Source organism: Amblyomma americanum, chromosome 7, assembly GCF_052857255.1.
Source record: "Amblyomma americanum isolate KBUSLIRL-KWMA chromosome 7, ASM5285725v1, whole genome shotgun sequence".
NCBI lineage: Eukaryota > Metazoa > Arthropoda > Arachnida > Ixodida > Ixodidae > Amblyomma > Amblyomma americanum.
The window spans coordinates 6734312-6805565 of record NC_135503.1 but is presented as its reverse complement, the minus strand read 5'-3'; the positions used below and the strand labels follow the sequence as shown (position 1 = coordinate 6805565).

The 71254-nt window shown below is 48.2% G+C and overlaps 4 protein-coding genes across 4 annotated transcripts in view; all 4 read left to right on the top strand.

The window, feature by feature from the left end:
* The window catches only part of LOC144098345 (uncharacterized), a 5804-nt gene extending 2733 nt beyond the window's left edge, over positions 1-3071 (top strand). Inside the window, exon 3 of the mRNA XM_077630910.1 lies at positions 443-3071. Coding sequence (XP_077487036.1) covers positions 443-880 — 438 coding nt within the window. The 3' untranslated portion in view covers positions 881-3071. The remainder of the gene's footprint in view (positions 1-442) is intronic.
* Positions 3072-5408: 2337 nt separating this feature from the next.
* Positions 5409-9725, top strand: LOC144098346 (cuticle protein 10.9-like). Its single transcript, XM_077630912.1, has 3 exons — positions 5409-5551; positions 7465-7515; positions 8977-9725. Exons 1-3 carry the CDS (start codon positions 5543-5545, stop codon positions 9343-9345), a joined length of 429 nt encoding a protein of 142 aa, XP_077487038.1. The 5' UTR covers positions 5409-5542; the 3' UTR covers positions 9346-9725.
* Positions 9726-29382: 19657 nt separating this feature from the next.
* LOC144098344 (cuticle protein 10.9-like) lies at positions 29383-31264 on the top strand. The gene is made up of 3 exons (XM_077630909.1): positions 29383-29525; positions 30182-30259; positions 30596-31264. The coding sequence occupies exons 1-3, from the start codon at positions 29517-29519 to the stop codon at positions 30968-30970; spliced, it is 462 nt and encodes a 153-aa protein (XP_077487035.1). The 5' UTR covers positions 29383-29516; the 3' UTR covers positions 30971-31264.
* A 28471-nt stretch (positions 31265-59735) lies between these two features.
* LOC144098343 (cuticle protein 10.9-like) lies at positions 59736-61619 on the top strand. Its single transcript, XM_077630908.1, has 2 exons — positions 59736-59893; positions 60582-61619. The coding sequence occupies exons 1-2, from the start codon at positions 59885-59887 to the stop codon at positions 60960-60962; spliced, it is 390 nt and encodes a 129-aa protein (XP_077487034.1). The 5' UTR covers positions 59736-59884; the 3' UTR covers positions 60963-61619.
* The last annotated feature ends 9635 nt before the right edge of the window (positions 61620-71254 follow it).

Sequence of the window (71254 nt, the reverse complement as noted above, 5' to 3'; positions counted from 1 at the left end):
TAGTCGTAGCTTCCCTGAGCTTTGGATGGCCTGTGGTATTCCTACTTCTGTATTTAGTAAAGATTATTAGAAGTAAATAACCCTTTTTCATGTGTTAAGTGCGAAGACTCCAAAAGTGCGCCCCTCTCGCGGCCATGTGTGTTCAGAAAATAGTGCTGACAGCTTCAGTCATGAGCGCTTCGCAAACAGATGCGCAAAACCGCTGTGGGTATACGTTTCGTTCAAGTGCAAGTATCGTACCTTAGGCGACGCTATCCTATTTTCGGTTGTGCGTTGTACAGCTGGCAGTATCGTAATTTATCGCGTGTTCTACCCTGTCGGCCCGGAGCAGCTGAGGCGCCCACCGTTTAGTGCGGTAGTTATGGTGCCCGCGACAGGACACATGCGTTTGTCTCACACAACGACTACCGCTCTGCCGCTGTCTCACGTCTCCCACTTGCAGGCCGACGATCCCCCGGCCCCGTACAGCTTCGTCTACGGCAGCTCGGCCAAGGACGGCAGCCACGGCCGCGAAGAGACGAGAGACGAGCACGGCACCGTGCGCGGAAGCTACCGCATCGCGCTGGCCGACGGCCGCATGCGCCTCGTCAAGTACGTGGCCGACAAGGACGGCTTCCGAGCCGGCATCTCCACCAACGAGCAGGGCACCGAGTCGGCCAGCTCCTCCGGCGTGGTCGTCCACTCGGAGGCGCTGCCGGGACCCGACGCGGCCAGGGCGGAAGCCCGCAAGGCCAGGGCTCGGTCTGCGGCTCGGGCTGCGGCCTCCAGGCCCGCGGCCGCTGCGTCCTACAACGTCGAGCGGCGGGTAGCGCCTGCGCCTGCGAGGATGCCGGGCTACCTGCCCGTGCCCAGCGGCGAAGGCGCTTACTTCGAGCCGTAGCGCGGTGAACGTTACGGGTGGGGCCTGCGTGAATGGTGAACAATTGGGAAGTAGCCGACGACGCGTCGCGAGTGCAGAGGAAAAGAACTTCGCTATAAAGCGCCAAGCTAAGAGCCAAATGCGATTTTCGCGATTCCCGCGATTTTGAGAGGTGGCGGTAACGATGGGATGGTGGCGGTGCTGTTATGTTCGGGTGACTTTTCTAACGGTGATTTTCAAAAAACTGCGCGAAGACGATGAGACAAGAAGAGGCACAAAGGTGCACACACAAAGCGCTTTGTGTGCGTCTTTGTGCCTCTTCTTGTCCCGTCGTCTTCGCGCAGTTTTTGGCAATCACTATGAACCGACTATCCTAACATCTTCTTCAGTTTGCTAACAGAGCAGCAGCACTTAAGCGACTATTAAATCTTGCATCTTCTGTGGTCTCTTACACGAACGTCGGTGCGGGTTAACCTCCTATAGATGAACTTAAGAAGCTATCTCGCTTTCTGCACTTGTCTTTCGGTTGTCTTTTTCCTCTGTTACCTCGTCTCTGCTGTCGGCGGTTGCCCATAGAAGCATATTCCCATTATCCCAGTGTTCCATAGCATTTGGTCAGAGCTGTCTAGGGCAAAGTTCGATGTGGGTGATAGACACGAAAGAGGTATTCGTAAGGTTTTCAGCGAAGGTAAAACTAGGTACAGAGCAGCAGGCCAGGTGACGTAATGCCACTTCTGAACTCAGTTTACAGAGCAGAGTTGTCAGGGCTGCGGCGTTTTCGTCCTTAGTATGAGAGAACGCGTTGCCGCCATTTGCTTCAGGTCTGAAAGGGAAGCTGCTTTTGGGTTACGCACCGGAGTTGCGGTGCTTTTCTTAGAGAACTGGTTCGTCTTTCGCCACAGCCTCGTCCGTGTTCTCTCTCTCTTTTTCACTGCCTGCGCATGGTCTCCGCACGATCACGAACCGTACGAACAGCCCTGTCAAGCGAACCTGATGTTGCGTAATTGGAAAACGCCGGCACAGTTTGCACAATATCATGCTGCTTTCTGACGCGCTTATTGCTAGGACCTCAGATATTACGCGCGGCTTCTCGCGCTCATTTAGACTTAAGCCGGAATAAGATCGGAGTTCACACTTGACAAAAAAAAAAAGCGATTGCTAAATGTAGCATTGATTTCACCAATAAGCCTGAAGGCAGCCTTTCCGATGTGTTACCAACGTCCATTTTTACTTTTTTTCGTATCTTTTCTTGTTATTTTCGCGGAAACTATACACAGTTATGATCTGCAGTGTGTCGTTTTTTAATGTGGTTAGTGTTTAATGCTGCGCCAACGAATGCATTACTGAGTACCTGCGATGTTACTGCTGCACCACCACAGGAAAGAGGAAGAAACAACCAAAAAGAAAATGAAGGTCTGACACCCTACTTTGGTTTTGTAGACCAGAGGCCGCAATTTGTGAGGATTTATATCCCGAGGCTTTTTTATAGCCCTTTACTATTGCCATCTGCCGCCTTCGAGGTCGACGTTTATTAGCAGGAAAAAACTTCGTTAACCGATTCCTATACCGAAGGCCAGCCTTAGCAAAGGAAAAGAGGCAAAAGAGAAGAAGGGGGAAAGAAACCGTACAAAATACGGCTCCAGGCGCTTTTTTCAATCGATACCCTTGTCGCCGTGAGACTTTGTTAGTGTCCACGGTTAGATCAGTCAGTATGTTTTACTGACACGAGCAAGTGTATATATGTATAGAAGGGAACATTGTATTTTAGGGAGTGGTGTGTACATTATTTCGTTTTAATTTTGCGACTGTCAGCTTTCATTGCGAAAAAAAAAATAACTGTGTAGACATTATCCGCCTGTTAGCTGCAGGTAATGCTTGTTATTTGTGCATGTTCTATAATATAATATACCATCTATAACATACCATTTTCACTGTTGGCATTACAGCGTTCACCAATGAAGAATGCGAGTGGTACTGAGTTTTATATACAAAAAAAAATAAAGTCTGTTCTGCTGTGCAAGTACAAACACAGGGTTGTTGCTGTAGTCCCTTCGTTGGGGACGGTCTGATATAAGTCAGTCAGTTCTCTGTTACTGTTGTTGCCGCGTTTTAGACTATGGTTGTTGTGGCGACTGCTGCGTTCAGTCACTGATGTTGACAGCTTCATACGTTGTCCGCTGTGACAATAAACTTACCGCTGCGATTCCTTGAATTCGATTGTGTTCATTTGTCACTTGGATTCTCGAAATGCATGTCTTGGGCCATCGTTCTGCGCCGAGCATTTTTGAATAAACAGTATTGTTATGATTTAGTACGAAGGCCGAGCGCTATGCATCTGTGACGACGGTAGCCTACTGCGATTCGAGAATTCGTTGCACCATTCAAGAAACAACCAGCCCAATTGGCAGACCGGATTTCTTTTTGTATATGTTGGTAACATCGATCATGTTGGCACAGTAATGCTGGCCGTTCGGCTTCAGGTCTGGTTCGAGAGAGCCTGCAGTTGATAGATGGTGCACTTGTGGCAAGGACTTGATAGATCAAAGCTAGTAGATTTATTTACAAAAATTAACGACTTTGAACGGAGGAATGTGTTACGACCGTATGGCCAAGCGCCAGCCGCTAGCCCCAGAGCTGCCATGATGATGGGGATAATATTGGATATAAGTCACGGCAGGAGGGAGGTTTTGAGCACCATACACACACACACACACGCTTGAGCTGTATCAGTTTTTTCATGGCAGCCGGCCACTAACTTTTAAAGATAGGGTTTTTGAGGTAAAGAGAAGCTTTTTGCGGCATAGTAATACCTGTGTTGGCGAACGTGAAAAAGCAGGCGAATCATGTTAACTAGTAATGTTAACTAATGGTAACATTACTGTGGGTAATGTTAGCTACTTAAGTAACTAAATAAGTAATAACACGATTCGCATGTTTTTGAAATCTACCAACACTGGTATTACTGTACCGCTAATAGCCTCTCTTTATCTCAAAAACCCTATTTTAAAAATTAGCGGCCGGCTTCCCTGTAACACTTGGTATACAAGAACACTAGTTTGTTCTAACAACACACGGCTAAGAGTTGAAACAAGATGGCGAACAATTATCCAAGACGAATTTGAGTACATAGGCCCCTTTCATTAGAGGTGCTGGAGAGGATTTTCAGACATTATCTCTGCAAATAATATCTGCTTTATATCTCGACCTGTGGAGCTTTCTCGTCTCATAAAACCCTGAAGGCAGCTGCTTTATGCCGTGTTTAACGAATACAAAGGCGTCCTTAAATGTCGTTTTAGGCACGTTGTCTACCCTTGACACAGGAGGTTGCTCACCCTGATCCTAATTGTTCACCGGGGTGCAATTGTTTCAGTCTGAATGCGGGTTCATTTAAATTCTATCGTGCGATACGATTCATTCAGACACGCTAAACTGTACATGCAATGGGCACTAAGGACGCGCTGCATGCGTCTGTAAAATGCGTATACCATCTATTTGAACAACAATATGCTTAAAGCGAACGGCCTGGCTTCCCAAGCTCAGTCGATCGACTCGTATAGCTAACGGCCGTATATACCTCTGGCGCTGTGACCTTCTGAGCGGAGAAGATGGAGCAAGACCAAGCAAAGAGACTCCTTTATCTTCCTTCTTATCCTAGCTTCTGTTCCTTAACGCCAAGCCCCCTAGTGATATGAGAGGTTAGCATCAACGCCGAGACGGGCTCTTCTCTGACGCTCCCCTTACCTGGCGTTTCAGTGAATACTTTCGTCGGCTCCCCATCCCGTCTTTGGAGGGGTGCATCATATTTTCGATGCCGCCGTGAGAGAGGCAGAGAGTGCTCATGAAATCGAAACTAGTACACACAAACACCACGCAAAAGTCAAGCAAGAGTTAAGCGAAACAAAGCCTGCCGAAAACGTGTCGCGATATTCCGAGCGCGCCTCCTAACTTCTTTCTCAATAAGCGCGATCTAGCCTAGTGAGAAAGAAAGCAGGCGAGGGAAAACACAACTTCTGAGAGGGGTAAAATGAAAAGGACAAAGCAATGCATGAAAGCTGCGAGGTTGCGCCCCCCCCCCCCCCCCCTTTCCTCTCTCTATATTTTCTGATTGTTTTCCCACCGGGCCGCTCACGCGCGATTTTCATCGCTCAGCGGCGGAGGAAGTTGCTGCATCGGCTGTGTGCCGTCGGCGGGGGTCTCGATACGCGCACGTCGTCGCTTGGGGGTCACCCAGCATCGGCTTTGTCAGTTCGCCCGGGAATCGTCGCGGCCCGTACCGTGTGCTCGTCCTTTCGTTTATCTTCTCGGCGAGAAAATAAAAGAGGCGCCCCTGTGTTCACCTCGAAGGCGAAAGCCGCGCTCGCAAGCGAAGAGAGATGCGACGGAGATTGTTTCTTCCTTCGCCGCTTCGCCCCCACCCGAGAAATTAACCGAAATTCAATTGAAGGAGGGAGAAAGGGGAGAATATGCAGATTCTGGAATCGAAAGACAATATCTTACTGGGTCGGGACGACTGCCATTGGCGCCCGGAGCTGAATCGAAGGTGGGGCCTCCCGCGGTTCGCCCTATAAAAGCGGAAGACTGCCGCTAAGCCGGCGCACAGCGGCCACTTCCTCTGTCCCTTTTGCTTCTCGGTCTTCTGCGGGGGAATCGCCTTTGGGGCGCGCCACGAGCTAAGGGAAAAACATGTACAAGGTGAGCACTGAGCGCGGAAAAAAACAGCCTTTCTAGGTGCAGGGACGGCCGACAACGGCGAGAGACCCCCCCTTTTCGGAGAGGAGTGTCCCATGCAGCGCAGCCTGAGCTAACCATACGTTCGTAGCATAGCTAATGGCGGTTATAGGCCACGCGTTGCGAGAGTGTGTAAGGAGGGTAGTTAAGCGCAGGACAGAGTGCTAACTAGTCGCAGTCAAAAAGAGGTGCATTTAGTTCTTCGTTTCAGTTTGAGAGCGTGCAAGTATTTGGGCACCAAGGACGAAGCAGCAATGCGTGACAGCTTCGCAAGGGTCCCTGTAAAGCAGGCGCGCGCGCGCTGTGTACATCCCAAGCAAAACTTGTATAGCGTATTATTGCGCACTTCTGAGCATCACCTCCGAAAATGTTTATATTTTATGAAGGAACCGATGTTATGACCTGATTGATACAAAGGTTTGCACTCTTCTAGCTTTGTACGACATCAGTCATTATATCTTTTGCCCAAGATTTAGTCATTACAGCCCCTGTCTAGACTTGAACATGTTGACTCTTGAAACCCGCACTTTGAACCTCACCGTCTTAGTGTTACCGTTCCGTAGCGTGACCGTAGATAGCTCAACATTTTCTTTTTACCTGACCCATAAATCAAAACGCTTCTAGGTGTTTTTACCACTAGAATCCGCACTTCGTTTACGCACTCATGCACGTATTTTGCACCACTACAAATCTCTCGAGTTTTTATTTCGAGGCAACCGCAGGGCTGCTTGCGTGCCGCAGTAAATAGCTGAAGTAATGGCGCAGGCTAGGTTGTAGTAAGAATAGCTCATTTTCTACCACAACTCGCATTTAACACGTTCACTGCGGCAGCGATTTGCGGAGCCCTAATCCCTGTGTGTCATGGCCCGCGGGTGGGTCGCCCTTAAATTTCTTTGGGTGCGGCATGAGCCACCAGTGAGCCACCGCCGAAGCCAAACTCTTGGAACCGCAAGAAGATGGCAATAGCGACCTGGCATTTTTGCAGGGTCCTTGACAACTCTTACCTGTCTCGCACGACTTAGTATTCGCGCCGCACAGCAGGAATACACCACGTGACCCACCGGTGATCCACGACGCAGTGAACGTTTTAATGTACCTCGATGTGCCATTTTATGTTTGGGACGGTGACCAGTCGATAGCTTCACAGGAGTGCTGTAGGCTAGACCGTTTATATTCTACTTCGTTACCGAAATGTTGGAAAATTATGTGGAAATTACGAGGAAAGATGTGAGCAGTTCATGCTGTGGATAAGCATACCCACTACTGTTTGGCAGAGATACTTCGCGGTCTTCGGCCATTTGGGGCTCGACAATTACTGACTGTATTGCACATTGAACAGTGAGGCCCAGCGCCACAATGAGAGGCGCTTAGGAAGCTGCAGTTTTCGAATTTACTATAATTTTACGCTAGTCAGCTGACTAGCAGCTGACCAATGGCAGAACGCGGTCCGGGCTAGCGGCTCGCGTGCCAATTTTGCAACCTTCACACTTAGAATGCATTGCTTAAGTTGTGCCTGTCTCTCATGTGGACCTGCCACATCGTACAAATTTTAAGAGAGGAAAGTGTGCTGAAAATAAAATCGTGTGCCGGGGTATGTAAGTCCCGTAGATGACATGCTGCTCCTTTTAGAAGCGCTTTTTCATATGTAAGTTCCGTCGAGGGCGACTAAAGTTAGGCCAGAAAAAAAAACAAAACAGACCGGGGTCAGAAAATGAAACTGTATGCCAAGCCGGAGAAATGGTCTCTAAATGTGCCCCCCTTTTTTCTTTTTATTTTCTTCTTCCTGGCGTTCCCGGTGGACGGACGATCGTCGTTGGCTCATCGGCATTGCGGTCACACCGCGACTCGTGCACCAAACCTGCGCCGACGTCCTTCAGCACGCAATACTGGTCGTTCTCGCATGCAGCGCCTACCTGGTCCTTGAAACCGTAAGTAATTAAGGTTAACCCCAAACAGCGAAGGGGGCTCCCCTTCGGGTGGCGCGTCCGGCGGCAGCAGCTGCGCCGCCATGTTTTGCCAACGATGCGCGACTCGCAGGAGCTGCTTTCCGCGGTGTGCCGTCATTTTGCTCTTTTTTTTTCGTGTTTTCACGGAAATCGGGGTCGTATCTCGATGTCGAACTTGATATGTTGGCACTGGAATGTTCACGGACGCTGTCGTCCGAGCTAAGCGCGATAAACTGTACTCAGTAGATGTAAAGATGGCCAATGGGGCGATTTACGCCTGAATTACGTACTCGCCACGTGCTTCGTTACCACGTGAAGCGTGAGGGCTAGCATAGATGGATCTCCGCCGGCGAGGGTATTTTCGTTCCAGAATGCTAAACACAACTCATTCGTTCAGTCAGTTTCTGTTAATGCTTAAGCGCATTTCTTCTAATTGCCTGAAAGAAATCTTTAGGGAAGAGTTCCTGAATCTTCGTGGCGCAACGCCAAAAGCGCACAAGTAAAATCAGTACTACCTTCACAAAACACCACACAGGTGTGGCCGGAATTTGTCGTATGTAAAACTCGGCTTCTGGGTGTGAACTGGCTAGTGCTTCGTTAACTGTCAGCGAACACAGGCAGTGTGGCGTCAGGGATGAAATAGTGCTTTCACTGTTAACTCATACAGTGCACTTTTTTTTATGACTGTGGTCCACGCCTAGCACCATAGATGACCCTCTTGCTCAGCAGCTGGAGCCAGCATCTGGTTCTAAGCAATCGTGTCTCTTCCGCAGACAACTACACCAGTTCTCTTTCTTACCACCCCCTTCTGCTGAACCTGCACTGAATCTGAATACACAGGCATTTAGTGCTACTCCTTAGTTTTGAACTTATTTCTTCCGGTAAAAATTTCTGAACAACGCTTAGGAACACTTGAACGGACACAGGAGAAACGCAAGTTGGCATATATCTGTTAACCACCGCTTTTCATTGATAAAAACGCTACTTTCACTACAAACGGAGCTTTTATGAGTTAAAAAAGGCGAAGAAAAAAATAAAATGCAGGTACAGGCCGTTTTTAGCATCTAACTGTCATTACTTTATGTATTTTCTTCGTTGGTGTATCTCTGAGGATAGATCACACCGTCATTGACTTCCAGCCAGTGAGTCCATAATGTTCTCGGCGCCGCGAGTTTGCATTAATGGGCAGAAAAAAATATTCTCTACTGGACTAGATAATATTTCAGCAATAAATTCGTATTTTACGATGAAAGCACTTCGACAGAGCAAAAAAAATCGAATTTTGCGCAGAACAAAAGTCGGATGGAGTTGTCCGAGTGTCGTAACTCTTGGAAAGTAAACGTCGATGGTGGGTTATGTTCCCCTTAAGTCAAGTAAGGCTTATTTCATAGTTGAGCACTGGTGTTGACTCACGCTGGTGATGGATCTCGTTTCGTTCTGCAGAGCGCCCAGACGTTTGTGGCCGCCCCGCCCACCGTGGTGGCCGCGCCCGTCGAGGTGCCGCAGCCCTACTCGTTCGGCTACGTCTCCAACGACATCGAGGGCAGCCACGGCCACGAGGAGACCGGCGACGGCAGCGGCCGCGTGTCCGGCCGTTACTCGCTGAGCCTGGGCGACGGCCGCACCAGGACCGTCACCTACGTGGCCGACGAGTTCGGCTACAGGGCTGACGTGGTCACCAACGAGCCCGGCACCGAGTCCAACAGCCCAGCCGACACGAGCTTCACCTCGAGCGCCCTCCCCGGACCTGACGCAGCTGCCGCGTACGAGTCTACGAGGCTCGGCGGTCTCGTTCTTGGCGGCCGCGCTTAGGAGGCGTTGAGAGAAGCACACAAGACGCGACTCATGTAAGAGAGGACAGGACACAGCATACACGACACACGGACACGCGACAAGAGCCACTGGTCATCTTGAGACACGGGCAGCCAGGTTCGAGGTAGAACATGTAACTGGGTCGCTGCGATTCTAGGAATGATGTTGTGATTGCTGCGAGTGTTAGATCGGTGCGGCCTACGCGCATTTTCCGATGTACGGAACCGTCACAGCACAGTACTAGTTAGAATGGGGTCTCCTCGAACCTGGGTGCACTGCACGACTTCCTTGCTTTATGAAACCTTTCCTATGACCCTCCTACCCTGACCTGGCCACAACGGCTCTGAGGCTTGGTGCCTTAACACCCTGCTGTAAGAAAATGCAGATACTTAGACCGGCCCTGTCTCGCAGCCGTTGTGGGGAAACGTTCTGTGTCTCTTCCCGTTTCTTTTATGTCCTAACGCTCTCCCTGGCATTCTTGCTTAGCCACACCTTTGTTGTCCACGTCTTCTATAAATGACACTCGCTAAGCTAGCGGTGTAATCTTTGTTTCATCTCAGAAGCTGAGTGTATTTGTATTGTATACCTTGTGTGCTCCTTTCTTTCTTAATAAGGGAAAGTTGTGAGTCTGCCCGAAGCTATTTTCATCTTGTCAATCCTGCCCGCTCTCCGGAATGCTGAATAACCGTAAAAAGTGCCATAACCCACGTCTTTCTTTGTCGTGTCTTTGCAGAAGTCTTCTCTGCCTCTCATTCCCTCTGTCGCCTTGCGTCATATACCCTGACCTTTGTCCCGTGCCCGAACTCTTGTGCCCCCCGTGACTGTTTGTTTTGTGTACCTTCTTTCTAACCCTGTCCTTTGTTTTGAACCAACAGCTTTGTTGTGCCTCCTGTTTCCAGTGGCTCATGGCAAAATTCATGACACAGAAATATTCTTACACAAGCAGTATTCTGCCCTTTCTAAAAAAAAAATGTTGCCCCAAGCAAAATCAGAGCCCACATAATAAGTTACCTGAAGATTCTGTGCCGCACTTTCCTATATGCCGAATGTTGCTTAATTCGACTTACACCCCGTTGTACAACGATACAAGCAGCTCAGGACAGATGTCTTTCGGTGTTTGAGGGTTGCACGCTTCACATTCAATACATATCGGCGCAAACAGATAAGAAACACACATGACTTTCATGACACCATAATAAACAGGACAATGGCCATTGTAACAGCAAGGGTGGTCTCAACATATAAATATATTATACCTAAAATATTACCCTCTTCCACCTTGAAGGCTTCCTCGTCAGTTCAAGTGCGATGAGCTGGTTATTTTCTTGAAGAACCTGTTCTAAACCTAATACTCACTCGTGACAAAGTGCTCATCTCAGCCGGGCTTGTATTGCAATCTCTTTGAACCGATTCTTCGGTTATGGTCGCGCTTCGCATCAAAGCCTACTTCAAAAACAACTGGAGTTTTCACTGACCCGAACAAACTTCTGCCTAACGAATTGCTCGCATTGGCTAGTGGGCATTGGTCCACGTTCCGTACGCGAGCCCTTTGACTTGTTGACTATAAAGAGTTCCATTGTTGTTGTTTCGGAACAAAGTTATGTTCTTTGGCTAGTCGGAACAAGTCCGAACTTCTGACAAACCTTTCTTGTGACGCGTAAGATCGACTGCCTTATGCAACAGGATCTTCCATGAGCATGTTTACTGAGCGAGCCGGGTGACAGGAACGGCGAGCTCTTTGAGCGTGGTTTGTCCGTTGCTTTTTGACTGTTTCAGTTAAACGCCTTCAGCTAGTCTGTTCAAAAGCGAACACTGCCTGCTGAGTGGTATAGTTACCTGCAGGGACGTGCCTGGATCTCGAATGCTAGTGTACTATTATCTGCCCGTGCCAACTGTCTAGTTACTTCGAAATAGACTTGAAGAGCATGAATAAATAAATAGAAGTGGTATTGCCTTCTGTTTTTGCGACAAGATTTTACCTGAAAGAGTGACGAGCTTTGAAGATGGAAAATAAAATACATGTTTTTCTCTACTCGTGGCTCAGTTTTAAGAGTGTCTGAATGTAAATTAGATGGCAACTGATATTGAGCTTTGAACTGTAGCTTTCATTATTAGCAGCTTAAAAATAGTACCTGGGACAACCAGGGCAGATGATACCGGCTGTGCAGCCATTCTTTCCACTGTTGTGTTTAAACATGACTCAAATGAGAAGATTGTGGCGGTAGGTGGCGGTGTTGGTGGTTGAGATATCTCAATGAAGAGCTTTGCGCCCCCGAACTGGGAGGGGCCCTTAGTTCAGTGCTCCTACTGCCTTAGCTGTTTGTTACGCCCTCTGAACCAGCTGTCTCTGGTCCTCTAGGCTTGGGATAAACAGCTTGGTCTCCCGCTGCTCAGATTGTGGATTTGAAATTTTAGGGGAGGCCTGCTTGCTTTAGCAAGCCCTGCACCGTATCACACTACATGGCGGTAAGCACATGTACTACTCGAAGAAGTCCGCCGCGGTGGCTCAGTGGTTATGGTGCTCGGCTGATGACTTAAAAGACGCGGGTTCGATCCCGGCCGTATTGGTCGAATTTCGATGGAGGCGAAATTCTAGAGGCCCGCGTACTGTGCGATGTCAGTGCACGTTAAAGAACACCAGGTGGTCGAATTTTCCGGAGCCCTTCACTACGGCGTCCCTCATAGCTTGAGTCGCTTCGGGATGTTAAACCCCCATAAACCATAAGCTGCTTGAAGACCTTTCGGCTGAACGCAGAAGACACAGGTGAAACGTTGTGTTTAAGACTACATGATGGTGTCAGTCTTATATGGGATGATATTTCATTGTTGCGAAGTGCTGCACTTGTCTCAAATCGACGGCACGTCTGACGGAGCTCACTTTCGCGTTGCGAAGGCAGACGGAAGAAATCGTGCCGTGTCGTATTGCCGAGATAACTCTTTTTACGATGCTGGCAGTCAGTCTCTCGAAGAATATATTTTCTGGAGTTCCTTTTTTTTGCGGAGACAACAACGAACACAATCTTTTCGAAAGTGCCGTTACGCCTCCTCAACAGAGACCCCGTTAATTTCGACGAATCAAATTATAGAGTTTTTCTGGGGACAAAGCTTTTTCAATGCATTTACGCCTCGTTAGCATGGAAACTCGCCCATGAAGCAGTGGACAGGGGGAAATTCACATAGTCCACTACCACGCATATATTCTTCTCGCTTTAAATTTTGACAGCAGTGTGAACGAAGTCTCAGCTCTAGTAACCAGACGAAATTATATAATGCAAGAACATTTAGGACTGTTTAGACGCGGGTAGAAAAGTAAAACGCGGACCGAATCATTTACCTCGGTTACACATTGGAATTGCCACTATACAGGTTTCGGTTAAACCGCGGGCTTCCAGGCACACTGACTGTTACTGCTCGCACACTTTTTGGTTACCCAAGGACTTCTCTTTCTGGTGTTGAAATCGTGGTCAGGGCTCGGCGACTGACTTCCTGTTGTACATCGCTCAATGCAGATAATTAATTTTAGCTGCTCGAAAATAAACGATCAGAGCCGGACGCTCGCAGCATAAAATTTCTGTTTTAACCTGACAGATATCTTTCCGCAGGGTCGCAACGCTGTTTTTTTTTTTTTTGAGAGCACAAGGTATGAAGAAAAGAAAAATGCAAGTGCACCAGGGTCCTAACGCTGCTCGGGTTTGAGGCATAGCGCGGGCAGCAATGGAAGTTAGCGCACCTTCAAAGCGGAAAATTTGCAAATACAAGCGGCATTGAGCCATTTCATTCAGTCCTAATAGTAAGGGAATGGATTCGAATTGGACGTGTTCCGAGCCTCGACAGGTTGACGGTTGCGTTCGGGAAAGCGGTTCGGGAACGTGTGCGGAAATGGTGCTGCTGGTACCACGCAGCAAATGTGAAGGAAAAATACCAAGAACACTATGTGATTACTGAAAAAGGTGCAAATAAAAATTTATATTCGAGCAAATAAATGTAGGCAGGTTTGCGGGGCTCCCGGTTTCGACATTGCAACGGCTTAATATGAAGCGGTTTTTCAGGCGAATCGTAACTTGCTTAGATATGGGAAAGATTGGCGTGATGCGAAGACATTGGGAAGAACTGTCGCTTTATTTTTTTTTTTTGCCGCAGGTGTCGGCTGGGAAATTGTGGTGCTAGTTTATTTATTTATTTACTTATTTATTTATTTACATTGCCCCTTAGGGCCAGTGGCGTTACAGAGGGGAAGTGGTATAGTCATAAAAACAGAGAGAAAAAACAATTGATTGAGAAAAAACAATTGCTTACAAGAATTTTTAAATAGCATCTGAATATACAATGTTAGCTAGTGCTACGCAGGTATGCAGTGGACCATACTTTTGCGAATGAGAGACCAAACTAAAGTGACGGATTTAGGTTACTTCAAGTTCGGTGACTTAGGGCGTGTTTGGTTTTGACGAAGACAGCAGTCTTCAGTGAGCCTTCAAGCAGAAACAACCTCGTCCTCGTGTTCGTGCTCGTTCAGTCCGTACTTGGCTCATTTAACCAATAAATAAATGCAGTATTAACCAGCCTGCTTGATCACATTGTTGCCATCCTATGTACTTTGAGCAGCCAATTTCACCTTATGTATGAATGGATACAGAAAGTATTTTAGTGATAAAATAAATGCCAAAACAACACTTATGCTTAATGGCGTTGTTTCGGGGGTTCTTTGACGTAGGCTTTGTATGTTCCCGTTCAGTTAGGAGTGACTGAGCGCCTATTTCTCCTAGTTGTATAGAAATTCCAACGCTTAAAAGAAATAAGCTACTTCAGATGTGGTCTTGGTATCGTATAATATCAACGTTTGGGTACCTTGCACCTCGCAGTTAGATTAATTGCAATGTCTGGTGGTGTGCAGAGTGGGCTAATATTGAAAAAAATATATATGACGCAATGCCTGCGGCTATAGGAGTAAAAACGTGTTATAAGCGAACTAGCAGAAATAGACGAAAATATAAGCTGTGGAAACTTGAAATCTATAAATACCCGTGAAAATATTCAAGCAAACCTAATCTAAGATCGCTCTTTCTCAGCTGGAGTATTTCCTTTTGACCATGGCCATCCACCGCTACTAATTTTTACTTAACACTTCTGGGACCACCCTGGCAGCTACTGCCAGTATAGCAAGCTGGCTTCACAGTCTGTTAAATGGCGAGATTAACTTTTAAGCACTTCGTCAGCAGAGCAAAACGGTAGCACACACCAGGAGGGGCAGCTAATAATTATGATGCAACCTGAATGTCTAGACAGGAGAAAAGAGCTGGGATGTTGACACAAAATTCGAAATGGAGTCTGCAACGTCCGAAATGCAGTTCTACCGCTCTGCACCAAAGCCATGCCGCAGATTTTCCCCCCTCTTTGTTGTAGGAAAATGCGGTACCTCAGTGAATTGGCTCATGGCTTAAATTTCCGGGTCGTATTATGCGATCCTGCCTGACTCTCTTATTCTGTGGCCGATTCGTCAGGATGTTGTTGTGGTTGAGCCGTATATACCCTTCGTTGCGGCGAGCAGCCTCTAACTGTGGTAATAGCTGCGCAGTCTCCAGCTGCCTGCTTTCTGCCGCTAGATGGCGTTGCCTCCGCAGGCTGCACTGCTTAAACTTGGCTGAAAAGCCTCCGGTTTGATCTGCTCTCTAGCTGCTCTCAGCTGCTCTCTGGACGGCGAGCTTAGTTTATTTGTGGCGTATAATAAACTAACATGTGCAAATCACGTACAAAATTCCAGACTGTAAGCGCAGGTACTTCTTGCGTCTTTGTACCATTCTATGAGGAAGTAGGAACAAGCTTAGTGTCACCAAGGCATAGGGTTTGGAATTTGTGAGGACTGCAAAGAGTCCGCTTGGCATCTGTCCATTACGCGCACGAAGCGGCACGTGTTGTGATGGGGAGGAGGGAGTGAAAGAGTGAAGTATAAAATACTCTATGTGGTCAGGTGTCCGCCGACACCTGAACTTTGAACTTCCGCTTAGACCTTGCTTCTGAGCCGTTCGAACTACGAGTGGGCATTTGACCGTTTGGGCTTGAACTGCAGCAACGTCTTAATGTGCTCTTTCGTCCTTGACTGCGCTCTTCCTTGGACCGCGTAGTGGGCTTCACGCATGAAAGCCCCTGAGTTCTCTGTGACCTTGTATCTTCTCCTTGGCAGAGCGTTCTCTATTTAAGCAGCAAAAGAATCGTCAATAAAAAAATACGAAGTGGGAGCTTGAATTTTTCAGGGGCCATGGCGAATAAGATTGCACAACGCGAGCAGAGCAAGGCCGCTTTTGTGTGCTCAAGGGCGCTGCACCTTAGCGGGCGCTGAAAAAACGACATATAAAGAGCAAAGGTAAAGTCAACCGCGCATTTTAGCGCCACAGGTGCTCTATATATCCAGAACTCGGGGGAAATTTTAATGCAGCTGAGAACGCTTAAATCCAGGTCTCTTCTTACATTTTGTAATTGAACCGTCTAGGGAAGGTGTGTTGGGGCGGCGTGTATGACATGCTAAGCAAATAAATGTGAACACGTATAAATTGGATTGAAATAGCGCGCAAGTATTTGCCCGGATACGACTGTCCTCGCTCTGGGTGGCTGAGACTGAGCTGAAGGAATTGTGAAAAGATGAAGCTGGCTTGTTACAAGTCGGCAAAAGGTTACGCACGTTGGCTTGACTTTTGTCGAAATCTGGACGCATGCGAGTTCGAGGTGATTGAATTCGCGTAGACTAGCCTTTCTCTCAGTTCCACATTCGCTCGCCTGTCATCTATTCTTGAAGTTTTGTTGTTGTTGTTGTTGTTGTTTCACAAAACATTTCGCATAGGAAACAGTAGGCGAGGTTTCCTCACCTTTCTTACTCAAGAGTCCGCAGAGCACGTTGTAAATCTTAGTATGAAGGATTTGCTGCGAGGAGTGAGTCTTAAACTTGTCGCGGCGATGTCAGTCTGTGATGAACACACGTTGGGGACAATTGTATCATGCGTACACACTTGGCGCCTGCAGTATTGTTGCAGCATTTTAACGTAACCGTGATCATCTCCCTGTTTGTCTGCTCTAGTGCTTCCGTTTTTTCATTTGACCGCACGCAAAACTAATCCCGACACCACTTGGCCCTTGTCGGGCCCTGTTGCAATACTATACCCACTAATATGGACGACCAGAACCGTAGACAGATTTTTTGACAACCAATTTTTTTCACAGTAATCGCGCATCGCTAATCGTTTTTGGAGCAATAGATAGACCCAATTGGGACTTCTTTTTTTTGGGGGGGGGGGGGGGGGGCGTATTTTGGAGCCGTCAAGGAGCAGCATTGTAAGAAATGATTTGGCTTTCCGCGGCTGCGACAAGTTTTAAAACACTGACACTCGCAAAAGGGCTGTGATTCAAGCGCAGGCGCTTTGATGCTCAAAAAGAAGTGTGCAAACTTCAAAAACCCAATAAAGCTTCTTTTGCCTTTGCGAGAAGATGACGACAACGTGGCGGCAACAAAACAGTTTATAGTAAGGCGCCTTTTGTATTAAGTGTAAAGAACTGCAGTGCACTCTTTTGGACAATTTTGTGAGGATTTCATACAGAGAGCTCTACATGTTTGCTTCCTCTTTCTTGTGGCTCTGCGGCAAAATTTCCCCCGTGTAAATATCAAAACAGAAACATATTGTTTGCATGTGTATGGCACTGGAACCACGGTATGTATGTGTCAGTTGATTTCAATCTTTTATCATGCGACCTATATGACAATAATAAAAGCACACCAATTCTTGCCGCCCGTTTTAAAACCTTTCCATAGTCTAGTCGCGCTGTTCTAGTATATATTTGCAATACCCGTAATTTCAATAAGGTTCATCAGATTCTACTGTGTGGTGATACAGTATTTACCATAAACTGGCGGTGCTTAAAGCTTGCAGCCCAAGTCTCTGCGCCTGAATGCTTGCGCGTACGATTTTATTATGCACTGTGCGAGTGCATCATACACTGCAAGCAGGTGGTGGCCCTGGTCGTGCTTTCATCAATTTGTGCCTCGTCTTGTTCGCGCAGTTTTACTTCAACATGGCGCGTTATACAATGTATTAGCGGTCAGGCGCCAACACATCGCCGAGTCGGGAATTCCGACGCAGAATGCGCACACACTTTTCCCTTTCTTCTTGCGTGCGGAGTCACTTCGTACCACTAAAGTGTTCGCTCTACCCTTGGCAACCGTGGGAACCAGGATTGGTGTGGGCTGCCAGGACATCGACTAACTGCTTCGTAAGCCAAGAGTTGGGTACTAAGTCGCATAATACACACCATTCCAGACATTTCTACGCAACACGGTGCTTCTCAGGCGTTGTGAATGGTGAAAGCACTTCTCTTGCTTGCATGAGGTTTGCAAAGATTCCCGCCTGCCATGGCAAACGGAAACAACCGTACAGTTATGCCTTCGGTTATTTCGTGAATTATTACACTCTCTGAAGTGGCTCACTCTGCTCTAATATATCTGTTGCCGTAAGGATTCTTGCAATCGAACATTCGTAATAATTAAAAAATTGATGAGATAAGAACAACGCACTGATAAAACAAGGCATTGAACTTCCCTCTCAATGGAGGGAAAACGCTTGAGGTGGAGGTTCCGAATTTAATATTCCCAGTGCTTCCGTGCCAGCGCCGTAGCTGCCGTTTATCAGCTGTAGACGGTTATGCCATTCTGAGTTATTTATTTTTCACCTGTGGATCGCCCCTCCGAGCGCTGCTATGTGTGTATTGCGTTCCCTTTTAGACAACACCTTCGTTTCATTGCTTTTATGTTGAGGCACGGGTCGTTAAAACCGCCTCACACCGATTTATTTTCTATAAAAATTCATATGCAGCAACAAGAGCCTCTTGAATGAACCTAATCAATAGAACAAAGTTGTATTTTAAATGCACATTTCCGTACTCAAGACACTCGGCACTGTAATAAAGATGGATGTGCCGCATATTTCAATGAAATGATCCTAGAGGTCACTTGTGTGATAGGTGAATACGCGAGTTCTCAGTTGCGTCATACTGCGCAAAAACGGCTACGCCTCCAATAGACAGGAGTAGACTCCTTAAACTCTAGAAAAAGTTGCTCATACCAAACTACCACGTAAGAACAACTAGACGGAGAAAGTCTCCACGAGAGACTTCTTTCTTTATTGATTGATTTATTTGGTAGTGCGATAGCATTTTGGTTGTCGTCACACCAAAAATTTCAGCCTTCTCTGTCATGAAATTAGCTGAATTGTCGAGAGAGGCCAAGTGGCCTTGTGACGTCATCGCAATCTGCACACCATGGCAGATGGCAGCCTGCCACCGGGTTGTGAGCAAACTGCCTACCGTTGCCAAATTTAATGCAGTTGCTACCTGCCCACCTTGGTGCTGCGCATGAGCCTTACGGGAGCTTGGGAAGGGCAACCCGGATCTCACAAGCCACCAGTGGCATGTTTGAAACAGACACCTGCCGCGGCAGTGGGGCATCGCTTAACCGCCACACCACTGCGCCAATACTGGTATGAGGACTCCTCGCTATCAAGGAATGCGTTGAGGGGGTCGTGACGTTAACACCAAGTAACCGCCAGTAGATGAATCACAGGGCACCGCCATATTTGAAAATCTGAGAACCCCCAAAATTTGGAAGCTGTCGCAATCCTGAAAGTCCGGAGGACCCCTAAAATTTTGGAAGTAGGCCTATGCCGGAAATGAATTAAGGTGAAGTAGTGGGAGTTAGCACTGCGTAGGATTACTATAGTCCCATATGATAATCAAATGGAATGTACTCAAACATTCGAGAAGGTGATGACTCTCGCATGCCATATAAGGGAAATGGAACCGGTTCTAACCGGAGTTTTGGCAGGAAAGTTGCAAGAACATTAGATAGTAATATTAGACAACATAGCATGCAACCTAAATGCTATCGCATTTTCTTCTTGAAGAATGCGGTTAGAAGGCCCTGAAGTTTCCATTTTCCTTCCTTCCTTCCTTCCTTCCTTCCTTCCTTCCTTCCTTCCTTCCTTCCTTCCTTCCTTCCTTCCTTCCTTCCTTCCTTCCTTCCTTCCTTCCTTCCTTCCTTCCTTCCTTCCTCTCTTTCTTTCTCTTTCTTTTTTTCTTTCTTAACAGATTCGACTGCAAACCGTAGCGCCCTAATACCCACTCCATGAACACACTCATTGGGCCGATGACCGGGCTGCCCATCTTTTCACTGGCAGGCCACTTGCAAAAAAAGAATATAACAAGAACTCAAACGTCGCGTGCAATCGGCAAGGTGGCATTCGCCTCCTCAATACCGAACGGCATGGCACGCAATCACCTTTTCCGCTTTCTCAATTTTCCCCATCTTTCGCTTCCTAATTTTTCCGCTTTCTGACGTTTTTTCCTCGGCAGTCCTCGACGGCTTATCCGGCCGAGATGTCTCATTTGAAGACAGCATCGATACATTCGCAGCAACTCGCTTCTCCCTCGCGCCTGGCGCGCAAGTTTGTGTCGCGACTCGGGGAAGTGAGCGAGCGACTCTGGGCTAACCTTGACTGTGCATTAGCGAGGGAAGAGATATACACTACCGTGGCCGGGCGACGGTTGCTGCTGCCGCTGCCTTGCCGTCGCTTATTTCCTATTCAGGGGAATTCTCTCTTTTTATTATTCCCCTGATCTCCTGCGGCGAAGCCAAGAAGCGCGTTTACCGTTTTATCGTCCCGCGCCGTCGGCGTCAGATCCTCTCCCCCTTCTCTTGCCGTCTCTCTCCGCTTAGACCCGCTCTATCGGTCGCTTTGAACCAGCTTAGCTCGCAAAGAAAGAAACTCGATAAAGGAGCTTCTCCGTAGACAAAAGCGTAGCGCCTCTTCGTTCCGCAGTCGGACCTCCTCTACTCCTCCAAACGCATTTGAGTTGTTTCACCTGCAGTCGCTCTAACGAGAAGACTCAGAGACAACGGCGTTGTGAAATTACTTTCCAGGCCTCGTCTTATCTCCTCCTCACTCGCATAACCCTGCGCTTTCGCCCCCATCTCATCCCGCTGCATGGGCCTCCTGTAGACGAGTCCCGAACGGAGCCACGTTATCTGGGCGATGCGCGTAACGAATCTTGTTCCTGCTTCTGTCTTTTCTCTTTTGTCTTTTCTTCTCCCCCTGTCGCCGTCTCGTCGACTAAGAAACTAAATCTGGCCGTTGTCGCACCGGCGGCGGTTTCAGTCGCACTGAGGCGCAATGCATCAGGCTGGTTGACTTTCCCCGCTCGGACTGCATTCCGCTGCTGCTAGTGGGTTTGGAGCGCGACGAACGGAGACTGGTTTCGCTCTCGCGTTGAGTCAAGGAAGAAGAACTGGTGTCTAGGCGCGATCGAGAGGACCCGGCCCGCTCTGACTTTCATTGCATCACTCTAGTCGTGGGTCTGGCTACCTGCCTGCCTGCCTCTGGCATCCGGGAAATTAGCACCTGGCGCGACCTCTTGTCTCGCGTCTTTCATGCACTGCGCCGAGGTTTGTCCGAGGGGGAAGACAGTCCCTTTCGCGCGTGTTGGCAGGCGACGAACGTAGAGAGTGGCTGCTTTCGCCCTTTGTGCCGTGGGGACGTCTTGTCCGTACGCGCTGCACGTTGTGTTCGGTATGCCGTGCGAGTTGTACACCAAACGACGGGGAAAAGACGCAGAATGTAGTATACGTCGCGAAGCTGAATGCCGTTGGGAACGTTTCTCCAACTTTTCTTTCTTGTTCCTTCGTCCACGTGGAATCCTGTTGGAGATCCGCGTATTCGCTTCGCTGTGCTCTGCGGCCACTAAGCAAAAGTGAAGCACCGCTTTCTGAGACGCTGCACGTGGTCTTGGGGATTTGGGGTGCCCACAATGACACGGTGGATATCTAACGCTCGGAATGAAACGACGCTTTGTTCCGTTGAGAAACCCGTGAAAATCAATCACTGCAGTCTGATTGCCTTAGGAGGTACGAAGAAATGAAGTTCGCATGGCCGCAGGCTGCGGTTTAAGCGCCGCCATATCACTCTGAAGCTCTTAATATATTAATTGCTGGTATTTCTTGAAGATAAATGGCGGGCCAGTGCGAGTCTCGGAATCTTGCTGGTTCCGTCGCAAGCGCATGCAGCTAAAATGTTTGAAGTTATGTACTGTGGGGGCAAAAGTGGTATACTCCACGCGTCGGGAGCAGGAGCAACGAAAAACTGCATTCCACCGCTTTCTGAAGCACGAAACATTGAAACGAGTCAAGCACATGCCTGCAGATAATAAAGGGCTCCCATTGGCTGTCTCGATCCCAGATGCCGCCTGTAGATGGCATTACAATACACTTTTCCGTTGCTCCGGCTCCCGCTGAGTGGACCATTGTAATTTTAAGGCGCCAAAACCACACACGCACACACACAAGAGAAGAGAACGAGACAGAGCGCCCGTTCTCTGTCCCGTGTGCGTGCGTGTGTGTGCGTGTGTGTGTGTGTGTGCGCGTCCGTGCGTGTGTGTGTGTGTGTGTGTGTGTGTGTGTGTGTGTGTGTGTGTGTGTGCGTGCGTGCGTGTGTGTGTGTGTGTGTGTGTGTGTGTGTGTGTGTGTGTGTGTGTGTGTGTGTGTGTGTGTGTGTGTGTGTGTGTGTGTGTGTGTGTGTGTGTGTGTGTGTGTGTGTGTGTGTGTGTGTGTGTGTGTGTGTGTGTGTGTGTGTGTTTAGAAGAACTTCTTGTTGGGCAAGTTGGTACATTGCTTTTGAAGAAACCATGTTGCGCATAAAAAGACAACCACAGGAAAGGCCAAAGGAACAGAAAGAGCGCAAACTATCAACTGGATTTATTTGTGCGAAAGTGCCTTATATATGCAAAATCACATAAAAAGAACAAGGAGGTTGAGAGGGGGGGTATATCCGTCAAACTTTACAATAAGGAAAAGTATTTTCTGCGCACCTGTTGTTGATCAGGAGTTGCTTGGATATACCCCCTCTCTCAACCTTCTTGTTCTTTTTATGTGATTTTGCATATATAAGGCACTTTCGCACAAATAAACCCAGTTGATAGTTTGCGCTCTTTCTGTTCCTTTGGCCTTTCCTGTGGTTGTCTTTTTATGCGCAACATGGTTTCTTCAAAAGTGTTGTGTGTGTGTGTGTGTGTGTGTGTGTGTGTGTGTGTGTGTGTGTGTGTGTGTGTGCGTGTGTGTGTGTGTGTGTGTGTGTGTGTGTGTGTGTGTGTGTGTGTGTGTGTGTGTGTGTGTGTGTGTGTGTGTGTGTGTGTGTGTGTGTGTGTGTGTGTGTGTGTGTGTGTGTGTGTGTGTGTGTGTGTGTGTGTGTGTGTGTGTGTGTGTGTGTGTGTGAGAGAGAGAGAGAGAGAGAGAGATCTTGATGGTTATACTTTTCTGTGCACAATTAACGGAGGTTCAGGACTTCGGCGTTCGGCTGCCGATCAAAGGTCGCGGGAGGGACCGAGCCTGGCCGCTGCGGCCGTATTTTGATGAAGGCGAAAAGCAAAAACTCCCGTGTGCTGCGTGATGTCAGAGCACTATTAAGAGCACCAGGTGGCCTAAATTAATCCAAAACACGTCACAACGGCGTCCCTCATAGCTCACGTGTCGCTTCGGGACATTAAGTGTTATAATTCACGATTAATTATCTTCTGCACTGCTCACTGCGTGTACATTTTCTCTGCATTTAAAGCGTAAACTGAATTCATCATTACCATTTCCTGGTGAGCACACAGGATCAGGTCAGAGACCATGCATTTATGACAGTGATGAATTTGTATGGCGCAATGGCAGCTTTTGGCAAAGAGCGCCATCGCACAAGGTATGTTTGACGCGCAAGGTGGGTTGAGAGACCCATTTCCAAAAAAATTTCACCGTAGTCTCACGTGGTGGTGACGGCAGTCGAAGGAGCGATGAAGACGGACAAATGTCTTCTAAAAGAAAACTGTTTATTGGGCTGACTTGCGCCCACAATGGACTGAATCACTCGGCGGCGGCGAAGCGACAAGCGTGTTCAGCGGTCGTCGAACAGAATGCCCGCCGCTGTCGGCCGTGCTCAATTTAAAGCTGATAGCGAACTTACGAGATAAAGCGTGCAAAGTTACTAGAACATTCCGGAACAACGTAGAATCAGCTCTGCCTGGCTGCGATCAATCGAGATAAATCTAGTCGCGTCTTGCGTCGCAAACAAAGCGATAAAGTGGTGTGGCGGCAGATTTGAAGAACGAACAAACACTGCAAATATTCGCGGCAATAGTTTAGCCGAGCACCGGGGCAGGGGAAATCGTTTACCCACTGTATCGCCGGTGGGTACCCGGCGGCACTGGGGATCGAACCCCGCACCTCCCGCATGCGAGGCAGATGCTCAAATCACTAGACCACTGCTGCGAGTTTTTTTTTTCTTTATTGCATGGAAATAGTGCTGAAAAGAAAAATCTAAGCATGCTTACGGGGAATTGCTCCCAGGAAACCGTAATGCAGCATCTTGGGTACAGCGTTCCAATCAGGGCAGTAACTGACATTCACATTTTTTTTTTGCGGTTTCATGTTTTTTTTAATATCTGCGCAAATAAATGAGTAGCCGATCACACAAAAATATCAGCCACCGAACACGCGACAGACTCTACTCCCGCCCAGCGTGGTTTGTCTATGCTCTCAGCATTTCCTTCACCCGTGCCTGCGCACTGCTGCGAGTGAGATCAGTGATGGAAAAGGCGAAGGCTAAAAAAGATTCAGCGTCATCCTTTGGGCCACAGAGGCGCCGGAGCAGGAGACGAAGGCCGGCGGCGGCGAGGCGGCCTGCTTGACCGATGTCCACACCTGTTCGCGGAGGCGCCAGACGCGGAAGAGTCATTTGCTCGGTGACACACTCCCCCTCGAGGCCTTTTCCATATTTATGGATCTATATTAATGGCCCTGCCTCGACGTTCTCGCTCGAGCCGCCGGCTTTGTTTACAAGTGCTGAATGACTGATGGGCCGTGAACCCGCGCTCATATTTCCTGACCTGGCGCGCAAGGCGGCGAGAACGCATTCTAGCTCTCTAGCTATTCTTGGCTCGCTCCAGCAACCGGCCGCTACCTGCTGCCCATACCAATTCTGCCGAGCGGGTCAAAGGGCGCCGAGATTGTTCAACGCTCCGCTCCGAGCTGCTCTTCTTCACTTCTTGCACTTCGTCGTCGTTTTCGTCACGCAGAGGCTTCGTCTTACCCCTTGCTTAAAGCTGATTGGTATTCAGTACTGCCCGGCATTTTCTGTTCTTTTTTAGCGTGCCCACGTTCGCCGTAGAACGTTAGCGACTCCGGCTGGCAGTGCACCAGTTGCTGCTAGCTGTACAGTTAGCGGCTAGCGGTATTCCGTGACGTGTAATCCCATACTCCTCTTTCAAATTTCTTGGCAAAGGTTTATTTCTTGAACAAGAGTTGACTCCCTCCAACGCGTAAAACCTGCGCGGGAAGTCAGCTGTTTTCTTGGGCCTAGTCCTTGGTATTCCTACTTTTAATTTCGCTGTGTAAAGCATCTTCTTTGAGACTCAACGTTTTCTGTATCAAGAGAACTAATCTTATTTGCGGATTTGGATGTCCGCTCTAAACGACACCAGCACTGGCGCCAAGGAAATCAGTTTAATATTTTTTAGATGAAGCATCTGCATGGTAGTTCAACTTCTTTTTTGGCCCAGGCCTTCGCATTTTCTACTCGTAATTTTGCTTTGTGGAACCCCATGTGCTTGAGATGCTATTTGTTCTGTAGCAAGCCAGCTGTAATAATATAAGCGGATTCGGGTGTCAGTGTTTAATCGCCACTAGCACCGATGCCGTGGGTACCGGCTTAATATTATTTAGTTGAAAAATCTGCGCGGGAGGCCATATTTTTTCTTTCGGTCTAGAACTTCGTATTTCCAGTCGTAATTTCGCTTTGTAGACCCTTATTTTTGAGACGCTGTTTGTTCTGCGGTAAGATAACTACAATAATATATGGCGATTTCGATGTCAGCGCTATACCGCCGCCAGCAATAGTGCCATGGATATCAGTGTAGTTATTGTCATTGTTCCGAAGTTTCACACTATAACCTTAATTTAACGATTTCATGGACACTTACTTGCACATGAGAATACTTGTGATAAGTTTCGCTTGGGCTCCAAAGCCTTACCCCGACGGTTTGTGACAGGGCGTCGCTGATCATCGTGTGGAATTGCGAGCGAAGAAGTGGGATGGCAGGGAAATAGAATAGACCGTATGGTCAAAAGTAACCTGGCAACGGAGTTTGCTTCTCGGCCGTAAGGGGGAATGACCAAAATATCTAGAAATGTGAGGACAAGAGTTCTCTTTGTCTTACACAGATTTAGAACTTTACCCTTTGAGGGACAATGGGACACATACGTCCCACTCCCACTTTGTTACCAATACTAAAGGGCTCGTTAGAGGCAATGGGACGCAGCAGTCCCACTTCTGCTGCAGTGCTTCCACCTAAGTTCAGGTTTTGATTATTTCTTTAAAAATGGTTTCAGCCGTGTCCGCTAGATAAGGTAGCTAGTCGAAGCCTTGAAACTTCGTCCTTTTTTTTCGGTCGCGTCGCAAGTTTTTGGCTTCATTCGATCTGGCAAAAAAACAAACAAACTATATGTCCGATGAGTGAGTCCCTTTTTGTGCATGGACAGGAACAACTCTAGATCACAACCTGCACTTCTCCCGAAGATTTGAAATATACAGTAATTTAAATGAAATGTAATCAGAGGAAAGCCCTTTTTTATTATGCTGGAAATAGTCGGACATTCAACGACTGAATATTGAGTGGTAATTCTCAAATATCGTGTGCAGGTTTCGTTCTTAGGCGCCAAATCATCAATAGCCAAACATTCAGGACCGCCAGCAGCAAGAAGTCGTTCCGAATGAATACAGAATAAAAAAAATCTCCAAAAATAGTTGGCTTCTCTGGAGAAGTTCGGCTCGTCGGCAAGGAACACAGCCCTGTGAAAGTCGAGCAAAGGTGTAGACGCCGTTGGGAGAAGTAGTGCGAAGGAGTTCATGAAATGCTCGGAAAAAACTAAGTGAGGAGACCCATTCAGGTCAATGAAACAAATACGTCCCATTTTCTTTTTATATTCATTTATTATAGATACCTCAAGGGCCCTTGGGTGAGGGTTTAGGGACAACAGGTCAAATATGTCTCACTTTTTTCCTCTAACTGTTTGTACTAATGTCGTAAAATTGGCTGAGAACTGTTTCTGTGCACCTAGTCTGCTCGTGCAATCAATTTTTTTAATTTTGCAAAAAATATATATATGCTCTCCTAAAAAGGGTTAAGGGGAGCCATAAGTGGTCCACCACACTGTTAAGAAACAAAACTAATGGCTTGCTTATTTTTGGCAAAGACGGCACCTTAATGGCCAAATGAATGTCTCGCCGACAGTTTCCGGTGGACAGTCTTAGCTGCCCGGTCGTTGCTTCTTTTCGAAAGATACGAAGTGTCTTGGTAAGAATAGTACATACGTTCTTTCACGGTCTGTGCAGCAGAAAATTCGTCGAACAGGACATCGCTACAATCATCAGTGATCTATAAAAACTAGTGATCGTATTGTGCATCTTCACTGGCAAGTAGCAGCAATTCTTCGACGAAGAACAGTTCAATTCAATTCAATTTTTATTTTCCAAAATACTGGACGGTTTCCAGGGCTACAATTTGCAGTTAGCTGCTTGACTGGGCCCAGGAACCCAGCCTGAAATAAAAACGACACCAACAGCCTTTATTCGCCTGAGTTTTCAAACGTCTTTGGAGCGCAGTTTATCTTAGTCAGTCTGTATCCGTTGACTCAGAATGGTATACCTTGCTCACTGGAATACTGTTACTAGAATAAACTGCCATCTACCGATGTGAACTGCGACATAGTCTAATCTTTCTTAGAACATATTAATCGCCTTGATCTAACATAATTACCACCGTGATTCCTCTGTGATGATTATTTGTTGTTCGTGTTTATTAGTACATATATACTTGTTTCCCTTCTTATATCCGCTATTGTCATTGTTTTTCTACCTTGTATACACTCCACATGGGCCCGAGAAGGACCTGCAGTATTTGTAACTAATAAATGAATAAAGTAAAAGCAAGTGATCAATAGTTACTAAAAGGGCTACACAAAGAAAGCACATGCCGTGTTTCCTGCTAACAAAACTAAAAGCTAGAGAAGACAATGGAAACATGAAGACATCAGGATCAGTTCTCAGCAGTGCTAGAATGATGCCCAGCAAACATACGAAAATACTACGATACTAAAGGGCTGTACATCACCCTCAGGTGAAAATAATGCCAGCAGTAGAGATAAGCTTAGCGGGGAAAGGCAGAAAAACTGCAATGCACGACAAAAATATCCTTATCTAAATTGGGTTACATAACGCATAGATATTAGGCCGCGCACATGCTCAAAAATTAGTATTTTTTCGCTGAGTGGTCACCTCGTATTTATATCACACGTGCAACATTGCAGCTGACTACGGCGTGTACATTTTCTTTTTTGGTTATGTACTGACATAGATGGGCAAACGTTAGCTCTGAGCGGCGTTACAATTTCAACCCTGAACAGTCGACCAATAACGCCAATGCCGTAGGCTATGCTTTGTACATTTAACTTAACGTACGTCGCCGAAACACATATTCGCTGTGCAAGCTTCCCTAACTACGATAACACGCTGCTCACGCGTTAAGAACGTGCTGCTTGTTTCAAGCATGTTGCGTCACGAGTGGAACCTTCTCGCTCCTGTGAGTCCCATCTGGCGCGAGACAAGACTTTAATATATTACGCCTTTAGGGTGTCTTTACTGTTTTGGAAGTTGGCACCTCCAAAGCGGTAAAAAATGAAGAACGATTCGAAGGAAGTCGGCAGGGGCGGGATTAGAGCGACAAAGGAATGGCAACGCGGATGATTTTTTTAGCCGTACGGCCGGCGCTCGCGTCAGGGCCGAAGGACGATTCAGCAGCAGGCGTGTGGAAAAGTTGAGCCAAGTACTACGGCGGCGACAACGCATTCTGTCACGCGCTTGTATCTTTAACGAGCCTCGTGGAACGTAACATTACGCTCGGGAAGGCGACGAAGAGGCGCATTTCTAACGCGACTCACCTCCGAGAATCCTCTCGCGCTACAAAGAACAGAAAATAAAGGGACGCGCGCTGCACGGGTAGGCGACTCGCGACGTTCCTAGCCGTCCAACAGCACGGTACGAAATAACAGTGTATCGAAGAAGAACAGCCTGGCGGGAAAGCCCTGCGGCCGAAAGACACTTTTTCTTTGATTCGAACTCTTCGATCGCCGTATGATGGAGAGGAGAAACCTAAACGTAGAGAGAGAAAGAAAAAAAATGAAAATAATGATGGAAAGATGTAACTGGACTCGGAAGATCCGTCGTCGTTTTCAGGGTCCGTTTCTCTCAGGCATGCCGAGTGCTGGCTTCCCTTCCCAGACCCCCCCAAGCCTGTCGCCTCTCTCAGTCGCCGTGTCCGCGTGTAGAAATTCGACTTTCCGCTGCGTGCGTGCAGTGGTCGCGGGGCGGTCGGTCAATTCGAGGCCAACCAGAATCATCCCTCGGCCGCGCGGACACGGCAAGATTAAACCGTCCGATAAAGGCCATCCAAGACCTTTTGCAGATGCGCCAACGGAATACGATTTGAAGCTAGTAGCCGCATGTCGCGGAGACGCATTGGCAAAGCACAGAGACAGGGTGAAGGGGAGAGGGGGCGCGGGATGGCACAGGTATACGCGCGTGTGCGCGATGCGTCTGTCCAAGAGGGCATCCGGCAAAACTGGACTAAAACAAAAAAGCCTTGAATGAAATGAACTGGTTGTTCCTGAGGTGGATGAAGAAGACGCTGGGCGCTTCATCCGAGGGCGAGGGCAAAGAAATGCGCAGATAAAAAAGCGCGCTTTTTTTACTTCCCTCTAGAAATTAAGAGAGTTGGAGGAGAAACAAGGAACAAAAAACGAAACAGTCGAGAAAAAAATGCAAAGCTGAGTGAAAAGGAGGCGAGAAGAAACTGGTGAGCGCTGCATCACGAGTGGACGCCACTGCCTCTGGCTTCGAGTCACGTGACTGGCCAGGATTGGACAGCGTGGACGACGCGGGGATCCTTCGAGCACCGGGTATAAAAGCAGCTGTCCGGTCCGTGGAGATCATCACCGCTTCACTTTGCTCTCCTCTTCTCGTGGAAACAGCTAGCTGCCCCTTCATTCCGGCAAGATGATCAAGGTAAGACGGGCCCGCCAACGACTTCTCGTGACGACGGCACAAGAAAAGAAGACGTATAGCGCGGCGCTTCAGGACTTCCCGTAGTGTGCACGCCCCGGCATCGTCTTTCGCTGCTTCTTTGTTCTTCCCCGCCATTTACGTGCCCCAAGAATGCCACGGACTGGAATATTTTGCCGAGAAGAATGACAGGGATTCGCAGCGCAAGTTTTTACTTTTATCGCCCGAACGAAGGCCTTGTAGTTTGCAATGCGGAAGCCTCTGATCTTCCTGGCGGCCCTTACGGAATACGGCGCTTGCCTTAGTAAGGACCCGTATATGAACAGCTCTTAAAGACTCGTCTATTCAAGTAAATGAACAAGAACAGTAATTAATTATTATTACATGTGCTGCGGACTGGCTCTCACGTCTCAGTGCGGAGCATTATTAGGAGACAGTGTGCGAACGACTCTGGTTAATGTTGTGGACAAAGAGTTGATTGTACGAATTGAGGAATCTCATGTCGTCAGTATTACAAGATAGAGAAGAGGCAGAATTTTGCAGAGACAACGAATTAGTTTGCTTGCCTACGGCTGTTCGTTAACCTTTAGCAATTATTGACGTGCAGCAGGCTCGAAACTCTTCTTTTTTTTTAATCCTAACGGCACACTTCTCCCCAGATCGCCGCCATCCTTGCTCTGGCTGTTGCCGTCCAGGCTGTCCCAGTGAGGTTCAACGCCGAAGGCGACCTCGACACTGTGAGTACCTTGTCAACAACACGAATAATGTGTCAAGAAAACCTCGAGAGAAAAAGTACTTGCAGCGGATAACACTAGTGAAAATACTGAAAATAGTTGTAGAACGTTTCTTGAGTATGAACAGCAGCCCAAAGCTGCACGCTCGTTCAATTCATCGAGTTCAATGATACAGCTTCTACCCTAGTTAGCTTGCCAGCGGGACAACGCAGAAATTTTTTTTCAAGCAAAATATGTAAACCATAGCGACGATATGTTTCGTGCGCCCTACTATAGCGAAGGAAAGGGAAAGGGTAACTGCTGAGGATTGTAACTTTTCTTTCTGTTTCCGCGTGGCAGGCCGCCCAGACCTTCGCCCGTGCCGTCCTCGCCTCCGACGACCCCCTGAGCCAGCCGATCCCATACTCCTTCAAGCACGAGTCCAGCACCGAGGAGGGCACCCACACCCACGAGGAGAGCGGTGACGGCCAGGGCCGCGTGACCGGCAGCTACACCCTGACCCTCGCCGACGGCCGCCAGAGGACCGTCCGCTACACCGCCGACGAGAACGGCTTCCACCCCGAGATCGTCACCAACGAGCAGGGAACTGAGTCCAACAACCCAGCCGACGCCACCATCACCTCCAGCGCCCTGTCCGGCCCTGACGCCGCCCACGCCGCCGAGCCCGAGCGTCTCCGTCTCCTCGCCTCCGGGGGATTCAAGTCCAAGGCCTAAGCGGATGACCCACGAGCGCTCGCCCTAGAATAGCTGGCGGCGACGCGCGCGTCGCGGTCTGCGGCGCAGATCGTGAGGCTGCGCGTCGATCCCAACGCCGCCTCGTTTCCAGCGAGCGAAGATGCGAAATGGCTCTCTCTACCTATTTATAAGTTCGTCCCATCGCAGCACAATCTGCGCCCTTCGTCAGGTTCCCTCGTGAGAGAGACTGTCTACCCATTCGAACCAGGCGCCGTGCAAGACACGTCGTGCGATTCTAGGTTCTTACTCAGATATACCTTTAAAAAAAAGAAAGTATACGTTCCCGTCGTTTCCCGTGGTGGAGTGGCTGCCCTGGCCATTTCTTCGGTGCCGACAAGTGGCCGCGTGTTAGGAGAAAGGGAAAGGCCCCCGGTTACTCCCACCACTCTGGAACTGAAAACTGCCATCTTCGTTTTGTAACGTTGTGAAACCAGAACATGGAATCTTGATTGTCGTTTACAACGTCCTGTGTTTTGTCTCTGTGTCCCCGTGGCCTCGTGCAATCCTATATTTGTTCGGACCACTTTGTCCACTTTTTTATATTTTTCTTCGCTTCTCTCTTGCTATGCAAACGGTTAGCACGCGTTCCCGGGTCCCCGCCGTAGACTGAAGTTGCCCGATTGCTTTTTATGCTGTGGATGGAGCGGCTCTCTTAACCCCCTCTCAGGGCCTCCTCTCACGCAAGCCTAATACGCAAGCCAGCTTTAAGTAACATTTGCGGGTCACCTTATATACACATTGTACAAAGCCGTGTTTCTTTCTTTCTTCTCTTTTTTTCTCTCACCTTTCTCTATTTAACACTTCTTTTACAACACTGAAGCATTCCACTATTTGACGGTTGTGATAGGCCTGTCTATGTGTGCAATGGTTCGACGGGGGTAGTCGGCACTAGACACTTCAGCACCTAACTAGTACGTACGCCTTGCTCGTTATGTGTGTTCGTCTACGTCACTGTCCAGTGTTCCTCCAACTAGTTTGTGTGCACTTGTCAGTTCTCTGTACTGGTTTCATGAACAGCAAAATAAAACTGAAAGCAAGCCCTGTTTGAAACAGCACGCACATGCGAATCCTTCTTGTGCAGCTTGAAATAAGGTGCGATGCGCGGATCCTTTATCGCCGCTATCGAAATGCAGTATATTTATCATCCGGCAGCATTAGCACCAGTACAGCTAGATATGAAAAACTCAGCTAGTCTCTGTAGACTCCGATGTCAACAAGCCAGCATAAAAGTTTATTTTTGAGCCTTCATGCTCATTGGGCAAGGTACTTAAAATTGAGCGATGAAGGGAATAAATATCAGTGCCGACTTCACCTTTTCTTTAGAGCGCATGCTACGCAACCGTCGCCACGATCTGCCCTCATACTTTTGCTTCCTATGATTGCTTTTTTTTAGACTTTCGTTTTGTTAGACCACCTTCTAGCATCTCTCTATTGCAAGCTTTACAATGGTGCACGAATTTCTCTCATTATTAGAGATTTGCGCTCATTCATATAGATAGTGCCTGGGATGATTTGAAAGGTCAGATTACATTGGTAAGACATCAAGCATGTTTCTAGAGTGCGCATTATTAGCAAAGACCAACTAGCTTCATCAGAAGCTTGCTGAAATGCAGATGTATTTTCAATCCTACGTAAATGTGGTGGCTCTCTAGTGAACTTTCACATTTTTTTTTTCCTGGAGTTATACGGCCTGTCAGAAAAGGCAGCTAACCTGTCAGCAGTTGACAGCAGTTATTGAAGAATGAAACCTTGAGAACTACTGGAAAAAGCTGCTACGTGAAGCGTTCTCGACTTTACAGTACTTAAGAATGAATTACTTGAAGCATTTGGAGTGAACCGTCTTAGACTCACTTTAGAACGAGGTTGGCTTCGCGGTGGTTCGTACTTGCCCCGCTGATGTAACGTGTTGCAAGCACACTGGGCCTACGCTGTTCTTAATATGTTCGGAAAATAATGGGTTGTGAGCGCAGCGCATCCATGAAAAAGCCTTGTCGTTTAGTCTGACGAAGGTTCTATCTGCTCCCATCATGCAGCCTGGGCTTCTCTGGAAACAGCAGGAAGGGCAAAGTACTTGACGACACTTGTAATATATGGACAAGAATGCTTAACAGAAATAAGTTGACAGTTTAGACACCACAGTTCACACATGCTCGAGCAGCGGCTTTCTCGCCCCGTTTTCGAGGTCTGACGCCAATTGTCTTCGTAAGTTCACATTCGTTGTCCTCAACGCGATTCCAGCTGGTCGGCCAATCGCTACAGCGGCGTCCACTAGGTGACTAACTGCTGGATAGCGTGCAAAGCAAGCGAAATCTAGGCATGGCGCTCGCCACGGTGGCACCTACGTTTATTCAGAGTGTGGACGCGCGTGACTGCCGTTTATGAACGTACACGAAACAGTGAACGGTTTACATGCATCCACCCTCCATATGTTGGAACTGAACTCGGCAAAATGTGTTGAGCTCGTGTGCTAGCCTTCGTAGAACGCGAGTGTCAAGCAGGTAACGTCGCTACGGAGCGCTGTAACACTTGATCCTTTGTACTCAGCCAGCCGTCAGCAGGGAGTCTACTTGCAAGGACATGTTGTCCTTTGCTTGGTTTCTTAAGCCGCACAAATATTGACGCTATAATGTGGGCCGGCCCATAGGTTATTTGCGTGCATACGATTGTGCTTTGAAGTCCTCAAAGACCCATGGATGGATGCTAAGAGCGTCACCTTTGAAATGTGGCCATGGTAGTGTCACATGCTCGGTATTTTTTTTCTCTCCATATTTCTCTAACCAGTCTGTAAAACACGAGAGTACTTCCTAGATATCAGAAATCATCCCTTTTTCTTAAACACAACTTTTACTGACTTTTATACCAATTTTGAATCCTTTACGTGGGTGAGGGAACAAACGCGTGTTAATTACATCCTAGTCGAAATCAAAAGGAAGAAATGTGATTGGGCAGGGCATATAATGCGAAGGCAAGATAACCGCTGGTCTTTAAGGGTAACGGAGTGGATTCCAAGAGAAGGGAAGCGTAGCAGGGGTCGGCAGAAAGTTAGGTGGGTGGATGAGGTTAGGAAGTTTGCAGGCATAGGGTGGGCACAGCTGGCAAAGGACAGGGTTAATTGGAGAGACATGGGACAGGCCTTTGCCCTGCAGTGGGTGTAGTCAGGCTGATGGTGATAATAATTATGATGATGATGACGTGTACCTTTTAGGTCAGCGCTTTACTGTTAAGCCAGCAGTCATCCGACTATTTTTAGAAAAGGCTACTGCAGATACATTCAGATAACATTCGCTACTTCTAAACCCTAGGGCCTCGGTTTTAGACGAATCGTCCTCCATACAGCCCGTTGCGGAGCGGCAATACATGAGGCCGAATTTATCAACCCTTACCTGCATCAACTGTCTCACCTTCTAAAGTAGTCTTAGCTGGCGGCTGTCGTGCTCTCCGCCTGACGAAGATGATGCGAAGGATACTGGCGTGCCCTTAGCGTGACATAGCGTTTCAAATGGGTATGCACTTCGAGGACACCGCCAGATGACCGTCTTGAGGAATAACGAATTAGCGTCACTATATGGGCCATTTAAAAACAAGCGAGTATAATTAGCCTCTTTACAGGAGTCGTTTGAAGCCCGTTGACAAGTGAAGAGAGACAAGGACGCAGGAGAAGACGGTGCACACGCTAGTCTTGTCAGGAGACATCTGACCTGTGTGCTGCCTTCCTCCCCGGTGTCCGTGTCAGGATGTCTCAAATAGCGGATGACCATCTGACCCAAATAAGCGCTGTGGCGAGTTAGAGGTGGTTTGTGGTTTGGTGAATTGGAAGGATGTAATAGTTTGAATGGATGGAGAGCATGAAGGCAGCTTACGTAATATGGACCTCAGTTTGCGGAAGCGGTCGCAACTTGGCTTGTGTGCTCCTTTCTGGAAAAGGAAATCATTAGGCTCGCAGTTGGAGCCGCCCGGACGCATCCAGTTGCAAGTTAGTGTGAAGTGGTCTTTTTATCAGCTGCCTCATAAGCAACGCTGCTTGATTTCACAGAAATTTTAGCGAACCAACTGGTGCAAGGACAAGTTGATTTTAAAATGAATTTATTCCCTCAGTATTTAGCCAATCTCTGTCTGGTGCCTGAACAATAAACAGTTAGATACTTGAACGCACGCTCGGCTGGAGCCTAATAAACTTTGGTTCTTGGCTTTGTCAACTATCACGGGCGATTTAATTACACCACATCAAGGCAGGACCATTCCATCCTTCATAAACGCTGTTTGTGTATATTGTTTTTTCTGCCGCCAGTCTTTTTGCTGTCATTTTTCAAGATACTCCATCGTGCTTTGTGACCTCCGCGCATTCGACTGGGCCTCGTGGCAGACTATAGCCGCGCATTCCGTGCATCAGGTAGACTGATGCGTTCAACCAAAGCGTCGCAATTATTCAAACTGTTCAGTCGTTATCTTTGCAGGCGGAGAGAATAACGAGGCCAGTTTTGCGCAGCCAGCATTGAAGCGGCCGACAAGCTCGGCGAGCATGGGCTCTATGCGTCAAAACAACGCCGCGCACGCAGTGAACGGGTATACAGCGCGCCGATCTGGGGCACGCAGCATCGCAGTTTCGCAGTATTTGAACGGTTTGCTGAGAAGCGAACGGTGTGCGCAGGGGGATACGGCGCGCGTGTCCCATACATATGGATCTCGGTTCTTTCGCAAACATACGGGTCATGAAGAATAATGGCGTTCGTGCTTGCCTCCCCCCATCCTTTCCTTCCTCTGAATTAAAAAGAAAAAAAAAACTAAGCTGAATCTCGAGTTCTGCTTATCTGGCTTGCACACCTATGCTAGAACGGGCCATTGAAAAAAAAATCTGATTGCCTTAAAATAGATACGGCGAAGAGTCCTGTAAGGAATGCGTGCACATGATCGTTTGCTCTTTTAGTTGGCGAGTCTTTCTGGCTTTGCTTTCTAGCTGAGCGTTGCAGCGATATCACTTGGCTGAGGTATAGAACGTCCCATGAGCGATTTCGGAGGATTGCGTGAGCGCAGGAAAGTTAAGCCTACTTCGCGATTTTGCAAGCTCGCGGCTTTCATTACCGAAAGCTTCGGGGCTCGTATCAGCGTCTTGTACCGCCCCTTGGGCGTCATTAAATATTACACATTATACACATTATACACATTATTACACATCATAAATATTACACATTACCATGGCGGGAAGGCGGTCGTGTACTTCATCGTATTTCTGATAGGTAGTAAATGTCGCATTTATCTCGTAGGAAACGATTCTTCTACCGCTATTTGCTAAGCGTCCATACACACAAAACAACACAGGTCGAACAACCACAAATTAGCATTAACCGCTCATAGGGCTACCCGCCGCGGTGGCTCAGTGGTTAGGGCGCTCGGCTACTGATCCGGAGTTCCCGGGTTCGAACCCGACCGCGGCGGCTGCGTTTCGGTGGAGGTGAAACGCTAAGGCGCCCGTGTGCTGTGCGATGTCAGTGCACGTTAAAGATCCCCAGGTGGTCGAAATTATCCCGGAGCCCTCCACTACGGCACCTCTTTCTTCCTTTCTTCTTTCACTCCCTCCTTTCCCCTTTTCCTTACGGCACGGTTCAGGTGTCCAACGATATGAGACAGATACTGCGCCATTTCCTTTCCCCAAAAACCAATTATTATTATTACTCATAGGGCAGTTGTCTTAAGGTACTAACATAATAACAAATGTTGGAGATCTGAAGACGGGTGTTAAACACATCTATTAATCCTCAAGTTGTTTTCTCTACCTTCCTCATGAATTTCCAAGTGCTGAACGCTTCTGTCATATTACCTAATCTAGAGTCACGGCAACTCGTGCTTGGGAGACTTAAGCGTGATAAGAATGAGAAAAACATTCATTATTATAATCAACGTAAGCAGGAGCCCAAACTTTTCTGGACGCCTGCAATTGCATGCCACAAAACTGGCGCTTTTGTTTCTTTCAATTTGTGAATATTCGTGTACGGTTATCAGAAGCGCGGCATTACTTCTGCATTCGCACTCATAACGCTTTATGCAGTCATGTGCTAAAAGTACGGAACAATTAAAGACTCGAGAGCAGTGAGGAATCTTATATTAGCTCGCTAATAACTTTTATTTCTCTTCCATACATTGCTTCAGGTGAGCGCCGTGAATCCATAGCGGTGTTTCGAGGTAGTAAACAAATTATTTGCCTTGCGCTCTTAGGTTCAGCGAGCGCTTAGGTTCAGAGCACTCCGTTTACTGAATGCCATTCATCTTTTTCTAATGGCCGCTTTGTCTTGTAGCGATACTGCTGCAGTCTTCCAAACCCCTCCTCTCGGCGTGCCGCATCGAACAGTCGTTCATTCACTGCCTAGACGATAATACCCCAAGCGTGGTTCGTACTACAGTCGCAGTTGAACTGAAGTGTTTATCAAGCTTGTCTTTCACGGCTTATAAAGCGCGAAAGCAAGGTAATCCTTTACAGCAACCGAGACAATGAAAGTGTTGAAGTGAAGCGGCGCCGTAAACTCAGTGCTCGCAAATACGCAGAGAACCCTAGCATGAACACAAGCCGTTTTTCACCCGGAAACATCGCTTCTCCTTGGACCGCTGCCATCATTTTTTTATTCCAGACGGGGTGCCAAGAGCTGATCGACAACCCTCCCGCGACAATAGCTGGCTCCAAGAGTTCTTTTGATTTCCCCTATGAGACGGATGTGGTTCTTAATAGCGTAAACAAGAACGCGCGGTGAATCGTAATGCTTTATTTAAGAGCTCGCGGTTGCCACGAGGTAATAGGGATCCCCCTAAAGAGAGCTGGCGGTCGGAGTCAACCGCGGACTAGCTTTCGCAAAAACGAGAAACAAGCGTGGCATGCACGAGCGTCACCGAGACTCTCTTACACATGTCTACAAGCGATCCAATCACGTGTCTATGTTGGAACATGCAAACAAGTAGGTGCACGTGTTGTCAGGATTAAGTCCGGTTTCGTGTGCGTGATTAAGATTCGTCATTCGTTGTCGTCCAAAGCACTTATACGCTCTAGATAAATAGGCTACTTCGTAAGGTATATAACATGCTTAACTACGTCGCTTTCAGTTGTTAACCTTGTTTTTCACCAATTGTGCCACCAGACAAAATGTAACGTTAGGGAGTTAGGGGGCTATTATTTAACTGTCGTAAGTATTCTTCACAAGAGCTAGGCTACGCTATGTATTACCAGCTTTATTGCTTCAGTTGTTTGAACAAAGAAATTGTTGTTGTACAAGTACTAGTTGCACATTTGTTCTTTTGCGAGGGTGACAGCTTTTTCAATCATATGGCTCGTTACTTTTTAAGTGGCTTGCATTATTTCCAAGCAGTTAATTGAAGAGAAATCTCAGGGAAACGTAAGCGTGCATCACCCTAGCGCCTCAGAGCATAAATATACAGAATGTTTCACCTAAGTCTTTACGCAGTTTTTAAAAATAGGCTTTTTGAGTGAGAAGAGCATTTTTTCGGCATAGCATTGTCAGCGATGTAGTACATCAGAATAAGGCTAACATGTGCTAACTAGAAGGCTGGTCAACTGATATCGAATACTTTTAAACTATTATTGTTAAGCTCCTTAATAACTGGAAGGCGTGTAACCCACGGTAAGTAATAACCATACCCGTTTTTAGAATTTCGAAAATGCGGTTACTACGCGAAATTCGGAGGTCGTGGGTTCGGATCCCACAGGCGGCATGGTTGGTTTTTCTGCTGCTTTATAATTGATTACTTTTAATCGACAGATTAATCGAAGTATTATTCTCCCATTTCTGCGCTACAAATTAAAGAAAAAGAGAAACGTTCCTCTATGTACCTTGGTTTTTTAATTTGTAGTGCCGATCATTTGAATTAAAGAAAATTACTTATAAAGCAGCCGAAAAAACAGCCATGCCGCCGGTGGAATCTGAACCCACGACCTCCGAATGTCGCGCCTGGTGCTCTACCAACTGAGCTACGGCGACGGCTGCCCAATCGCGAGTGTAACGTAGAACGTTATCTAACGGCGAGGGCGGAAACTGTGCGAGGAATATATATCGATGCGCTTGGGTACGCCGGCGTTCCAGACTTGCAGCAGGTGCGAGTGGAAGTTGATTCTATGGTGTGAGAAGTGTAGCACCTCCCGCACCTCGGCCGGGCGCCAACAGCGTAGCCGCGCAGGGTGCGAATGTGCCGAGTCTCATCGCCGTGATCGTCGCCGCCGTGATGAAGAACGGACGGTGCAGAGTGCACATACCGCACCTCGCATGCAAATCGAGTTTCGGGCGTGTGCCGCCTCGGATAGCGCAGCGATCATAAACGCCGCTCGTTTCCCTGGCCTGCAGTGCATGCGCCCTGCGTCGCTGACTGACGATACGGTCTCGGTGACGGCGCATAATGGCGGCAACCCTGACACAGAACCCCTTTCAGCGTCTTCTCTCTCCGCTCTTCTCTGCTGCTCGCTTTGCAGCCTCTGGTGTGGCCCACGACGGCGGTAGTGTGCATCTCGATTCGCGGTGGAGGTGGAGAGACGCGAACTGCTCGTCAGGGCGGCCTGATTTGGAGATTTCTGTCGTCGGAATTCAATCCGCAGCGGGATGCGACCTTTACAATTTGTTTCTAGCTGAGGCGGGTACTGGAAACATTCAGAGAGCGTGAGAGAGCCATTTCATTCTTTCGTGGTGTGTGTTCATTTACACAGCGCACATTTCATTCAGTCACTTGATCAATCAAAAAAAGACATAGAAGAGGAAACACTAACTTTAAAATAATTTAGAACACTATTTACTGCAAGACGTTGTCTTAAATTCTCCTCAATTAATGGTTTACGGCGACGGTGGCAGCAACAAATGGGGCGTTTTCGTGGAGCACTGCACCGGCAAGTGGCCGGTGCATGCGGAACGGGCTGTTGCAGCACTCTGGTGTACAGAAGCAGGCGACGCAAAGTAGAGCATTCTGTCTGTTCGCTAAGCGTGATGCAGCGGGTGACTCAAAGAAAAGGTACTTCTCTTTCCAGTAGTAACATATCCCAAAATATCGGAACGCGTGCGACAGCATCTGGTGAGTGCGTTTGGCCACACGCTACTAACGCAAGCAACATCAGGCACGTCGCTTTCGCATTGCTTCTTGCTAGACCCTATACGCGCCCTGAAATTGAAGGAACATTTTTCTGCCTGTTCCTTGCTCTCGAATACAGCAACAACTGCAGTCTCCCGCGGGACACGAAAAAAGAATATTGTGTTTACGGTCTGCTCCGTGACGCCCTAAACTCGGCGACAGCTGTGGCTGTGTGCCTGAGTTACCTTTCCTGATGGCTAGGACCTAGAGTGAAATCTAGACCCTGCCGGTGCCGGCTTTACGGCAACCCAGGGAACTGCAACGACCGCAACAGGCGCATGGTGACCTGTCTGGCGCTGGTCACGAGGGCGATGCTGATAGCTTAGTGATACTTGCCATTAAATGGCCGGTCACGTGACGGGAAGTTGATGGTCTGCGCCATAGAATCCACCGGAGAGGGCTCAGTATAACAACGTTCACTGTAAAACCACGCACTATGGGAGAACGTTCGACACTCCTATCCGCTTTTCCTGGGCAAGCTCCCGCTAGTTCTACTTGACAAAGTTCTCGTGTCACGCGGTGTCATAGCACTGCTGTCCTTAAGCAGAGTAACTACTGGTGAACAGCAGTGCTTCTTACTTCCTGTCGACGGGTGTATGGCCAAGTTCATCGTGAAGCGACGTTTCGCTTGGAGGGAAGAACAGGTTACACACTTGCTATCGCACGTACATAGCTATCCGGCATCGAGTGAGTTGAAAGCGAAGGGAGTTGTTAGCCTTACAGTGAAGCAACAGTTTCTTGCAGCCGCGTGAGCCAGTGTCGCTCATTTCACTGCTGTGAACAGTTCTTTCATTATTTCAGCTGAATTGAATAGCATTAGCAGCCTCCAAATAATAAGTTGCCGCAGCTGAAGACCAGCGCACTGTGCAGACGAGTGTATAAAGTAAATTGATAAGAAGTTATGTAATGCATATCGTTTAGTTGAGTGGTTTCCGGGGTTTACCGTCCCAAAGCGACTCGGGTTATGAGGGACGCTGTAGTGGACGGCGAAATGGAACCACCGCGGAAGGGATCGAACCTGCGTCTTTCTGGTCAGCAGTTGAGCACCATTGCCATTGAGCCACCGTGACGGCTGTGTAACGCAGATCGATCGTAAAGATGAGCTGCAGCGGCCGTTTAACGGCACACAGCCGATAGCATTACTTTCATGTGTTCCCTGCGAGCCTCTTGGGTTGCCGGTCTTCCACACGGGTGTCATCATACACCGCCACTCTATCTACACAGTTAGCGAACGTTTATACAAACTGGTGTTCCAAAAGGACTCATATCAATTAAATTACCATGTTCTAGACATTTATTCCGTCACCAGAAAATGAGAACGGTTCTTCCCCTGATTGTATTCCCGTCGCTAATTGAGGGAGCATCCATGTAACATTACCCAGTGTTGTTCCCGCCTTAAACCGGTATTCTTTTTTTTTGGCATTTTGGTGAAAGGCTCTGCATGGGTTAGTTAGGGTCCGCATCGAGCCAAGCCAGATCAGATCCGGTCCATGTTAGTTGCATGGACCGAACGTGATATTCCGCTAGGCTGATCGGCAATGGATTATAGCTGTGCCGAATCCCTGGTAATAGCGCTAGTTCTAGCGGCAACACGTGACCGTGCGTTGTTCGATAACCCGCCGCAGTGGCTCCGTGGTTGGGGCGCTCGGCTACTGAGGCGGAGTTCCCGGGTTCGAACCAAGCCGCGGCAGCAGCGTTTCGATGGAGGCGAAACGCAACAGGCGCCCGTGTGCTGTGCGATGGCAGTGCACGTTAAATATCCCCAGGTGGTCGAAAAAATTCCGGAGCCCTCCAGTACGCCCTTATAAAAATTGTCTACAGACTTTCTATGGACTCTATAGCCGTCCTTTAGACTGTTCCTTTTGTCTAAAGAGGGCGTATACATTATCTATGGAGTAAAGTCTATAACCGCCTTAATCTTCTTTCGTCTATAGACAGTCTACAGACCATCTATAGAATGAACCCTAAAACCGCCTTAATTTCTCTTTCTCTATAGACGACCTATTATAGACTATATATAGACCAATGTGTTACCATTCTTAATTTTCCTTTGTCCATAGACGGTCTATAGAAAATATATAGACTAAACCACATTGCCTCCTTAATTTCCTTTCGTCTGTAGACTATCTATAGCGTAAGTCTATAATCGCCTTAAATTGATGGATGGATGGTTATGGATTTTGATGGCGCAAAGGAATCTATGGCCAAAGGGCGCCATGGCACAAGGTATTTTTCACTTCTCATGGTGGGGTCAAAGACCCATCTTCCAAGCATTTCCCCCCAGATAAGCCTAACACCAGTCCAGGGGAAAGTTTGTACCCATTGTATCACCGGTGGGTACCCGGCGGCACTGTGGATCGTACCCCGCCCCTCCCGCATGCGAGGTGGACGCTCAACCGCTTGGCGACCGCTGCGCGGTCCTTTTGGCTCTAGACAGCCTATAGACTATCTGTAGCCTAATTTTATAACAGCCTTAATTTCTTTTTGTCTTTAGATGATCTATAATATATATATATATATATATATATATATATATATATATATATATATATATATATATATATATATATATATATATATATATATATATATATATATATATATATATATATATATATATATATATATATATATATATATATATATATATATATATATATATATATTAAGGAAACAGTCACGCACACACACACACACACACACACACACACATATATATAACATAATGAATAAAGAGCGTTAAAGACGTGGACGAAGAGCAAAACAAGCAGTGCTCGACCCGTTTGCTCTTCCTCCACGTCTTTAGCGCTGTTTATTCATTATGTCACCGTACCAACTAGCCCAGATGTCTCTTCTATTCAGCCTCTTATAGTCTGTATGTAGTCTATAGACTATCTATGGACTATAGATAGCCTACAGACCAGTCTAAAACAATCCCAATTTCTTTTTTTCTGACAATATTACACTGCCTTTCGACTAAGTTCAGAACAATGTCAATTTCTTTGTGCACTACATGCTGAGGGGAACTGCATTGGGTGACCGCAACTACAGCCAAAATCCTTCACCTCGTTTGCAATTTCCGGAATGAAAAGAAAAATTGTGTGAGTACAATACAAAGCCCTCCCGTAAATTGTTTTAGAAGCCTTGAAACGCTCCTTTTCATTATACCGTGACGTATATTGTGAGTGCAATTCGATAATATTTAATGCTAACAGGTAAATTAAGGAAAGAGGAAAGGCAGCCATTCCTGAAGTAAGGGTGCCCGCAAACTGTACTGCAACAAACGAACGCTATCTCCTTTAAAGGAATTGCTGTAGACCATTCCATTCCATCTGTCAATCGTTACTGTCCAACAGGCTTAACTCAGAAACATTTCATCAGCATTTCCACATATTCTCTCTAAAACGTCCTGAAAATAAAATTCTGCATAAAATTTCTGCTGTACGCTAATGACATCACGGTGTGGAGTACTCACCAATATCTGCGTACTCAGGAGGCTGCCTTTCAATCTGCCTTGGATGTTACCTCTAATTACGCATCATCCATCAGACTTCAGCTTTCCATGCATAAAACAACATACACCTCGGTCGACAACCACTGGGGACGCCGTAAACTTGCTGCAAGTCCAATCCGTCTTTGTCTATCAGGCACCCCGCTAGAGGAAAGCCCGAGTGTAAAAATCCTTGTATTAACGTTTCACCAATCAGGATCAGCGACTGCACGGCTTTCTCAGGCAAAAAGGCAAGCTATTCAGACTTTGGGTTTTATTAGAAGAATTGCTCCTAAAATGGGTGGCGCAGGCTCGTTCGTTGCACGGCAATTGGTGAGGGCAGTTCTGGAGCCACGTATTGTTTATCAAGCCCAGTTTCAACATCTTAGAAGATCTCAATGGGATCGCCTTGAAGCCGTGAACTGAGAGGCTATGAGGACCATTACGTGCCTTCGACGCATCACACTGGTCATGGCTTTACAAGAGAATACGCAGCTCAATACCATTGATGAGCTGGTGCAGCAGCGCATGCACTGATGACTTATGCAACGCCACACTCCGTTCTTCAGCCGCCACCGCCAGTTCTTCCCCCATGGAAGTTTGCACAGCTCAGCGACAAGAAGCCAACAGATAATCGCCGACCAACATCTGCTAATTGGGCATCGTTTCTTCGCCAGAAATTTGAGGAACAAGATGCTTGCCTGCCTGAAGGATCCATTGTTGTCTGCGTAGACGTAGGCATACAGGACTGCAAAGCAACAACAGCTATCTACTGCCCGTGCAGACCTGCCCTGAATCAAACCTCTTGGTTTCAGCTTACGGAACCCCCTTCGTCCTTTTGTGCTGAGCTCATTGCAGTTCAAGAAGCACTCTGCTCTGTGGCCGACTTAACTATGCTCCCTGCGGCCCGCGTTGTTATCCGCACTGTCGCCCTTCAAGTAGTCCTGTTGCTACGACGTGTTAGCCGCTGTCCAACGTAATGTCAGGACATCCACTGGCTCACGGCACGCATGCCGCCGCCAGTACGTATTGAGTGGGCGCCACGGGATCTGCTGACCCCTCAAAGCCAGGCAGATTTAGCGATCCGCCTCGCGACTCCAGGATCATCATTGCCTCAGCTCCTTCATCTAGACAACAACTTCACCATCTTTTCATCAAGAAAGGAACTCCTCCGGCGCCGCACACGCACTCTCATCCCTCAGTGTGCAGTAACCCTCCCTCGCGGTCTTACCCGTGCAGAGGAGGTTACGCTTAGGAGGATCCGGGTCGGGGTTGCCCTCACACCTGCCGTCACTCGGAAGTGGCCTCAGTACCGAGATCTGTTTCCTCAGCCTGGGTGTCTAAACAAAGGACATCGAAGCCGACATTCATCGCTTGCTGTGGGACTGCCCAGCTCTCAAGGCTACAAGGATCCGGCACCTGAATGTAGCGGGTCTTTCACCAAGCAACCCTGCTTCATATATTGCCTGGACGCAGGGACCGTACCATCGTTTTCTACTGGACTTCATCAAATCAGCTAGCCTTTTTTCTATTAATTTAATCACTACTACATCCTTCATCACACCTTCGCCCATCATTGATGCCCTGAGGAAATAAATCTCGCTTAAAAAAATAAATGGGGAAAGACGGGCGTGAGAATTCAAGGATGGGCCCATCTCTTAAAAACGTCGTTAGAAGGCTCCCAAAGAGCATGGTCTTCTGCGAGATTAACGTCTGCCGTTTATAACTGCAGTTTGCATTCACGTGAAAAACTGCTGCGCCGCAACAATCTCAAATGGCAGTATTTTTTCGTTCCTCCCCATACATTTGCTGCTTCGAAGCCGATGACACGCTGATGTCACCCATACCAGTTTTATAAAAACGAACACACGCAAAAAAGACGTTATGCTATGCAACTTTTAAATCATTATTTGAAAAGTGTGCCACATACTATTCGGTGGGAGATGCGGCACGTATGAACAAAGCAGTAAGGTTTCGGTTTTGTTTTCGCGAAAACAATAAGGTTTTTAGAGCGCGAGTGAAGTTAAGCTTGTAAACCAATTGCCCTTTGTGGCCTTGCATGCCAGATGAAGCTACACGCTGCAAGAATGCCAGCAGTAAAGATACGACCGTAAAATATATGTCTGTGTCACGTTTTACCCTTTTCAACGCGAGACAGCGTGAAATCATTCGGGCTGCAAACAACTGTGTGCGCGGATGTGTCGGTGTCGTTGTCGTGTTCTCTCGTGGATTACGTTTCCATCGAAATCCAACTTAATCGTCTGCCTACGGTAAGTCTACACGATTATTTTTTATTCATTTGGTCTCTTAAACTACTCTAAGCAGATCAGTATGTGCAGAACAGATTATGTGCGCAGCGACAAACTTCCTATCTTCGTTCGTAAGCGGAGTTATAAGCAGCGGAAGCCATCTGGTTCTCGACTAATGCCGCCTATGTATGCAGGGTTGCCGTTGGTGGCTACTTTGCGCCAAATTGGCTACTTTTCGACCCCGTCTGGCGATGAAAATTTCACGTTGGCTCCTTGGCTACTTTCTGGCTACTTTGAACTTCTATTTTGGCGCATTCACTAGCCATTTTTTTTTTGCAATTGCATATACAATAGCAAGCAAGAACAAAGAAGAACAATTATTTTTGAAGCTTTGCTCTCCTCATGGCTGTTCCTGTCGCCTTGACGCGCGCGCGCCATAGCGCGCGCGTCCTGTACGCATATATTCTCTCCGCCGGCGGTGCGCACATAGAGACCAACTAGCAGACGCGGGTGCGCAGACGCACGGACTCTGGGTGATGGGCGCACGTCGAAGCAAAGCCCGTGAGGACGTTGCGCGCCATCTGGAGAAAATAACGCTAATTCTAGCGCACGGCGAAGCAAAGGCCGCAAGGACGCTGCGCTCCATCTGGAGAAAATAACACTAATCTAGAGTACTTTCTCCGTTAGGGTCATGCATCCGAAACCATGCGTTTAGGTGCAGCCGTGTGCACGGCATGACACCAGAGAGGAACGAGCAGTACAGGTGAAATAACACTTGTGTACCCCAAGGCGACAAAGCTTCTGTTTTTGTGCCTTCGGCTTGCCGACACCGGCGTCTACCATGGGAAAAGACGCAAGAGCAAAGCGCACGTTTCGAGAAGAATGGAGAAAGGACAAGAAACTGAGCGGTAAGCAAAACGGAAACTATTCTTTAGGCGTATAGTCGCATGCGGCTTAGTATCTAATATGCATATTACCATGCGTTACAGGATGGATTTCGTCACGTGACGGCGGAACGACTGCTCACTGCAAGTACTGCAATTGCAACATTCGACCCCACTACAGTGATCTGTTGAAGCACGCAGAAACCAAAAAGCACCGCGAGTGCGCAGTAATCCCAAGTTCGCAACAAAAACTGCCGCAGCTTCTAGCGTCTTCGAGTCGAACGTACTATGAAAAGGCTCGCCGAGAGTTAAGGATCGCCTTGTACACTGCAGTGCACACTTCCATAAATGCTGTCGACGAACTTGGTGAGATTCTGCATTCCGAATTCAATGATTTTGATCTGCACAGAACGAAGTGCACGGCTATAATTACGAATGTTCTCTTCCCGTACTTCACGGAAAACATGGACAAACAACTGAACGGCTCCAGCTATTCTCTAATGGTGGATGAATCAACCGATGTATCCACGACAAAGCAACTTTGCATGGTTGTGCGGTTTCTGAGTTTAGAAGAAAACAGGATTGCAACCACCCTTCTTGATCTCGTAGAGCTGTCTGATGGAACGGCAGAAACGCTTCACGACACGGTATTGAAGACGTTGGACAAGCACGGCCTATCGATCAAGAACTGTCTCGGACTCTGCACCGATGGTGCAAATGCCATGTGCGGCAAACACAATTCTCTGTTCAGTCGTCTTAGTGAGGACAACAAAGACTTGATTCTGATCAAATGCTCTTGCCACAGCCTGGACCTTGTGGCATCCAGTTCGATGGAGGCGATTCCTTCTGCGGTTGAGCACTTAGTGCGAGAAACCTACAACTACTTTGCACACAGCAGCTGCCGGCAAGATGCTTATCAGAGACTGTATGCCAGTATGACAGTGGAAGATGAAAGTGCAAATCCACCGCCCAAGATTCTGTCGCTTTCGCAGACGAGATGGCTTGCTATTGCAGACTCTATAGAAAGAATTTTGGCGCAGTACCAGTCTCTCGAAGAGTTTTTTGAGAAAGCAGAAGATCGCAGCTACAACGTGCGCATTTTACGAGAGATGTATCGAGACAGAAAAAATTATGTTTACCTCGTGTTTCTTGCCTCAGTTCTCCGTAACGTTAGGGGAGTGAACAAAATGTTCCAAACAAACACAACTGACCCACTGGTTGTCTTCCAAGAGCTAGAAAATTTGTATTTGGAAATTCTTAGGCGGATTTTGAATCCATCAGTTTTGAGGCACAACACAACGGCAAGTCTGCTGTCGCTAGACCTGGCAAAAATGAAGTCGATTTTCCTGCAACCAGAGGTAGCGGACCTAGGTGACGTCTTCAGAGAGAAGATTTCACTAGTCCCTATTGAAGACCAACGGGCCGTGAGGGAGCGCTGTTTTCAATTCTTGAGGCAAATGGCGATGGGACTGCAGCAGCGACTTCCAAATGCCTCCTCTGCACTTCGAAGACTGTGTGCCATAAATCCCGATGGCATAGAAAGTGCTAAGAGCCGTGAATGCATAATGAAGCTACCGCTGCATTTTTTTGGATGTTCCTCAATCGAACTGGAGTCTGAAATACGCCAGCTGCAGAGTGTTAGCGGTGCACTTGATCGCGCATCATGTTTGACTTTCTGGCACGCAGCGGCATCGTACAAGGACCCTTGCGGCGAATGCCCTTTTCAACACCTGGCGCAAGGAGCACTGAAAATTTTGACCCTTCCAATTTCTAACGCTGATGCAGAGCGCGTGTTCTCTTGCGTGAACTTGACGAAAACAGAGATCCGTAACAAAATGAAGCTGGACTTGCTCATGGCGATTCTGCGAATCAAATTTGGGCTACGACTTCAAGAAAAAACAGCATCATCGTTTGACGTTCCTGCTGAGTTGTTGAATAGAATGTGCCAAAATTACTCCGGCATGAACACTATCTACTCTAGATAAACTACGCGGACTGAACTTTTATTTATTTGCAACGTACCTGATGCTTGAAGGCCAAGCAAGAGAACCAAATTTCCTTGCTCTTTATTTACTCTGTGTTCTTGTGTTGATTCAAAATGATATTATTTATTGTTCATTAATAAAAGTTGCTTATAATAATGGTACTTTTCTACTTGGCTACAAATTTGGCGCCAAGACCAGGTGGCGTGGCTACTTTTGGCTACATTTAGCCTCAGTTCTGGCTCTTTCTGAAAAATTCCCAACGGCAACCCTGTATGTATGTGCCGCTGTCTTTCCTAACGCGCGGGAAGGCAATCGATGCGAAACCCGTGATGGTAAGCCGCTCCTCGCGAGCTGTCTACTGGCTTTTTCGTGTTGCAAGGTAGATGCGCTGCCAGAAATATCGCTTAGCCTATGAACGACGGCCGAAATGCAACTATGCGGCGTTCGTTAGCGCCTTGTGAGCTCAATTTACTTGGCACCTTCAAAAACGCGCAGTCACTTTCTGAGGTGGATTGCGTTTATTTCTTAATCTTTGTGTTATCGCCTGTCCGTACCGTGGAGTGCTGTTCAATGTGGGGCGTGCATTGCTAGTTACGTGTAGACGCTCGCTCGGTGCGTGTCGTGGACAGCGATATTTTCCAACGCTATGGACTGGAGCACGGGACGTTTGTCTGAGTTGTAGTAGTTTAGAGGGATGCTTATAGTGTGGTGGTTGAATAAAAGGTGTGGCCGGCGCGAATGGCCAGCGTGTACAAGCACCGCGAAGAACCTACGAGCTGCACCCCGTCTCCCCTTTCATTGCACACGTATTTATTCGTCCACCCCTGTTATCCGAGCCGTTGGCCCCGCCGCTGGCCTGCACGCTCTTCGTTTTGAAAGCCGAGTAAAGGTCGCATCGACAAGAGATGGCTTATATTTCGTTCCGAGGGGCTCGTTCATGAACCCCGCTCACGCGTGCACGAATTCCTCCAATAGCATTTGTGCTAGAGACAAAGTATGCGTTTCTGATCTCAGCCTGCTACATTACGAAAACGCCAATGTAACTGGACGCTTATTTTCTCCACAAATGGAATTCCTCTCGCGCTGTATTATTATGGCTGCGCCTGTTGATGAAGACGTTAATTGTTTCATTGAAATAGTTCTTATTTTAAGCGTGTTCATTGCTTTAGTTGATTTTTTTTTAGCAGCGTTAGGTTAGTATACCTGCATGAAACAATCACGTCGTTACTGCTCTGTTCGGGCTGCACTTGAAGGTAAAACTAAGTGAATTTGAAACGCTATTTCATCGTGACAGTAATGATTATGTTGTGTCAATCTCATTTCTGCTTTTGAAACAGCGCAGCTGCAGCCATTATGTGCTGTTTGAGCTTTTCTGGATAATGAGCGCGGCATGGAAGCGCTGCAACCCGCCAGTTTCTAAGAGCGCGCGATGATGTATGAGTGTGCTTTTCCGTCTTCGTGCTTCAAGTTACGGGCGCAAAACTGTGGTGAACTGGTTCGCGTCTGCCTGGCAGGTTTTGCGTGCTTTGTGCCCGTTCTGGTATCGGCGTAGGTGCCAGGCTTCGCGCAGTGTGTTTTGAAGCGTTTGTTCAATAGCGGATATTAGGGTAAATGCTTCATTATTCTCCTGTTGGGATCACTGTGTAAGGAGACTGAATATGCATTTTCTGGGGATGGTATTCTCAAGAGCTCGTAGCGAGTCAATGCCTATATGTGGCAAGGCGGGCAGGAGAACGGAATGTGTGGGCCTGTAAACAGCGCCACGTGCTTTGTTGGAGCTCAGACAAGAACTTATGAAGAGGAGGGGGGGATAGGCGGGAATTGCGGTGATGAAGGGTGATGTCGCGGAACGTGAGGAGGGAGCCATGCGTATCCACTCCGTAGTGCAGGGAGCCAGCTCTGTCTGTCATCTCGCGAGCGATAAAATTTGCCGCCCCATTTCTAGGGTGCCCCGCGTGAGTCGGAACCCGCAGGAGTTGGATAGCACGGGAAGGAGGGAGGAGTGCTTAAGGATGCTGAGCGCAGAGGAAGAGAATCGACCCTTAGTAAAGTTGCGGACTGCGGTCTTGGAGTCGCTGAATGCGAAACGGGCCGGTGTGGCGCAAGGCGAGGGCAATGGTTGCTTCCCCGGCGGCAGTGGAGGTGAGAATAGGGATAGTGGCGACGGAGGGGAAAGTGTATGGGAGATGGAGGCCAGGGCTTATGCAGGGTGGGAAAGGTATGGTGGCACGTCAACATACACAGCGTCGGACGTAGTGCAGGGTGGAGGTGCGGGAAGATCGGAGGGCGGCGTGATGCTCAGAGTGCATGTTCTTTGGGAAGGGGGGGGGGGGGGGGTTGACTGTGAGCATGGAGAAGATATAGGAGAGCAAGGGGTGGGTGACACAGACGGGGGACGTAGGGGTCAGGCGGAAGGAAGAGAGAAGGGCTCTGCCAGCAAGGGCGGGGGGGGGGGGGGGGGGTACGAGATAGGCGGTCGAGTTGTGCCATGCGATGGGCCTCCGCAAGTTTTGAACGAGTATTGTGAACGTCCATAGCCAACAGACCAGAAGTGGGGGCGGAGTGGGGAGTGTGAGAGCCGACTTGTAGGCTTTGCGGATGAGACAGTTCACTTTGTCTTCCTCGGCACGAGAGAGAAAGAGATGGGGTGGGCTAGACAAGGCGGCTGAGGACGAAGGCCTGCACAAGACGACGGAGGTCGTGCTCGCGCATGCCGTGGTGCCGGTTAGCGACACGCCGGATAAGCCGGATGGTCTGGCGGACGGTGGTAGTAAGGCGGGAAAGACGGCGGTGTGTTTTCCGTTAGATTGGAGAAGGAGACCGAGGTTACGGAGGCAGGAGACAGAAGGGACGGAATGCGCGTAAGCACTGACGGTAAGGGTGGGGGACGAGGTGAGAAACGTGCCTCGAGCCAGGAGGAGTAGGAGCTCCGACTTTGACGGGGAGCAGGCCAGCCCGACTGCGCGAGCATGGCCGGCGACCGCGTCCGCCTGGAGGACGGCCTCCATCTCTCCAAGATTGCCGGTGGTCACACAGGGCGTGATATCATCGGCGTATACTGCGTGGGAAAGGTTAGGAATGATAGCTAGAGCGCGCGCCATAGGGAAAAGGGTGATGTTGAAGAGAAGGGGAGAGAGGACAGAACCTTGGTGGGTACCTTGATTTCCAGGAGGGAAAACTGTAGAGCAAAGTTGACCGCATGAGATCTCAGCCGTGCGACGGGCAAGAAAAGCAGCGATTTAACAGTGAACACGGGGACCCAGGTTAAGGGTGGAAAGGGCGTCTAGGACAGCGGAATGGAGGACGTTGTCAAAGGATTTCGTCAAGTCCAGTGCCGAGATCGGGCGAGTGCGCTTGGCGGGAAGAGGGTGAAGGACCTCTTCGGAGAGCTGGAGCTGACGTCCTGGGTAGAAAGGGATCGGTGAAAGCCGAGCATCGAATCGGGGAAAAGGTGGTTGTCTTCAAAGAAGCTCTGCAAACGGTCGAGAAGGACGTGCTCAAAGAGCTTACCGAGACAAGAGGTGAGGGAAATAGGGCGGAGATTTGGATGTCTATCGGTTTGCCAGGTTTGGGGATGAAGGTGACCTTAGGGTGGGTCCACTCAGAAGGCAGAGTGTCTTCATGCCAACGTTTCTTTAAGAGGTCAGTAATGGCCTCAAGGGATGGTTTGCTCACGTTATGGAGGGCCTTGTTGCAGAGAGGGTCTGTCCCCGGTGCGGAAGTGGTGTGGAGCTTATGCAGCGCCGCACGAACCTCCCCCAGTGTAACATCTGCGTGCCGGTGTACGAAGGAAGGGAGGAAGTGGGTGTGGTGCAGAGATAGCGATCTTGGAGTGCAAGAAGAAAATCGTAATCAGAGAGCGGAGATCAGTATAGGAGACGCGTCTGTCGACATCGAGTGTCGAGGCATTGGATTTTGAGGACATCAGAGGCGAATAACCGTCTGATTACTCGGTGGACACCTCATCTACTCCGCCAGGGAAGGAATGAAGAAGGGAGTGAAAGAATGGCCGCATTGGTAGGCGGGAAGTTTATCCGTGTCATGCAGGCCAGCTTGGAAAACAACGAACAAGAACAAGTAGGAGAAGAATTTAGCGACTGTATGCGTAAACGCTCCAGTGAGGAGAAGAGCACAGGAAATTCGCTCTCATTGCTCCACCCGATTTCAACCCAACAATATACCCAAACACATCCCCTTCGAAAAACACAAGGAAACATTTTCTGTCGTCGCAACACAATTTTATCAGAATTTTGGGACGCTAACTTGTAGAAATAACACTTATTTCTGCTGTAAGAACACTATTTTCTATAGTATTGTGCTGTCGCTTGTTGCGGAACTACAAAAAACTATACAATACTGCAGGTAAATACTATACTACAGAAAAATATGTTACGGCAAAACGACGAAACATTTTGTCGCATTTCAGGCACGAATATGTCGTTTGTATTTTGTTTTCTACTGGGATTGCCCCCCTGTTTTTATTACCAAACGTTACCCGACACAGCATGGGCATGTCAGGCCAATCCTGTAGTCCCAAAATTTCCTTCGCCCAATGGGAGATAGTGGTGGCCATCTCACACCGGGAGGACCAGTGAGAGCTGGCGGACCGCGCCAGTCAAACCGGAGTGGCCCCAGGGGCCCTCTTCTCGTCAAGGTTTTTCCTACATTTATAAGAAGGGTTTGACAGTTGGGCAAGTTGGTATCGGTTCATATTGGAAGGCACATCGCGAGCAGAGACGCACACCGAAACAAAGAGAACACAGCCAAGCGCTGACCCTCAACAAATTTTATACTAGGAAAAATACAAATTTTATACTCTGTCATGTGATAACAAGTCGAGATCACTTGCGCATACACTGCAAAGGGGGATCAAAACCTTACCAAACGGTAATCGCGCCCCCTGCCTTGACCTTAAAGGCAAGATTAGGAATTATCAATGGACGAGACCTCTTTTTCAACTAGCATATACCTATATACCTACTTCCTATCAGTGTCTTCATTGACAACGCTCGATATATACGCACGTCAAAACCACGCGGATCAGCACGCTTGCGTTTCTGCAGTTGTCTGTTCTGGCGTTAGCGCGGACTTGACTGCAAATTTCATTTTCCAACGCTTGCTGCTAAGTAGGTGGAATAGCCCCCGTAGACGCGAAGTCAACTTTGGAAGCGAAGGTTTTCCGAGCTTGTGAGTAATGGTCTTCCACACTTGGCTCGTTTGTCTTGTTCCTCAGGACACGGGCTATAAATTTTGTCCTTCACCATCCTGGCCGTATAGTGCCGGCTCTCGCCAAAGTCTCTGGGTAATCCGGCACCGATTATACGAATTCATACTTGTTGTCTCCTTCAAATGGAAGGCACCCTAAACCATGCGGGCCCCTCATGTGGCCGGAAATTGGAGTAACTTGGGCCTCTCTGGACCAGCAAGATTGTTGTTCTGCGAGCGGCAGCTATGCCTGGCAGTGCAGGAGTTTTCAGTGGCCTGGGTGTTGGGATGCTTTGGCTGAAAACGTACGCATGCAAAGGCAGCGCCGTCGCAACAGCAAGTGGCAGGGAAGGGGAGGGGCCGAATGGGGGGGGGGGGGGGGGGAGTGGCCGTGGCAACAATTCTTATCTACTCGATAACAGTGTATCGATAACTTGTTATCTTCGATAGCAAGTTATCGGGACACAAGTTATCGGGAACTTTCTAGTGCGCTGACATCTGGATCAGCAGAGTAGACCATGCGGAGGTAGTCTATGGGCAACCGATTCATCATTTTTTGTCTTTAACGTCACAAAGCGACACATCGGCTATAAGGGGCGCCGTAGCGGAGGACTCCAGATTAATTTACACCACCAGTGTTTCTTTAACGTGCGTGGACATCGGAAAGCGCACAGCCGTTTTTGCGTTGCGGTGCACATTTTGCGATGCGATGTATTGCGATGAGCGCTGCGATGCGCCTCACCACTGGCTGCATATTGCTGCAGCCAATTTCATCCAATGGTGAGGTCCGGTCGCCATCCACCCAATGGCTGGGTCGCTCGCCGCAGACGCTCGAAATCCGCGGGTATATCTGAGTGACCACTGATAGATGCCCGAATGGACTGAAAGTGTACAACGAAAAATGGACAGCTTACAAAATACGGCCCCTGCTTTGCAAATGAATTTTAAAACCATACTCTCGACCTTTAGGCTCATTTCGATTTGTTTAGGCACGGGCAGGAGGGAGCGGGGTTGTTTCCATATATGATTAAAGTAGACTCAAATGCCCTTTGCAACAGGAACACTCTAGTTTTGTTGATTATGATTATAATCACGGCGAGTTTTAACTATGTGGTTGTGTTACATGTCTTTAGACCTCCAGCTGGGTAAGCACACTCTTTAATTGAATATTTGGATACAGTTTTAGCGGACTTGTCTCAGAATGAAAAAAATACAATTAATGCTGGAATTATGAGCATTGATGTGCAAGTGAGTAGCCATACACAAAGTGTCTTTTTGACGCTGATGCTCTGTCATGGCAACAGGAATCTTCTTTCTGGTCCCACGCGAATAACTGATACTTCTGAAACTGCGATAGAAGTTTGCGTTATGTTTGCGTTACCTGGCAGTAGCAGGAACAGTTGATCATCGCACCAATCGGCAGGAAATCCACATGAACATGCAAGCGCTGGCGCATAAAATCGTGTCCATAATTTTACACCTTCATTCGCAAGAAATCTGAACAGAACTCGCTGTTCTAAGTGCGTGCTAGCTGTGGGCACCGCCACCATGTTCAGTACGTGCCTTTATAGTTTCAAACAGACTTAGTGCAACCATGCGGCGAGAGTGGATACTTGCGCCTTGTCTAATTGACAAACAAGAAGTGGCAGCCTTCCTTTCAAATGCTCAGATAAGAAGAGTCCCGTTTTGACATGAACGCCCTCGTACAAGTGCATTATATAAGTATGGTTTGATTTTAGGATGTAGCAAGTGTCTAGATTGATCGATGACGCCAAGACCGGATGAAAGTTTAGATTGAAGGTAATCTATGCAGTCATTCCAAGTCATGCACTTCGAGAAGTCCACTGCAAGGACTTTCACACAGTCGGCAACTTCGATATCTTCTGCTCTTAATCGTATGTTTATAGTTCATGATGATCCCTTACCTTTGGCTAATTAATGCGCTGCATTTGTTTTGCAAATTAGTGATGCAAGTGCACAACGTAAGAATATATTTAGGTGCGTGCATTGACCGCCCGCCATGACGGAGAATGAGAACAGATAATGTTCGCGCTCCAGTGCATACGCCGACCGCAGTGGCTCGGGGGCGCTGCGTTGTGTGGGCCCTCCGGGTGCCGACGGCGGACGCAACTCTACCCGGTTCTCGTTGGTGTTTTAAGCCGTGTTTATGTGTTTTTGCTTCCAGAGTGCATCTCAAGGTGTGAACGCTAGGTTTTACGGTTCCGCGTTGTGGTGTACGCCTTTCGTGTGACGGTTTGGCACCAGCCGCGGTGATTTTGCGCAAGTGTGTCATGGGGTGGCTAGTGGCGCGGGTCGAGCCCATGGGCGGTCGTCGGGACCTATGTGCCTGCTGGCTGTGATGTGTTGGTTGTTGCTGCTGCACGCCTCAAAAATTGGAAGTGGCTTAACTTGGCTAACTCTAGAATTCAGCGAAAAGTAAGAACGCTTGCTAGGCGTCTGAGGCTCGTCCATAGCAGTACCGCTACATGCTCGCGACAGCCGTTCTATATATACCCACACGACCACGTGGCTATGACGTGGTATCACATGGTATTAAGACGCCCCCATCGGATGTCATCGCGTGGCTTCACATCACCCCTTCGGATGTTCTTAAGGTCAAAGGTCAACTAAAGGTCATGGGTAGAGGTGAGGGGTAAGGGGTTTGACATCATAACTGTACCACATATCGTCATACACGGCTATACTTGGTTAGGCTGAAGGTCGTTCAAGTTGCCGCGGCGGCTCAGTGGTTATGGCGCTCGACTGCTGACACGAAAGACGCGGGTTCAATCCCGGCCGCCGCGGAGGAATTTCGATGGAGGCGAAATTCTAGACGCCCGTGTACTGTGCGATGTCAGTGCACGTTAAAGTACCGCATGTGGTCGAAATTTCCGGAGCCCTTCACTACGGCGTCCCTCATAGCCTGAGTCGCTTTGGGACGTTAAACCGCAAAAAGAAAGGAGGTCTCTCAGGGTCGCTTTCTTTCCTACCCGAAGACTGCTTTACCTAGCGTAGTGAAGCTTTTCGCTTCAAAATCCTGCTGGCTCCAGGAACCGACTCACCGCGATTATGGATAGGAAGTGCTTCGCGCCCAACTGCATATCGGGCTAGCAGACTTGCCCGGATCGAGTGCTTCTTTTGAAAGCTCCGTCAGGGCGTGATCGGCTAGAATTTTGACGCCGGGCAGTCGCCAGGGCAGAAAGGATATTGAAACCGAGCGACAGTGTCTGCGCGAAACACATTCTCGGCTATATATGATGGTGTCCAAATCGTACTACGCCGAGCTCAATGGCGAGGCCCTTTTGATGTACCTAAGAGACCGGTACTGTCGCTGCACGCTGTGCCCAGCATTTTCCCCAGGTGTCCGAAATAGCTGACTAAACAGAAAAGTTTAAGAAAGCACAATAGAAAAAGATAAGCCAGCAACGTTTGTAACAAATATGTAGCTGCATAATTCGCACGACTTTCGAATCCTCGTTGGAAAATTTCCTGGCACGGTATAACTGAGAGTAACAATCACTTTATGGAACGGAGTGAGCCTTCCTGGGGCCACTATTGTGTTGGTGCACAAAAGTGGTGCTCTTTTGTCAAGCGCTGCGAGTGAGAACTTGCATGGAACATGTTTGTGACTGGCGCGTGTGGAACGAAGCTACACTTAAAATTAAGTACATGACGGGTGAACGAGTGAGAGAAGGACTGAATAAAGATAATTTGACCAAAGCATTCTTAGTCCATGGCGCCCTTGGAACGTCCGCAACGTCCGAAGTTTATTCTTGCTAGGTCGAGTATATCATTACTTTTCACAAGACAGAGCGTCCTGCTTCTGCTATAATGATGTACTGTCCCCATTACACAGAATTGTGAATAGGAAGTTTTAAAGCTAGCATTGTAGGCCATGCAACTGCAGTTCACTCATGAGCAGTGCGATTTGGTTTCGATCTATTACAGATTGAAGTGCCAGTATGTCACATCAAATAAAAAAAAAAGCAGTTGAAGGTCGGTTCGATACGTTTGAGAAAGAATGTCCTGATGCAGGCATCTGCTATACTCCCTAGCTTACTACCTTCCGATAAAATGAAGAAAGGCCCACCAAAACGTAGGCGTCTGGAACGTGTCAGCTGCGGAGATGGCGAACTGGGCTTAAACTAACAAAGGAGGAAATTAGTGGAGATGCGAAACACCACACGCAGCCGAGGAACATAACTGCTTACAAGTGCACAGGAACGAACGCTTGACAACAGCACTGACTCTACCCTCCGCTTTGTCTCTAGCACAATCTGAGGGATCTGGCAAAGATTAGGACGACACAGCTACTGCCGACTACAGCGTAAGTACGCTAAGCCTTCTGATAAAGTAAGCCTTCTCTCCATGCTCAAATCCTAATGCTCACCGAAATAGCAGTACATCTAGGAGTTCGTAAGTTTGTGCGATATATTGTTCTTAGTGACAGTAATTTCCTGTTGTTTTCCTCTTTCTTTATCTGAGTAATATGCACTCTTAAGCAAAGGCAAATACGAGCTGTATCTGAACATTAAGTCGCGATTTAACGTGAGCCACCTACAAGGCCTGTGCCTGCCATGCTTTAAAAAAAGATTCCCGTTGTATCGCTCCGTTCCAGTGCACGCTGATCTTGTTATATTTTTTTATAATCGTTTTTTGGGCTGATCAGGCCACAACTGCGGCTTCCGTGCCCTGCAGCGCGGGGGGATGACATCGCGATGACGCTAATCCAGCAAGCGCGTTGAAGCCGCACGTCCTTTTGTTTGGACGAGCCTTCATCGCTCCGCTGCTGCCGATAGATTATCTACCCTCGAGCACGCGCCCAGTGCCGTCCTTCCTTCCGCAGCAGCACTCTCAACAACGGCGACAACGACGCTGACGCCCTCCGAGACGCAGCGGCAGCCCGAAATATACTGCGTTCGAACCCCTCCGGGGTGTCTCGCACGCCATTGCGTCCTCGAGCTCTTTTCGTGCGGCGCATCCCAGATGACGCCTTCGAGGGAGAGAGGAATAAAAAACAGATGGAGGGGGGGGGGGGGGGGCAAACACTGACAAAAGCCCCGTATTATAATAAAAGAGCAAAAGCACTCGGTATGCTCGGTTGCGCAACGCGCAGCAGAAGCTGCGGATCGTCCGTATACACTCCAGGACCGTATCTTTGCGAACCATCTCTCCCTGCAGCAGGCGGACAAAGCGGGATCGGGATCATATCGCGGTTCCGTTGTCGGAACGGTGGCGAAGCCTTACCGCGGGCGCAGCTAGCTCCCGCTGTGGCCTGGTGCATTTCTCTCCCCTCCGGTTCACGCCCCTCGGCCGTCTTGCTGCTGAGCGTCGCTCTGAGGGTCGTCGTGGCAGCGTCGTAGACCATACAGACATCCTTGAAAAACCGATCTCCCGGTCACACCGCTTCCTTCTCTCCCCTCGTCTTAGCGAAAGCGGGGCGCTTCTCCCGTGGAAGGCTTCTCCTCTGGGGGGCGAGGGAGGGCACGGAGGCGCCGTCGCGCCGTGTTCAGCGGCCGTTCTTTCGGATGCTGTCGATGGGACGCGATACACTTTCGCCCCCTCCTCGCAGCCACGCGGATAGCACACCGTCTCTGTGCGCGCCTTAGCCGCGATGCGATTCTAGCTGCGCCTCGCGTTTGCCTTCTGCCTTCCCCTCCCGGCATTTCTTGGGCCCATGCGAGCGAAAAAGAAATCTGATCTCGTTTCTCTCCGAGCGCTCACCTGCGCGTTCGGCGACAACGGTTCGAAGGGAAGGCGAGGGTTTTGGAAATAAAGGACGCGGATAATGCCAAAAGACCAAAGGACGATTACTACAAGGAGAGGGCGCACTTTATAGCCTTTGTCATCGATAAGCGCGCCGAGCTGCGCCCTGCTGACGGAATATAAAAGCCTGCCTGGCTAAGTGAGGGGGCACTCTCGGTCTTCTGCCACCCACCATCACAGCGGCAGCAGCAGCAGCAGCAGCTATGAACACGGTAAGCGCGCACGCATCCAGGACTCGGGAACGCAGTGGATGCACCGCCTCTGCAAGCCAGACACTTCGGGCTACGGCCGCCACCGCACATTGGATATACGTACACGACCGAACATTCCCCGGATTTCTTCCAGCGGGCTTCATGTAGGATTATGCCGGCATTGACACGGCCTACTGGCACCTGGAGAACCACAGGAAAATCCGCTCATTGTCCAGGAATCGGTGCCAATGCATCAAATCCCATAACGGCGCCGAGTGATGATTACGCACCCCTGCAAACCGATAAACTAAATATGGACGCATTTAAGATAATTTTTATAACTCCGTCAGTGCCAGTCCAGATGACCATCTATGGATACGCATTATATTTAAGCTGTCGTGTACGCCATGACACTTCTCCGAATGCGTGCAGGAGACCCAGTTCGCTCGCATTTTCCTCGGGGGGCTTCCGCGTACGCTTTAGCTTGGAGACAGCCAGAAAAATGGTGTATAAAAGGCAACGCGCGTCTCACAAGGTTTTACCCTAGAATCTGCTTGAGGGCAAAGGGGAACAAGAAGCGCAAAACGGGGCTTTGCGGGAATACTTTTGTTGTTGTTGTTGCAGACACGTTTTGTCACGTTATGGAGGTTGGTGTTGTCATGTCGGCAAGCTTGAGTATCTAACCGACCTGTTCGCTCACCCTGTCCAGCTCACGATCGCCGTCCTGGCCGCCTGTGCCTTGACCGTCAGCTGCCAGCTGGTCGCCGCGCCCCTCGAGGTGCCGCAGCCCTACTCGTTCGGCTATGTCTCCAACGACATCGAGGGCAGCCACGGCCACGAGGAGACCGGCGACGGCAGCGGCCGCGTGTCCGGCCGTTACTCGCTGAGCCTGGGCGACGGCCGCACCAGGACCGTCACCTACGTGGCCGACGAGTTCGGCTACAGGGCTGACGTGGTCACCAACGAGCCCGGCACCGAGTCCAACAGCCCAGCCGACACGAGCTTCACCTCGAGCGCTCTCTCCGGACCTGACGCAGCCCACGCCGCTGAGGCCGCTCTCTTCGGCGGCGCGCCCATCGTGAGGGCCTAAACTTAAGACTGGGTCTACACGAAGCCACACTGATCCATCCACCCAGACTTCCCTCTCCGGCCGACGCCTTCCCCGCTGACATGAAATTCCTGCCCCGAAAAGGACCACTGCCATAGTTCGCGACCCGAATCTGTTGCTGAGATCATTTTTATTTGTTCCAGAAGCAATGCCCCTGGTTGCTTAGTCCTTCCCGAACTTGTTTCTTGTGTTACTTGTTCCTGTTCTTACGCTGCTCTGTTTTGGTCCTCTGTGTAATACACTTCATAATTATACGCACCAATGCTGTTGTGCACGTTGCCGATATTTCTGTGCTCTTACCGAGCTTTCTTCTCTTCTTCTGACAATACTGCTTAGCTGTCCCTTCTCCTTATATTTTCGCAACCATGCATTTGAGTACGATGCTCCCGTGTTAATATTATTACTCGTTTATTTTATTTTTAGTCGTTGTTTGTTTAGTGCTTGCTTCTGTGTCTTGTCCTGTTTGTTGTATATGTGATGTTACTATTTATTTGCCTCATATTTACTTATTTAAGATTTGCTCGTCAATGTTAAGTGGCTGCAGGGTTTGTTTTGTTTCTTATTGTGTAGAATTCGAACATCTCGTGTAATGAATTTTACCCACCTCTACGTGCAATAAAGTGTGGCCTAGAAGACTAATCTCTGCATCGCTCAAGTTAGCAGCTCTCTCAACTGGACGTCGACCAAATACGGCTGTGAGAAAACCAGCGAAATATTAACGCACAGATATGAATACCATGAATGGCTCTTGAAATCGCGCCATTGTTCCACTTTTAATCCCCAAAAACGCATGAAATAGTGTGCACTACACGATTTTCGCACACCTAAAGGTGTTCTGCCGTTTTTACAGTTTCTGGCAGTAGGTCGTGCTAAACGAATCTACACCATCGTTATGGCCGGTTAAAAATAGGCTAATGGCGTGAAACGTAAGGTTCCGTCCAAAATATGCAGGATTGTTGGAACACGGAAACACACGCATCTTTTTTTTTTTTTACCGCCTTATGTCTTGCTTCTTCACGAGGTCGTCCTCAGCGGCTCAGAGAGCAGCTGACTGAGAGAGATTCTTGTCAACGCACGGCTCAGGGTAAAACGCAGCGCATTAATCGTTTTGGAATAGCAGATTGCATCTCCAGACCACTAAAGCGGCCGCGAGATAAGTGCATACGAGGTGGAGATAGAAAGCGAGAAAAGATGCTTCTTTACAATTCCGGGAATTGTTTTTGCGCCAAAGGGCCGCCCATTTATCATACAATATGTGGAGCTACAACAAATCTTGCTGCAAACCACTGCAAAATCAAGCTGCTTCTGCTGTAAGATTAGAATCAATCCGGGAAGCTTTGGTATAACCTGCAGGAAATTTACGTGATAATTACCGCACTGACAGGTAGTCATGAAGCTATAATGCAAGATTACACACAGCTGGTTTCGGTTCTACAGGAACCAATCATATTTCAAAATGCAATGTTTATATTTTTAACACTGCTCGATCTCTGGCTCTAGCAGTGTACCTATACATGTGCCCATATGCTCTATCCACATGAAATGTATCTCTTAGGAGGAGGCCCTGAAATTGAAGATGCCACAGACGCCCGGGCAACTGCTGCATAATCATGCACCTGCCTGCAGCTCAGGCCAGTTCTGTGTGCAGTAACGCGTGCCCGAAACTCTCATAGTATCTTGTAGACGGGAGTAGGGCATCACGGGGCAAAGCGCAGAATCGCGAGGAGCACCCATTCACTTAATCTTCACAAAACAAACCATCGCCATATAATCCTTGCGAAGGATTCTTCGATGTCTGAGAAACAACGTGAACGTCACAAATCATTGCAGTGACCAGAATCGCATCACAGTGGACACATCATCGAAGCGAATAGGCATGAGCTTCTATGCTCACTTTCTGTGTGCACTTTTTGTTCGTCATTCGTCCTCGCTGTTTCCAGCATTGTTTACTCTGAGTTTCGCTACCGGCTTGAGTTTCCAGTATATGCACAAGTGACGCTGGATTTCTCCTAGGCAACCGCCAAGGTATTAGGGACATAGCACATGCAGGTAAAATACTTCTATCCGCTCTCGCAATTTAAACATGCTGTGCTAAAAAAAAAAAGTTCCCAGTAGTATATGTGGCGTCATCCACTTTGGTAGCAAACGCAAAAGAGGGCAACAAACATACATATAGAAATATCGCTGAACTGAAATTTCCGCGCTAGTGTACTTACGCAGTAAGTTCAGCTGTCTAACGTCGCCTGATATTACGAAAAAATTTAATCCGCTTCTCTCAAATCAGGTGGGATCTTTGATCAGAGGCACAAATGGAGAAAATCCCTCATTTTATTTTATGTCCCTTTACCGTTATTTTAAATCCATGTTTACTGCTGACAATGGCATATTACCCGACAGAGACCCACTGATATCTGATGGAACCTCAAAACTTGAAGAAATAACTAACTGAACCTGGCATCCTGTCCTTGTTGCTTGTCATTGATGTCAAGAAGGCTAGTGGTCCAGACAATATTCCAAATCCTTTCCTTAGAAGGTACGCAATATGGATATGCGTATACCTTAGGCTTTTCTATGAGAAATCACTGAAATCTAGTGAATTACCACGCGACTGGAAAATAGCTAAAATAATTCCTTTTCATAAGAGTGGAAGTTATGGCAACCCTTCTAATTATCGCCCCATTTCTATCACTTCTACAACTTGAAAAATTCTTGAACACATTATTCTGAAACATATCGTGACTTACGTGGAAGTAAATAATTTCATTTGCAGCAGCCAACACGCTTTCCGTAAAGGCTTGTCAACTACAACGCAATTAATTGAAACCGTTCATGACCTCGCCTTAACTATCGACAGTCGTGGGCAAACATACATTTTATTTCTCGATCTAACCAAAACATGTGACAGAGTATCGCACCCAAAAATGTTTCACCAACTACACATATTGTTTGGTTCTGGGAATATAACACAATGGCTTCAGGCTTATCTGACAAATCTATTCCAGTTCGTTGAATATGAAGGGCAACGTTCGGGATGTGCAGTAGTGTCCGGCGCGCTTCAAGGCACAGTATTAGCTCCATTTCTTTTTCTTATCTTCATAAACGACATGGCAGACAACATCGACTGTACGGTCCGTATGTTCGCAGACGACTGTATCATTTACAAAGAAATTAGTAACTATGAAGATCAATTAATTCTTAACAACTCACTAGTGCAAGTTTCTGAATGGTTCAAACACTGGCAGATGGCGCTTAACTTAGATAAAACTCTCTGACAGCAACCAGGGAAAAAAATCCTCTAATAGTTACTTATGGCATTGAGAACCAGAAACTAAATAAAGTTGAAGAACATAAGCACTTAGGAATTTTGATCTCATCGGATTTGAAATGGAATAGGCATGTTTCGTATATAACATCTAAGGCACTTACTGCGTTCTATTCGTTGAAGCGTTCCTTAACATCTGCTGCGCCTGACACCAAATTACTAGCGTATACCTTAATTGTTCGTTTAGTACTAGAATATAGCATAATTTGTTGGTTTCCGTCGACTAGCCACTGCATTGATCAATTAGAAAGCGTTCAGCGAAAGACCATTAGATTCATCTATAACAAGTACCGCCGTAGCAATTTTCCTACAGCACTGTTACGCAAAAATGGTCTTCCAACAATACAAAATAGGGCCAAATTCTTACGGCTAAAGTTTCTTTTTTTACTTTTAAGTTTCTTTTTCTGCTTTTAAATGATGCTTTCAAAATAGATAAAAATAAGTACTCGTCATTTTCTAAATCACTAAACTCGAGACAAAGCATACTAAGCACATTACCGAGTACAGATTTCATAGTGACACATTCAAATTCTTTCCTCAAGCCATCCGAGATTGAATGCGTTGCCGAATGATGTGAATCGGAATAAGTGCACTGTTTTGGAAATGTTTGTTTTTATTTTGTTTTCTGTGCGCATGAATTATCGGATTGTATTGCATTGCCTTGTTCCTTTTTTCAAGTTATTTTGGAAGCAATTATTACTATTTTCATTCCTGCACTAACCTGACCGTAAACGTTTTTCTTTGTGCGTATATGTCCTGCGAAAGCCTCCACAATGAGGCTAGCAGTCTGTTGTAAATAAATAAATAATGCGATTTGATATAAGCAGATTCAAGTCAGACAGCTGGAATGGTGTGCACAAATCTTAAGTACATGCGTTAGACGGACAGCGCCTCGAGAATTAATCCGGCGCCATACTCATCAGCAAAAAGAGGTGTAAAGAAGGTCACGCTAGCTTTTAACCTCTGGCCGGCACCGCTCTTTGGTGAAACACGAAAGCTGGTCAAACGTGAAACACGGGAAACGATGAAGCTGGTCCAGTGGTGCGAAGTATTTTAAAACGACAGATACGGTGCTCGCTCTGTTTCGTGTTAATTAAAAAGACACAACCGTGCCGGGCTATTCCGCCTTTACGAACAGTACATCGCATACCAAAGCAACGTTGGTAAAGTCTGGTGTTTAAGGAAATTCCCCGAGGCGGAGTAGGTGTATAATAAAGAGGCTATTAGTTTGCATTTACCTAAGTGCAGCCATGTGGCTACAAATGCGATTACTCTAGACTACAAATAAGTTATCATTCCTCTATTACGGCATAACGAAGCACTTTTTTTTTTTTTACTGACTGAGCCGGAGGAATTATAGGCACTTGAAAAAGGCTGCAAGACATTGATTTGACAGAAGTGATAAAGAATGCCCAAGTGGTAACGGCACATCTCAATACTAGCGCTGAGGTGCAGCTAGCTAACAATGTTGATTTACCGTTGAGCGCATGGCACCTCTGGCGCTAACGCTTGGCTCCAAGCTGAAAGAGGAACCTTTGTTGGGAACCTACGGTGAAGCTCTATACGTGCTTGCGAGCCAGTGAGGCGGTGCGATCATCGTTAGGGCTAGTCCCGCCTCCATTGCAAGTTACCGGTAATCTCCCAAGATATACTGCTCTCCTGTTCTGCCTTTCGCTTTTAATAGTTACGAATGTTTACACGACGAAGGAAAGAACGATATCCTGTTGAAGCCTTTTAGAAATATTTTGCTACGCGTCTGGTGGTGTCATCCGATGAGAACAATTCAAACGCCCCCGAAGAATGATATGCGCACTGCAGTCCTGATTGTCTTGAGTTGGATGCTTCCGTTTTTGCAGCAAGCTCGGCTTTTAATCCCAAATCTAGAATTCTGTTTCGCGGCTGCTTGAGAGACCGCAACACTAGTGACTGAGTTGCATGCCTCCAAGTGACTCATACTGCGCTAGTCTGCCAGAAAAGTGCGCTGCAATAGTTACCAAATTTGCTCCTCATCAGACTTTAAAGGCGCCTCTTGAACACAGAATGGAGCAGTACGAAATTCTTCAACGCCGATTTTGCATCAAGGGATGAGAGGGGCTAATTACGTGAATGGGAAAATGCAGAACGAACGCTGTCTACAAGCGATTGATGATGGTGTCCCCGTCTGCTAGCAACAGGGGATGGAGCGTTGTAGACAGCAAGGGACCCGCTTCTGCCAGGGCTTACACCGTGAGCCAGGGGCAGTGTTCTTGTTGCTCAAAGTGCGGAACAGACCTGCAGCAGGCGGTGGAGGTCCCCATTGGCCTTTTTGGCTGAGGCACACAGGGCACCATGGGCGGGGAAATAATCCTCGGAAGTGAAGCGAATTACTAGTGACTGCCGTAGTTAGGGTAACTTACTACAAATACGAGGTTCGAGGAACAGTATTATCTGTCCTGGTACGCTATGCTGTCATAAAGCGAGGAAATAACGAGAGAGGCAGGATGTCTTATTTATCTGTTTTAGTAAACGAAGAAACAAAGTTCAGGAATATGGCGTAAGGATCAAAGGAAAAAACTGGCAGGGTTTTAACGGAGTTAAACCGAGTAGATGGGCGAAAGAATGTGCTTAGCCTGGTTGGCTCATGATTTTGCTTTGCTGGGTCGTCGGCACATCCAGCGACGATATTACACTCAGGTTAAGCTCTGGTCAAGGTTTAGAAGAGCGAGTTGACGGGCTAGTTGGTATTTCATGGTGAAGGAACAGCGCTAAGTACGGTACAGGAGACAAACATGGAGACAAACGACCTTGTCCATCCATGTTTGTCTCCTGTCCCGTACTTAGCGCTGTTCGTTCACCGGTCAAGGTTGAGCTGATCTGACCTGTTTGCGCCGCATATGGAAGTTGATGAAGGCGACGATGTGTAATGCAGAACGCGAGAGTGTATTGCAGGTTGACATGACACGTGAACGGCTTTGGCGATAGCATAGGGCCCCTATAGGCAGTGGTCACAAAACTGATCTCTCGACGCCGCCGCGGGTTTGAAACACAGTCGCAGCAATATTTTAGGGCGAAAGCGCTATTCTGATGGGCAAACCTCGAGTAAGATCTTGCGATGTTTGTATGATTGCGGTGTTCGTGGGCTTGTGCCAAGTGAAATAAATAACAATAAACCAAATAAATATTCGCGACTGGATTCGAACGCGCGGCGGGGCGAACAGATCAGCTTCGCTCGCCACTGCGCGAGAGCAATAGGCTGTCGCCGCAGCCGAATACGCTTGCAACTGCAACACTCTCTCTCTCGCTGTGCATTGCACGTCTTCTTCACCAACTAATACTACTATCAAACCAATATTCTCGCTTTGAGCTATGTGGTGGTAGTGGCAGAGGTGTGCGCTGCATGCTTATGGCGCGGACAACGTCGTGGCAGAAACATAGTAGTAAAGCAATACGCGTTGGAATTGGTAACATTGAGGCAGAAACGCGGCACTCGAGCACAGGCCGCTGGGGTATACATTGGGTAAATTGGCACTGACGATGAAAAAGTTGAAAAGGTGCGTATAACTGGCTCCCTAGTTCAGTGGACACCTCGATCGTGCTATCAGGTACCGTCTTTGCCAAAAGTAGCTGAACAGCCGCGCCGGCGGCCGGAGCGGGCTTGCAGCCGAGCCGCGGCGCTGCTGTGTTTGACGCCGCCGCTGCTCCGTGGCTGCGAGCGTAAACTGGCTGACGTAAGCTTGCGCCCTGGCTCAGCAAGCCAGCACTCCAAAGGCGCAAAATTGCTCGCCGCACCTACTACCTGCTTGCGTCTTATCAGCCAAGGGAGGAAGGCGAGAACGCGGTCTTACGCCATGCAGTTTACACTCCACAGCCGGGGAGTAGTGTTCCTGCATATGCTCCCACAGGGAGCATATGCATACAGGGACACTACCGGGGAGCAGCGGTCAGCGCCGGGGACCGCAGCGCCCACTGCCGTCGTGCTCGGTTACTTTTGACAAAGACAGTACGCGTCAGTGGTGCCCACCTGCAAATAACTGTGCTGTGGCTCAAATGAATGGTGCTTGGCAATGCTAAACCGCCAGCCATTTATATTTCTGTATGAAATGTTGCTGTGTTAGGTTTGGCCAAGGTCACCCTCAAGGTCAAGCTTCACACGAACTCAGTGATCCGGTAAGACCTCGTGAAGTAGTGCTTTCGCGTTAAACTCGAGACTGGCGGGCAGATAATGTGGTTAGATAATCAGCTCAGCATGTGAATACAGTACGGTCAACCGATAACTACTACAATTTCTTTGCTTGTACTGCGATAGCGATATGTAAAACCTTCTCTGGTGTGCCTTATATTACGAAGTAATGTGTAGCAGTTTAACTATTATTTTATTTACGCGCATAATTGTTCTGCTTCCCTGTTATTTGCAAGGGTACCAAACGTATTAAGGCTGTTGATATTAAGGATGTCATATTAAGGCTGCTGGATAGTATCACACGAATATCAGGGTGTACTTATACGAAATATTCTGAAATTTCCATTCCGTATGGTATGCAGCACAAAAAAAAAAACACTGATAGGTGATCATGCAGTGTGGTGCGGCTAACCTGCCTTGGCAGGCACGCCTTTGCATTTTCGTTTTTGTATGAGATATGAATACCGCTGGCGTCGCTGATCATGTGCGAGATTTGAGGCGGCGACGGCGCAAACCAATAAGCCTTTTCCCGCTGACTCAAACCGGTCAGCCAGCGCCATAGCCTTTCGAGCCGCGTGCTTAACTGGTAGCCTCATGCGTCGTGTTTTTGATATTGCTGTCTTCATCTCTTTCATCTGTGCGCTCTGCGCCGTGAATGTTTGCAAAGGCCACCAAGAGAAAAACTAGTTTAGAAGGCAATGGCGCAGTAACTGTCTCACTTTTTAGTGTACCTCGCAAAAGCGCCGTGAGGGAAGGGGTAAAGTAGAGAGTGAAAGAGGGGGAAAGCGGGCAAAAAAAAAAAAGACGTAGTAGACGGTTCCGCATTAATTTGGTGGTGGTGGTGGTGAAAACTTTATTTAGTGAAAAGAGTTTGCTGCCCAACAATGGCCCTTTACATAGGTTGAGTTCTTAATCCGGGACCCCGCTGGAGGAGGTCGCTACACGCGCCCTGTTGGACTAGAGCCCTTGAGACTCCAGCCCCGAGCAATTGAGCAAGGCTGCCTCCCATATCACTCTGGAAAGAGAAGGGTTTGGGGGAAGGGAAGGATTCTTCTGACAGGCCAAAACCGTGTTGAAGTTATCGGACACTTCCCCACATTGAGGGCAGCGCCCATCAATTTTGGGGTCAAAATGTTCTTGCTGTTGTAGCGCACAACTAAGTGTTGTTCTGCAGGCGCTTGAGTTCGCTCATCGACTATACTCAGGCCCTTAGCAGAGACCGGGAAAAGCCGATACCGTTCGCAATAGAATTGCGGAGTTTCCCTGAACCGCAGAAGCGGTTGCCGAATCTATAGTCTAGATGAGGTGCCCGGTGGGTATGCGCTCGGGCCACCGGGGTTTCTTTACCATGCAGACATCGTATACGCCACATGAGTGTCTTTCGCATTTCGGATCTGACGAACCCTGCCCGCCACGGCCGGCTCCCGTCCTCGGGCTCAGCCGCCGAGCTCTAACCGCTAAGTACCGAGCGCCGCTGAAGAGCGAGCGAGTGTTACGGTGCTTCAAACAGCGGAAGGGATCTTAAAGAGGCTATGAAAGGGGGTCTCAACAAAGATTCGATGTGCCTAGGATGCTAAAGGACGCCGCTTCACAAATATCCTCCAGCGAGAATTTTTTAGATTCGTTTTGTGGAAGCTAAGTGATCTGTACTAAATGTTTGAATTTCCGCCTCTGCGCGCCTTTCCCTCTCCTCTCGTCACTTTTTGCACGCCGAAATGTCGGCGCTCCTCTGCCTGCCCCTCGCACACACACCCTCCGCCGGCTGCCGACGCGCGCGAACCAATGCTAGCAGTCCGCTGCTGACGTAACGAGCGCTACATGACGTCACAAGCGCTGATGCTGACGTAACGAGCACGGATTCGGGCGAAAAACCAGCACCGCTGGTCGCGGCTAGGCGCAGTAGCGGCGACCTGCGGTGCTGGCCTTTACTGCGGTGCGGCTCGCTTTTGAGGTCTTGTACGCGGCATAAACGCTCGTTGGCCTGTACTCTACATAATGTGAGCATTTTATAGACATCCTCAAACGCCCTCTTCAGGGACTCTTTAAGGGTGCATCGAGAGACGTTAAACGTGCTGCCTGGTATGCAAAAAGAAGCGCCCTGAACGCAAACGCTCTTGAAGCAGCATAGCAACCTGCGCGACCAGCGCCGGCACGTGCCATGGCCTTCGCCGAAGTCGGACACCACATCGATGCGACTGCAATAAATGCGCTCGCTGTCGTCAAGGTGACCGCTTCCGTGACCTTCATCGCCTGCTCATGCCATCTTTGGCGGCCAGCGGTGTTCACGCGGGTCGCTAGGCAACACAGCGGAATGGGTACCAGAGTGCGCTGTCCTTCGCTAAGAAAAGAAAAGATGACCGAGGCTCCAAGATCTGAGTGCGGCTACCGCCAGCTCTGGCCATCCTTAAATGCGCTACGCCGTTTATGCTCTAAACTTCATGCTCACATCTGCTTTAGACGACGAGACAGACAGTGAATTTCTTGGAGGAAGCTATTATACGCATCCTCCCGGCAAAGCATTCAGGATATGCATGCTATACCATGTATAGCATGTAAGTCAAGCACATTGTAACTTGAAAAAAAAAAAACAGTCATAGAAGACAAGGGACAAGAGAAGGAGAGTCGTTGTGGCGTGAACACTCCTTCTCTTGTCCCTTGCCTTTTATGACTGGTTTTTGTCAAGTTACTATGAACCAACTGGCCCGCATTTCAACCCTTCTGAAGTCAAGCACAGTCGAGCATCCAGACATCAGCTCGACTATCTTCAGGTCAGAGACAAAAGATTTCGCCGCA

Bases quoted from the DNA above. Each gene is read 5' to 3' on its own strand.
- LOC144098346 (XM_077630912.1), top strand. The intron at 7,516-8,976 runs GTAAGTAATTAA...TTCGTTCTGCAG, and splicing joins CCTACCTGGTCCTTGAAACC to AGCGCCCAGACGTTTGTGGC.
- LOC144098344 (XM_077630909.1), top strand. The intron at 30,260-30,595 runs GTGAGTACCTTG...TCCGCGTGGCAG, and splicing joins CCGAAGGCGACCTCGACACT to GCCGCCCAGACCTTCGCCCG.